General features: G+C 41.1%; 1 protein-coding gene across 2 annotated transcripts; it reads left to right on the forward strand.

Moving 5' to 3' along the window:
- Positions 1–452: 452 nt before the first annotated feature.
- Positions 453–40,661, forward strand: SHCBP1 (SHC binding and spindle associated 1). 2 transcript variants are annotated; one of them, XM_049864391.1, is made up of 14 exons: positions 453–1,086; positions 8,000–8,187; positions 12,456–12,623; positions 12,804–12,919; positions 14,227–14,435; positions 18,121–18,213; positions 28,157–28,390; positions 28,496–28,664; positions 28,971–29,091; positions 31,513–31,644; positions 32,282–32,400; positions 37,313–37,399; positions 37,764–37,905; positions 39,621–40,661. In XM_049864391.1, exons 2-14 carry the CDS (start codon positions 8,079–8,081, stop codon positions 39,944–39,946), a joined length of 2,025 nt encoding a protein of 674 aa, XP_049720348.1. In that variant the 5' UTR covers positions 453–1,086; positions 8,000–8,078; the 3' UTR covers positions 39,947–40,661. The 2 variants fall into 2 exon arrangements, with proteins under 2 accessions (XP_049720348.1, XP_049720349.1); XM_049864392.1 differs by lacking the exon at positions 453–1,086 and having other exon boundaries at positions 7,515–8,187.
- Positions 40,662–71,542: the final 30,881 nt, after the last annotated feature.

Genomic DNA, 71,542 nt, shown 5'->3' on the forward strand with positions numbered 1-71,542 from the left:
AAAAATTCGAGGTACATGCAGTGGTGTGTAATAACAAAAGGTATTTCTTTGCAACGGTCATCAAAACATTATCATTACTGTATTATTATGTTAAAGATGTTCTAGTGTATCTGGAAGGGTTTCTTTAATGTTTTTTATGCATAGAAATGTACACTATATAATATATACTAAGACAAACATTTGACTAACTGATGTTAGATACGGGCTGTACCTAACTGTTCCTACTTACCTACAGATTTGACTTGAAGACAGACTTAGGAACGGAACTCGTTCGTAATCCAGAGACTGGCTGTATATGTGTGGGTCATATGGCTGAAGTCAAAGTTAAAAGATCCCTGAAGCGGAAATCAGCAGACCTTGATTCAAACCTAGATTCCACCACTTACTGACCACTCTGACTCTGGGCAACTCGTGAGACCTGGTGGACAAATCTCCTCTAGTATAAAACAGCATTAAAAGCATCTCACAATAACGCTGGGGACAGGGAAGAAGAGTGGGTGGAGGGCTGGGGAGCAAATGAAATCACTGCTGTCAACTAAAAAGCATCGTGCAAATGTAGGGTGTTTTTTAATCTACAAGGCCAGAGGTAGGTGTACCAAATGCCCCAGTCCCTGTGCCCCGCATTCTCCACACAGCAGCCAGCACACTCGTTCCTCCAACTTGTCGTCTGTCGGTGGCACCCCAGTACACACAGAATACAATCTGAACGTTTTACAATGGCCCTCAGGACCTTGTTACCCCAGCAACCTCAACTCCAGACAACCCCCCTCCCCCCATGTTCATGCCTCAAGGCCTCTTTCCTGTTTCTGGAACACCCCAAATTCTTTCCTGCCTCTGGGTTTCTAGACTTATGGCTCCCCTCTTCCTGAATCCACACCTCCTACTGCTGACATCTCCTGCCAACGGCTCCCTCCATCTCACTGGGAACTGAACTGTTAGCCCAATGTCCTCTGTCAGAGAGGTCTTCCCAAGACCTACAGTCCAAACAGGCTGTTGGTGTTAATTGCTGTCAAGTTGTCTCTGACTCACAGGCGACCCCATGTGCAGCAGAAGGAAACACTGCCCAGCCCTGCACCATCTTCACAGGTATTGGCACGCTCAGGTCCACTGTTGCAGCCACTGTGTATTCTGAGTGCCTTCCAACCTAGGGGGCTCATTGTCCAGCACTATATCAGACCATATTCTGTTGTGATCCATAGGGGGTGTGTGTGTGTGTGTGTGTGCATTAGGTGAAAGTTTTCAGAGCAACTTAGTTTCTCATTTGATAGTTTGTACAAAAAGTATTTCATGACCATGGTTTCATTCCCCACAATGAGTCAGCACTCTCCCTGTTTCCACCCTGGGTTCCCCATTTCCTTTAGTCCTGATTTCCTACCCATTCCTGCCTTCTCATCTTTGCTTTTGATCTCCTATAATTAATTGTCCTAAGCAGTAGTCTCCTGTAGAGTGTTACTGTCTTACGGGCTTGTCTATTGCTTGGCTGGGAGGTGGTTTATGGGGATGGCTTCAGCTCCAGATCAGAAGGTTGTCTGAGGGCCATAGTCTTGGAGAGACTCATAGGGTTTTCACTGGCTAGTTTTCAGGAGTAGGTCACCAGCCCCTTCTTCCTAGTCTGTCTCAGTCTGGAAGCTCCACTGAAACCTGTCCACCATGGGTGACCCTGCTGGTATTTGAAATACTGGTGGCATAGCTTCAGCATCATAGAAACACACAAGCCCCACTATACAACAAACCAACGGATGGGGGATCCAAAGAGGACCCTGCTGGTATTCTCCCTCCTGACAGCCAGCTCTGTCTGTGATGGTGGCTATCCCAGGCTCTGGTTACGTAGTCCTCGGGCGTTCTGTTGTGTAATATGCAGCTCCTGCACCCAGCTCTATGAGGCGGTTAGCTTTGTTCCCTTCTCACCTTCAGGGCCTTGCAGAGGGCCAGGAGGCTCAAACGGAAGCTGGTTGAGAGGCTCCTCAGTGCGTCACGAAAGTTGCAGATTTGTTTTCTTTGGAAGGTTTAAGCTGCCCTCTCGTGGGTGATATAAGCCAAAACTCTGACCTGGTCTTTGTTTTTTGTTTTTGTCCCTGAGAGCTCCAGACTCTCAAATCAGAGCAGCAGGAACCTAGTGTTTCTTCTCTCCCTGCCGCTGGCTGGACATGGTGGGCTACCTTCCCTCCCCTCAGAAGATGCTCAGGCCCACCCTGGGCCCACGTGGCGCTCCACAACTGAACGCGGAGGGACCAGCCTCCCCCCAACAGGGAGGCCTTCCTTACCCTGCTCTGCTGCCCAGATCCCCTCACAGAGTCACTCACACAAATGTCTAGTAAGAGCCTGTTTTGGCCTTGTTGCCCCTGGGATCAAAGTCCCTAGCTGTACAGTCAATCACACCCTAGAGGATGTATCTGTCCTTGGGGAAGCTAGTGGGCTGGTTTGGTGGCTAAAAAAGCCTACTGCCAACGAGTTGATTCCAACTCATAGCGACCCGATAGGACACAGTAGAACTGCCCATAGGGTTTCCAAGCAGCAGCTGGTGGATTTGAACTGCTGACATATTGGTTAGCAGCTGAGGTCTTAACCACTGTGCCATCAGGGCTCCAAAACCAAACCCAAACCAAACCCACTGCCGTTGAGTCGATTCCAACTCATAGTGACCCTATAGGACAGAGTAGAACTGCCCCGTAGAGGTTCCAAGGAGTGCCTGGTGAATTCGAACTGCCAACATTTTGGTGAGCAGCTGTAGCACTTAACTACTACACCACCAGGGTAGGAGACCAAATACAGGCAGCCATTACTGCCTGACTCGGATTATGACACCAATGACTAATCTGTGGCTCCTGGAGGCTTCTGGACAGCAGCAGCAGAAATGGCCCAGGCTCCCAGCTGCGTGACGCCAAGCCTGAGGCATTAGCCTAATGACATTGTAATATTCCATCACATAGAAAGGGAATAGTATTAATTTAGTTTATCCCTTTAGTAAGCCAAATTTAGTGTTTGGAGTAAAGTCCCTGGGTGGCAAAAATGACTGACATTCTTGGCTGCTCACTGGAAGGCTGGAGGTTCAAATTCATCCAGAGACACCTTGGAAGAAAGGCCTGGTGACCTACTTCCAAAAAAATCAGCTATTGAAAACTCCATGGCGTGCAGTTCTACTCTGACACACATAGGGTTGCCATGAGTTGGAATCGACTCCATGGCGACTGATTTGGGTTTTAATTAATTAATTTATTTTTTGGTTATTTGTAGGTGCCAACAATACAAAGAGGGTAGACATGGTGCTTGCCTTCAAACAATGCACAGCCTCCGGCACAATGCACAGGCCAGCTAGGTCTCAGGAGTCTCAAGCTGGTGGGCTGTAAGTAGGTGTCACTTGGCTAAATACAGTGTTTAATTTTTTTAAATTAGTTGCAAACATTTTAAAATAGAGATTACTCACAAAAATCTGGATTTCTGGCTTCTCTTGAAAAACCAACGTGGCGACATGGTGCCCACATCCCCAACACCCCCGCCGGGGTGACACCAGTGCCCACCTGATCCTTTCTGTTCCTGCCTGCCCTTCCTGGGCACTGAAGCTTGAGACGCCTGTACGAGAAGCAAGAGGGGAGCAGTAATTATGGAGGCAGGTGTTAGGGTGGGCACAGGCTTTGCAGAGAAGGTGGCTGCCCAGATGCTGTCTCGTCTGCCTGAGAGGGAGCTGAGGGTGGTGCCAGCGGGGCTGTGGTGGGAGAGCGGGATGAAATGAGTGCCATAAAAGCTGGAGAATGGGGTGGGCTGAGATATGGCTTTGTAGCATAGTGAGTTTGAATCATAGGCAAGAATTCCATGCCTGGCTTGCCAGCAGGTAGATAAAAACTGAAATGGCCTCAGGAGAGAGGTCAGGTTGAAAGGCCAGGCCTTCGGCCTTCTTATTGAGCCTGAGTGAAGTCACCCTGGGGGTGTTGTGAAAATGCCCCTTCTGATCCAGCAGGTGTGGAGGGGCACTATGCATTTCTGACAAGCTCTGCACTCCGAGTAGTCAGGGCTCAGAGATGAGGCTGAAATCTGGGGGGCCGTGGGCCACACTTGGCCTGAGAAATGAGGTTCGTCTGGCTTGTGTGGTGTTTAAGATTTCTTTTTAAAATAGATGCTAACATTTTTTAAATCAGGATTTTTTCGCACAAAAATCTGAATTTGTTTTGTGTTGAAGAGCAAAGATGTCACCTTGAACACTAGAGTGCGCCTGACCCAAGCCATGGTATTTTCAATCTTATCATATGCATGCTGGACAATGAACAAGGAAGGCCGAAGAAGAATTGACGCCTTTGAATTGTGGTGTTGGTGAAGAATATTGAATATACCATGGACTGCCAAAAGAATGAACAAATCTGTCTTAGGAGAAGTACAACCAGAATGCTGCTTAGAAGCAAGGATGGCGAGACTGTGTCTTACATACTTTGGACACATTGTCAGGAGAAATCAGTCCCTGGAGAAGGACATCATGCTTGGCAAAGTACAAGGTCAGAGGAAAAGAGGAAGACCCTCAACGAGGTGGATTGACACAGTGGCTGCAAAAATGAGTTCAAGCAAACAATGATTGTGGGGATGGCACAGGACAGGGCAGTGTTTTGTTCTGGTGTGCATAGGGTCACTATGAATTGGAACTGACTCGACGGCACCTAACAAAAACAACAAACCCATCATTCTGTCTCACATTGCTGTATTTTCTTTTCCTTTTAGTATTTTCATCATCTGAAATGAGCTTGTTCATTTTTTTACTTGCTTACTGTGTATCCCTGCTAGGCTGAGGACTCTGACAGCAGCGACCTCACCTGTCCTGCTCGCTTCCGCCTCCCTTGAACAGTGTCCGGCACACAGTCTACACTCGATAATATCATTCGTCAAGTGAATCAGCCAATCCTCGGTCCTGCACAGTCAGTGACTGCCAAAATCTCACCTGGCCTCTCTCACGCTCTGGCGTTACTACGGGAGGCGGGCTTTGGATAGGCCCCGGGCAACCACCTAGGTTTAGGGAATCTGAGGGGGAAGCAGAGGAGTCATCAGAGAAGTAGAAGAAGCAGGAGTGTGGGGACGGGGGGCGGGGGGTGGGGGGGGCAGAAAGACTTTGCAGAGCTGGGGTGGGCATGAATGTTGTCACGGGATGAGATGGTGAAGACAGAAGAAGGCCTCTGGAGGGTGCTGCTAGCCTCAAGAAAGCAGGAGTGGGAAGGCCCTGCTCCCCAGAAGTTTGATGCTACAGAGAGAGGACGAGCCAGGAAGTGTCTCAAGGTCGCTCTTGGATTTTGGGAAGTTTTCTGGGGAGAGCAGTTTTGATACACTTGTAGATAGAGTGTAAGGACCCGATGGTGAGAGAGTAAAGATTAAAAAAAAAAAAAAATCAACCCATAAAATAGTGGATAACACCCCACCTTAGGGCAGGCAGAAGGTTGCCATGGTGGAGGGATGGGAACAGAGGAAGGAGAAACCCTTTCCTTAGGATGGGAACAGGGGGCAGTGGGAGCAAGTCTGTAAGAGATGTGTGCTCCTGAAACATGTCCACTTAGGGGAAAACTCTGAAAACCCGTGATAACATCTGAGCAAATAATGAACACACGCTGACATAGGTTTGGAAACGAGGGGGGTGGTGATAGCAAATATATCCAGTTTAATAGTTTGTCCTTAATGTGGTTTGCAACAGCATAGGTATTTTGTCTCTGCCCTTGTGGCTTCCTGCACCTTTTCCAGACTTCTCCAGAACCAATGGCTTGAGTTATATCTTGAAAGTTGATGAAATAATTAGTAATTGAACAAGAAGAGGGCTACGTGGTCTCCAGTGCTGAGGGAAAGAAAAAGATAACAAAATCCATTGCCGTTGAGTTGATTCCGACTCATAGCGACCATATAGGACAGAGTAGAACTGCCCCATAGGGTTTCCAAGGAGCGGCTGGTGGATTCAGACTGCCGACATTTTGCTGAGGAAAATAAAAAATTTGCTGAGGAAAATAGGGGAGGAGAAATCCTGCCACTGTGGGGTTTGTAAGGAGGTCTGGCAGTGCCGTGGTTAAGCGCTTGTGTGCTAACCAAAAGTCAGCAGTTCAAATTCACCAGCTGCTCTTTGGGAGAAAGATGTGGCAGTCTGTTCCAGTAAACCCTATGGGGCAGTTCTACTCTGTCCTACAGGGTCGCTGTGAGTCGGAATCAACTCTATGGCAGTGGGTTTGGATTGGCTCTGGAGTCTGACTGGTCTCAAATCCCAGCTTTGCTGTGTTAAGTTAAAGGCAAGTTACTTGACTTTTTAGTGACTCCATTTCCTTATCTGTAAAAGGGGAATAATAATATTTCGTGACTCACAGGATGGTTTGTGAAGATTAAATAAGATAATGTAGGTAGAGCCTGCAGCAGGTCGTCTTGCATATGGTAAAACTGGCGGAGGAGGGGCAGGAGAGAGGCATCATATCTCCTTCAACATCACCAGGGGGAAGGAGAATCAAGATCAACAGCCCAAGGCTGATGAGGTGGAGGTCACACATACCTCCTCCCTCCTGTCTTTACCAATTCTGATACCAGCTGTCCCTCCCACAGCACTCTCTACTTCCCTTCTGGGTTTGATAATTCATTGCAATGGCCACACAGAACTCACAGACCATACTTACAGTTATGGGGTTTATTAGGGAAGTAACAGGTTACAACTTAGGTTCAGGAATGCTCAGGATACAGCTCTTCCATCAGGACAGCCCCTTTTCAGGCATGCCAGCAGGCACGCCTCTTTCTGGCCCTCGGCCTCTGCCCCCTCTGGCAAGTGTTACAAAGCTCTTTTAGTTCTGCTGATAAGTACCCCCCAGGCACCCCACTCTGCTAGTAAGCTTCAGCCCGAAGGCACTCAGCTTTCTCACTCCATCTCCTGGTTCTGCTGCCTCCGTTTCTTGCTGTCTTTGGTGTCACGGCTCTCTCTCTCTCTCTCCCCAGCTCTCTCTTTCTCCCTGTCTCTCTCTCTCTGTCTTTGGACTCCTAGTTCCAGGAGCTTCTCAGCGCAAGGATGGCAAGTCCAAAGAAGTGCTCCGCTCCTGGCCCTTCTTTCTTGATAGTGGTGAGATCCTCTCCTCCTGCCTCTGAAATGGCTCGTTTTAAGCCTAGTGGGATGGCAAAACTGACCGGTACCCTTGTTAGGGTTACATACACCTTATTAGCATGGTCCTACCCAATCATTTGGTGGAAGTTACAAAGACTATGGCTCGAAGGGCTGAATTAATAAGTAATTCATTGCACCACAACATAATACGTTTTAGTTATTGAGGAGTCCTTGGGTAGTGCAAATGTTTAATGAGCTTGGCTGCTAACTGACAGGTTGGAGGTTCAAGTCCACCCAGAGGCACCTCAGAACGAATGCCTGGCGATCTACTTCCAAACAATCAGCCATTGAAAACCTATGGAGCACAGCTCTACTCTGACACACATGGGGTTGCCATGAGTTGGACTCGACTCAACGGCAAATGGTTATTATTATTGGACGTTACAGTTGCTCTTGATGAATAAAAATGAGAAAATATACTTTCACTTAATAAATTTAATTTGACATTGTTTGAAAAGGTCGGGCCCATTTTGTGTGTGTCTGTGTGTCTGTGTGCGTGCGTGCGTGTGTGTGTGTGTGTGTGTGTTAGTGAACGAGAGAGGAGAGAGACTGATTCTTAGTGGTGAAAGGATTAGGCCCACCCAGACCAAGGTCCTATTACAGAACCAAGTCTAAACTGTATGTTTTTAACACTCAATCCAGTGCCTTTTCCGCTCTGTCCTACTGTCAGGCATGGCATTGTCAGTTTTTCGGAAATCATCCCAAATTATGCCCCAATTCAACGTTTCCAAATTTTTCCCAGTTATTTTTTAAGAGGACCAGGTGGCTGGACGAGCAGAGTGGTCCGCCGGTCGGTAGATGGCGCAAAAGCGTTGTTGCCAGGGTTAGTGGAGCCGGGAGGTGGTGAAAGGGGGCGCATAGAGTGCGGAAACCAGGGACAAAAAACCTTCTTTTGATTGGTCCAAGCGCCTCTCCCTCGTACCCAATCAGAAGTGGCAGCGTCATCACGTTACGGGACTGAAGCGGCAGCCCGCGGAAATTTGAAATGGCGAACGGCTTGGTGACTGGTGGTGGTCTGGAGCCGGAGGCGATGGCGCCAGCGCCGGAGCGCACGGGCTGGACGGCCGAGGAGGAGACGGCCAGCCTGGAAAAAGGTGAGCACCGCCTTGCCCGGTCTGCGGAGCCTCCTGCTAGCGGTGGCCCGGGCGTGGGGACCTGGTGCCCGCAGCCCGGGGTGCGGTGGCGGGTGTGCGAGGCCGGGAGGCTCTCAGGACATCGGGTCGGGGGTTCCCGGGCTGCTGCCCATGTCTCGTCCTCTCCTGCTTCAGCTTCCCTCGGACTGGAAGGAGCGCCACTGAGTCGGGAAGCCCCAGCCTCCCATGCCGGGTGGGCGCAGGGACCTCTGCGCGCATTCATCTGTGTCAACAGGCTCTTCACTTTGCTCTACATCTCAAAGATGGGAGCCACGCTTCTTTCCGCAAAAAGGAGGAAGCTTGAACCCTGGACACCGAGGGCCGTTAATATTCCCAGCGTTTGGGGAGCCAGTTTGGAAAAGTCTAGAGCCAGAAGCCAGGTTTCCTAATTCCCAGACATTTCTACCTCAAGTGCTCAGAGCCCTGATGGCACAGTGGTTAAGAGCTTGGCTGCTAACCAAAAGGTTGGCAGTTCAAATTCACCAGCCACTCCTTGGAGTGGGGCAGTTCTACTCTGTCCTGTAGGGTTGCTATGAGTCGGGACTGACTTGACAGCACCTAACAACAACAACAGCTGTAAGTCCTCAATAAATATTAGCTATTATGGAAACACTTGGTGGTGTAGTGGTTAAGTGCTAAGGCTGCTAACCATAGCGTCGGCAGTTCGAATCTGCCGGGCGCTCCTTGGAAACTATGGGGCAGTTCTACTCTGTCCTATAGCGTGGCTATGAGTCGGAATCGACTTGATGGCAGTGGGTTTGGTTTGGCTTTGGTGCAGAGGTCACTGTTTCTTTTTTCCTGACATTTTGTCTTAGCTATCTAATGCTGCTCTAACAGATATATCACAAGTAGGTGGCTTTAACAAACAAAAATTTGTTTTCTCACAGCCTAGGAGGCTAGAAGTCCTAATTCAGGGTGCCGGCTCTAGGGGAAGGCTTGCTTTCTCTGTTAGCTCTCGAGGAAAGTCCTTGTCTCTTCAGCTTCTACTTCCTGGTTCCTTGGAGATCTCCAAGTGTTTTGGCATCGGTTTTGCCCCATCTCTGCTTCTTTCACTTGCTTGTTTAATCTCCTTTATGTTTCAAAAGAGATTGATTCAAGACACCAACCCTGTCTTATTAACATAACAGTGACAACCCATTCCCAAAGGGGATTGTAACCACAGGCATAGAGGTTAGGATTTACAACCCATTTTTAGGAGACACGGTTCAATCCATAACACCTTTTTAAGCTGGTGCAGGTTTTTATTCTAGCATTTTAAGTAGTGTTGTGTAGTGGGAGGAATCCTGGCAAAGTAAGAAAGCTCAGTGCGACTTAATTCCACCACTGACTAAACTCATGAATGGGCAGAAGTCACTTGGCTTCAGTTTTCCCACTAGGAAATCAGAGGCAGTGGTCTTCCAGAATTGAAGATGAAATAATGTGTCAATAGTAATTACTTTCAAAATGGCCATAAGGATTTCTGCTGATGTACAACTGTTATTTATCTAACATACATTTATATGTACTAAGTGATGTTTTTTCTTAAGCGATGTTAGTTGCCCTGAAGTCACTTCTGACTCCTGGTGGCCCCATGTTTTACAGAGTAGAGCTGCTCCATAGGGTTTTCTTGGTTCTAAATCTTAAGGGAAATACATTGTTGTTGTTGTGTGCTGTTGAGTTGATTCTGACTCATAGCCATCCTGTAGGACAGACTAGAACTGCCCCATAGCGTTTCCAAGGGTGTGATTGTTATCGAAGCAGACTACCACATCTTTCTCTCCTGGAGCAGCTGGTGGGTTTGAACTGCCAGGCTTTTGGTTAGAAGCCTTGTTTTTAACCACTGCGCCACCAGGGAAGCAGACAACCAGGCCTTTTCTTCCATGGAGCCGCTGAAGTTTCCAACTGCCAACCTTTAGGTTAGCAGTCAAACGCAAACCATTTGCACCACATAGGGACCTTACCAAGTAATGGGGACAGTTATTTAATCCTCTTAATTTAATTGATGTGGGGAGCAGTTCTACTCTGTCCTATAGGGTTGTTATGAGTTGGAGTCAACTCACTGGCAGTGGTTTTGTATAGCCAAGGAAACTGAGGCAATGAGATTTTCACACAGTGATAAAGTATTGAGGCTCTGTACGGCTCCAGTGCCTCAGCATTTATCTGTCAGCTGTAGACACTTGAGTTCACTTGGGTCGTCTCTGTTGTTGTTGCTGTTAGGTGCTGTTAAGTCTGTTCTGACTCATACTGACCCTGTGTACCACAGAACTAAACACTGCCTGGTCCTGCACCATCCTTACAGTCATTGTTATGCTTGAGCCCATTGTTGCAGCCACTGTGCCAGTCTATCTCGTTGAGGGTCTTCCTCTTTTCTGCTGACCCTGTACTTTGCCAAGCATGATATCCTTCTCCAGGGACTGATCCCTCCTGACAACATGTCCAAAGTGTGTAAGACGCAGTCTTGCCATCCTTGCTTCTAAGGAGCACTCTGGTTGTACTTCCTCCAAGACAGATTTGTTCATTCTTTTAGCAGTCCATTGTATATTCAATATTCTTCCCCAACACCACAATTCAAAGGTGTCAATTCTTCAGTCTTCCTTATTCATTGTCCAGCTTTCACATGCATATGATGCAACTGAAAACACCGTGGCTTGGGTCAGGTGCACCATAGTCTTCAAGGTGACATCTTTGCTTTTCAGTACTTTAAAGAGGTCCTTTCCGGCAGATTTGCCCAATGCAACGTGTCTTTTGATTTCTCAACTGCTGCTTCCATGGCTGTTGATTGTGGATCCAAGTAAAATCTGTGAGGTCAAGTAATTCTGGTGGCCTGAACAGGGGCAAAGAAATTGGAGGAAAGAGAAAATAAAAGTGGGGTGTGTGTGTGCGTGTATGACAAAGCAGTGCTCCTAACAGTCTCAGATACTCTCTTCAGAAACCACCACTGGAAACTACTTTGCAAGTCTAAATGCTACCCTCAGCATTTGTTTATTTAGTAATCAGTTCATCTATTTAAAACATCTTCTTACACAGAATTAGAAATGCCACTGACTGAAGCATGCCTTATGAAACATAATTACGTACAGTCCAGACCTAATGTGTTTAGCATTTTCTAATCTTTTCCTCAGACACGGCCACTGAATTCACAAGGAGGAACCTAGCAGCCTTCGCAAAGGAAACAGTATGCATTATTAAGACTCATCTCTGTTTATCGAGGGGCCGTTGGCAGGCCGATACTGCAGGAAATGAAGGCAGGCTTCAGCTCGTCCGAGAGGGATTATCGAAAATCAGCTATGTTCCCTATTTCTAATGCGGTTTTATAGAATTGTTTTGGAAGAAACAAAGTGACTACGAGATCCTTGGCCATTATAAGCTGCTAACCATAGTAAAGATCATGTTGTTGTTGTTAGCTGCCATTGGGAACTGGGATGGCTGTCCCCACGATTGGTTGGGGATCAGATCATTGTGAACTACGGTTTTCATTGGCTGATTTTCCAAAGTATGTCTCCAGGCCTTTCTTCCTAGTCCAAGCCTTTCTTCCTAGTTTGTGTTAGTCTGAAAGCTCCTCTGAAACCTGTTCACTGTCATAGCAGCACGCAGGCCTCCACTGACAGATGGGTGGTGGCTGTGCATGACGGACCCGGGTCTCCGGCAAGGAAGATGAGAATTCTACCCTTCAAACCAACACTGCACCCTAGTAAAGATCATGTTGTGTGCCATCGAGTCAATTCTAACTCAGTGGCCCTACAGGACAGAGTAGAACTGTCAGTAGGGTTTCCTATCCTGTAATCTTTACAGGAACAGATCACCAGGTCTTTTCTTCCGTGGAGCTGCTGATGGGTTCAAACCACAGACCATTCTGTTAGCAGCCAAGCTCTTGACGATTGCATCACCAGGGCTCCTTAATAAAGATCATAGCTGTATCCGTTTAAGGAGATCTTGGGTGGTTGCCACTGAATTAAAAAACAGATAAACCAACCGTTTCCTTTGCCTTTCCCCAAACCTCACAGAACAACAAAACCTAACCTGTGAAGGGTCTTAAGCTCTTACTGTTTTGAAGTAGAACTTGGATTTTGAGATGTTTTTAAGTTTCGAACTAGTTTTTTCTGACAATGCTAGAAGTAAGTAAAGCAGCATCCTCAAATCCTAGCTTGTACTTTGCTTGGAATTTCTAAGCAAGGAAGTGAACATAGCAGCACTCTGTAAACACTGGAAGTGTCTGGGACAGTGAGACTGCTTATTTTTTGTTCTTTTAGGTTTGTTCCAAGATGAAGACTCCTGCAGTGATTGTAGCGATCATGAGAAGGCAGGTACTAGTTTACGGAGTTTTGTGCTAGAAGGTAAAACACTTTTCCCAGAAATTTTCCAAACAAGTCAACTTTTGTTCTATGAGCGATTCAGAGCCTATCAAGATTACATTTTAGGTGAGTAAGTTCTCTTTTTTGTTGCTTATTATTATTATTACCTCTTTGTTTAAAGTAGATGTCTGTTTCAGTGCCCCAGACTGCCAGTTGTCGGTACTGATGGAGGTGGGCTTGGTGGATTTAGTCACTTCTCTCTGCCTCATGTGGTTGCAATACTTACTGTGTCTCATTTGTTTGTAGCTGACTGCAAGGCTTCTGAGGTAAGAGAATTCACAGCTGAGTTCTTGGAGAAGGTTCTGGAACCATCTGGATGGCGGGCAGTCTGGCACACCAACGTGTTCGAGGTGCTGGTAGAGGTAAATTTAATTCTGTTGTTCAGACATTTGTCTCTAGCTAAAAGCACTTTATTTCAGACTGTTATAGCCAAAGTGCTTATTTTTAATTAAAGTTTATGAGCTGATTGAAGATAGCCTGTTTTTCACATCTGATTGCCACGGTGTGTAAAGTCTTCTGCAAATCCTAAAAACAGCCGAGGAGGAGCTGCCAGGGAACCGAAGTGTCTGAAGTTTCAGCAGCCTTTGACAAGGAGAAATGGCTTATAAACCTATGAAGTGGAGGAGAGACCTAATTATGGAGTTAGCAGCGTTGCCATTAATTTTTTTACCTTTTTAGTTGTAGCCCATTAAGTCGCTCAAACCAAATAGGCAGTTTAAAACTAGCCCATTTATTGCCTAGCAGATCTGCAGACGGGTGGTTAATCTCTGGGTTATACGTCCCACTGCAGAAAGTAAGAAACAATCTTATTTTTCAACTGGCTGAACCTTTTACATTAAATCCGCAGTCTAATTACAGCTGTGAGTTTTTTTCAGCGTCTGCTAACTGGACCACAAAAAGCCCTGTTAAACTAAAATGTTAAACCAAGGAGTGTGACTACAAGTTGTTGCTGCTGCTCCTGCAGGAGATGACACCGCACTCGCAGTGATTGTGCTCCAGGCACTGGGTTCAGCTGTTCCTTGGGAATTTGGAAATTCTGGATTGTGCTGATACCTTCGATTGTTCAGACCTATTAGTTTGGTTACAACAGCGTGCACCGCCCCCCCCCATCATTTTCTGTAAAGCAGAGTCATTGTTTTCAAAGAAAAACGTGCTAAAAACACTTCATTCATTTGTTTACCAAGGGCCCAGCATTGGCCTTACAGCTTCTCATTCCATGAGCGAACGTGTAAGATCCCCACCCTTGTGAGGCCTTCACCTCCTGGTCTCTTTGTCTCTATCCTGCCTCATCCCTGCTGCTCCCTCCCAGCTGCCTCTTCCCGCTCCTCTTCTGCCAAGCTTGCCTCTGCCACAGGGCCTTTGCACCTTCCCTGGCTCTTCAGGTGGCTACATGCTTTTCATCCTTCTCATCTTAGCTAACAAGTGACTTCCCTGACCATCTGAGCAAACAAGGCACTCTGCTGGTTATTCTCTGCCACATACTCATCATCTTGTTTACAGTGTAAGCTCTGTGAGAGGAAGAGCCAGGCCTGCCTTGTCTGTCCTTTACATTACAGAAGAAGGTTCCCATTCCTGCTTTTTAAAAAGTCAGGCTGTTACTAGTGTTTTATATGTGTCTTAGTTTCGATTTTCCATGCGTTAAGTCAGGCCACATTGTTTTAAATCCCAGGTCACGGACGTGGACTTCTCAGGGTTGAAGGCTGTGGTGAGGCTTACCAAGCCGTACCTCTGTGAGTCTCGCGTGAGCTCTTTCACCTGGGAGTGCATGAGTGAGCTCCTGGAGCTGAAGGAGCACCGGCTGCCCCTGCAGGAGCTCTGGGTGGTGTTTGATGACTCTGGAGCGTTTGACCAGACGGCCCTCGCCATGGAGCATGTCAGGTGGGAAGAGAAGTTGACAAAAATTACCTGCATCCAGAAACACTGGACAAACAGAAGAAAATCTGGTCCGTATCAGGCCCAGATTTAAAATTCAAACTGTGAGCTTGGTCATTCCATCTTAGCCAGGTTTTAAAATATTCAAAAATAGGGGAATCTCTTAAATTAAAATTTTTCATATGTTTAAAATTTTCTTTTTGGAATAATTCCAGACTTATAAAATTTTGAAAAAATAGTACAAAGAATTCTGAATACCCTTTACCGAGTTACTCCAAATGTTAACAAAAGGTAGGGGATTTTTATTTGGATTTATATATGTTTAGAAGTGGGCTTCAGAGTTCTAGGATCTAAGGCTTATGGTCGGCATATCTGAATACATGAGGAAAGAAAGATAAAGTGAAGAAGGTGGTATATCGTGGCCTATGCACTGGTTAGACTGAACCAAACCAAACCCACTGCCATTGAGTTGCTTCCGACTCATAGTGTCCCTGTAGGACAGAGTAGAACTAACTGCCCCACAGGGTTTCCAAGACTGTAAATCTTTATGGAAGCAGACTGCCATATCTTTTTCCTTTGGAGTGGCTGGTGGGTCTGAACCACTGACCTTTCGGTTAGCAACCAAGTTCTTTAAACTGATGAGACTGATACACATTATCTGGTCAAAGAAAGTGTCTTCTCAGACCACTTCCAGGACACTTGAGGGACATACTTGCATCTTTCAACTTTTTCGGCATGGTTGGTTTCCACTCACAGGAGTGTGCCCCAGGCCCCTTAGGGAAGGAAGGTGCATACCTGGATTAATAGGTACGTTTTTCAGGTATGTATTTTATCAGATAATTTTGATTTTTTGGCTCTTCCATATATATTTAGTAAAGAAGGCTAAATTTTAGCTGTTTAGAAATGGACTTGTATTCCTCCAGGAGGTGGAAGACTGGATAATATAATGATTGTGATGTTAATAACTGTGCTTTGTGTTTTGAAATTTAACAAGTATTTACTGGTTTCTCTGTAATGAGCCTGGTTCTGCCGGGCCCAGTTTGAATAACTTATAAAAAAGCAGTGTCTCAGGCCCAGTTTCTGACATCACGTGGAAAATTTCTAATTGTATGCAGGGACATTTAGGCCTAGATGTTCAGTTTTAAGCCAAGCAGTATAAATCCAAAGAACTGGTTTCTGTACAGAACCAAACTAACTCCCTTATGTTTTGATCATTTTTTGGAAAATCCAGCAATTAAAGCATGTGAAGGTAAAGCAGTAATTGATGATTTTGGGAAGTTAAGAATGAAGGAGTTAATCTCTCTCGCTGGGTGCAGACGCAATGGAAAGACAAGTATCTGGGGCTGGTGATGGGGTTATTGGAAGCCCAGCTGGGCCAGATGCAGTCTTCATTTTGAGGGGTCAGAATCTGGTCAGTGCCATGAGAAGGTCAAATTGTGAGAGTTTCCGTCTGTTTTTATTCAGTAAATACTTGAGTGCAGGTCCTGAGTTGAGGGTAGGGGGCGCCTGTGGCAGAAAACAGATAATCCCACCATCAGGGAGCTGTCAGTAACGGTGGCGGAATAACCCTGACGCAGTAATCACACAAAGACGTATATGTGATTGTGAACTGGAGTTAGTGCTGTGATGAATTACAGCATCTGAGGACTAAGTTAAAAAAAAAAAAAAAAAGGCCAAACCAATGGCTATCCAGTGGATACCAACTCATGGCGACCCCATGTGTGTCAGAGTAGAACTGTGCTCCATAGGGTTTTCAATGGCTCATTTTTCATAAGTAATTGCCAGGCCTTTCTTTTGAGGTGCCTCTGGGTGGACTCAAACCTCTAACCTTTTTCCGTTAGCAGCTGTGTTACCCATTGCACCACCCAGGGACTCCAAGACTAGGTCAGGCCACTGTTATATAGTTAAGGGGTCAAGAAAGGTCTCCTGAGGAAATGACATTTGGGTCTCAAGGACTAGCTAGGTGAAAGGGGTTGTGGCGGAGTGAGTAGGCGGAGCTTGGTGAGCTTAAGGAACTGAAAGGCCAGTGTGGCTGGAGCACAGGCAGAACTGGAGAAGCCTGGGAAATGAGCTTGGAGTCTGAAGCAGGGGTCAAAAGGTATAGGGCTTTGTAGGCCAGTTAGTTGTTCTTATCTTCCAAGAGCAATGGGAAGCCATTCAAGGGCTTTTTCTCAAGGGTGAATATGATAGCTTTGTTTTAAAAGACTGCTATGTCTAATGCCAATGAGTTGTACAAGTAAAATAGTGGAAATGTTTTGTAAAGTGTATTTCACCACAATGAAAAAAAAAGCTGCTGCGTAGAGAACAAATGGAGGGAGGGACGCTAGGGAGGCCGGTTAAAAGACACGTGTGAACTAGCGTGGGACGTGGAGAAATGGAGTAGACTAGGGAGACCAGTTAAAAGGCACATGTGGACTAGCGTGGGCTGTGGGGAAATGGAGGGAGGCTAGGGAGACCAGTTAAAAGGCACACATGGACTAGCGTGGGAGGTGGAGAAGACTGTTGAGGCTTGTTGAGCAAGTAGAATGTCTGGGACATGGTGGTGGAATGGATCCTGGCCGATGAGGGTGATGGAGTTGGCACCCAGGTTTCTGGCTTGAAGGAATTTGAATACTGACTGGATATTTGGTAACATTAAGAGATTAAATTTTTTGGGGGGGGGTAAAAAATTTTTTTTTAGAGACACATTCCAAAATTTTATGAATGATATATATGTCTAAGGTTTGCTTCAAAAGTGTCAGGGTAGTAGGGGAGGGGGCAGCCGCGGGTGGGATAGAGATGGAACCAAATTGACCCGAGTTGATAATTGTTGAAGCTGGGTGATGGATACATGGCGTACTGTTTTCTCTCTGCCTTTGTATATGTTTGAAATTTTCCATAATAAAAATATGATTAAAAAATCACTTGAGGAGCTTTAAAAAAACACTGATGCTTTTACAGCTTCCCAAGGATTCCAATGCGCAGCCCAGGCTGAGAACTGCAGCTCTGTGTTGTGTCCCTAGGTGGTATCGCTGCTTCAATGCCATCGATGTGCTGACAACTCCCAGATTTATCTCCCTAGCCCTGGCCTTTCCCTTGAGTTCTGGACTTGCATATTCGTCTGCCTGCTTGACATCATCTTTGTGGAGTTCAAGTAGACATCTCAGCCTGTTTTCATGGGGAAACAAAACTCTATTTTCCACCCCAAACTTGTTTTCCTCCTGGTTTTCTTATCTCAGTAAATGGCACTCCCGTGGAGCCCTGGTGGTGCGGTGCTTAAGAGCTACGGCTGCTAACCAGAAGGTCGGCAGTGGGATGTACAATAATTAAAAAAACCAAACAAAAGACTGGCAGTTCGAATCCACCAGCTGCTCCTTGGAAACCCTATGGGGCAGTTCTACCCTGTCCTATAAGGTCACTTTGAGCTGAAATTGACTTGAGTTACAGTTAATTGATAAATAGTTCTTCTGGGGAAAAAAAAAAGTCCTAACAGAACCACTGTTGTGGAGAAAGTTTCTCTAGCTGCTCAGAAGGTCCCTGTCTGATGTGACTCTGAGTTGTTAGTAACGGTAAGACACCGGAATGCTGGGTAATATTTGCTAGAGCCGATAGAATGTCTTAACTGACTCCAAACAATTTTGCTTTTGCCCCTCTGAAACCCTGGTGTTTTGAACCAGGGATTGAGTTTTGACGATACAAATTCCTCCCTCAGGTTTTTCTACCAAAACATTTGGAGGAGTTGGGATGAAGAAGAGGAGGATGAGTATGATTATTTTGTCAGGTGTGTTGAGCCTCGACTGAGATTGTAAGTATTTTTTGCTGACCTTGATACATCTTGGGAAAAACAGATATTCTCAGTTTGATTTTACCTGTGTAGTGCGTGTGCGTACGGCAGGGGCCTAGACAGAAATGGAACCACGTGCAAACAATACAACCCGTTGACAAGTTATTAAGTGAAACTTGTACAAGTGCAGAGACGGCTGCTTTTAGTGTTTATAAACTGAATCTACAAGCAGAGAGTTCAAGAATCTGTTGCTAGCTCATTGTTTTGTAAAACTGAGTAAAATCCAATTGAGCTAGTACGTTAAAACCCGTGTTTAATTAAAAGATATTGTTTGAAAAGCAGTGAGATTGTTTGAATTATAGAATACTTTTGGCTTTACGTTTTTAAAGGATATTTTTAAAGATACAGAACTTGAAGTTCCTACAGCAAAACATGCCAGACTAAACTCACAGACTTACCTAGCATGCTTTGCCAAGCTCATTTTCCTTAAATCTTTATTTGACAAATAGATGAAAATATGAAATAGTTAATACTGGTGATGAATAAAAATTTCCAGAATACCTGAACACCTTCTTCTAACTTATCGTTTTGATGGGGAAACCTTTCCACGCAACAATACCCAAATTATTGTTCTGTCCTGACCTGGTTAACGTGGCTTTAGGCCTTCCACTAGGTGGTGGTCTGAGACCAGGTAATTTCTCCTTGCAGTCATGAGGTAATTCAGTAGGCAGTGCTGCAATAGAATAAAATTAGAACTTGCATTAAAAATAAATAAATAGAATTGCAGAAGAGAATTTTTTTTTCCCTGTGTGCAAGATGATTTGGTTACATAAGAAGGTGGTAACCCTTCATGTTTCTGGGAAACCCGCTTTGATTTAGTAAGCTTTTCTTGTCTTAAACAGTAAATAATAATAAATGAAAATATTTGAGGAGGCTGGTTAACGGTTCACCTGGTTTAGAATCATGTATACCTTAGCTCCTCATAGACTGGCGGTGATTTCTCTTGAAACATTTCCCAGGTTTTCTGTTCTCTATTTCCTATATTCCCACAGCATGTTTAATGAAATGCCAGGCTTTCCACATTAGGTTTGCCTAGGTTTTGTACATTTGCTCTTAAAGTAATGATTGGTTTTGACTGTAGTACAGTGTAATGATGGGTGAATATCACGTACATCTGGCCCTTGGGAAAACTGTATTCCCCTCTGACAGACTTAAACATGTGTTAACAACGAGAAGTGACCCCATGAGCACCTTGTACAACACTGGCAGATGGGGTACGGTAAGGGAAGGGTTGTTTTCTGTTATGGAGAAGAAGCCATGGCATCTGATGGAGAACCTGGAATGTTATCAGATGTAAGCGAACCCAGAAGGACTCTGGGCTAAGATAGGAGCGAGCTGTCGACAGGCAAGGTTCAAAGGGAATTTTTTGTTTTGATTTTGCACTGCGAGGTCAATATTTTTCCTTTCTAATTCAAAACACTCAGCTTCAGAGCTATTGGGTCTGAGACGCACAGCTGTTGCTTCATTGCTTCCAGACTATGAAGTATCAATAGAATGAGAAGAAATGAGCCGATTGGCATGGATATTGGAAAGGCTGAGACACTTACTTTAAAATTTGGGTCTTAATCTTTACAACTTAATTGACCTGATCAAGCCGTCAGTGGTTTGGTCCCCTGTTTCTCGTTTGCAAAGTGGATTTTCAGAATAGCTTTAAATGAGTACGGATTAACCAAAGCAGACAAAATTCTTGCTTTTCTTGCTTTTCAAGCTTCACCTAATTCATTTATTTGAGAATCAGAAAAAACTTTTTTGTTTATTTTATTTTGTTTATTTTTTGTCTATTTGAGTGTTCACCATAATTTGATGTAAAGGATATGGTTCTGTTTTCTTTTCCTCCTGTCTTATTTGGAGCATGACTAAGTTAAAAAAAAAAAAAAAATCACCTAAGACAGTACTTTTCAACCTTGATTGTATATTAGAATCCCCAGAGAACTTTAAAAAATACCTCCATATCCCCGGAGGCGGATTTAGTTGTTCGGGGAGGGGCCTGAGCACTTGTGTTTCTTAAAAGCTACCTGGTGATGTCTAATACGCAGCCAGAGCTGAGATCCCCTGGCCTGGGGGTAGCTGACAATAATATTGTGCTTTTATTTTTAAATGCATCTATTTCAAATCCATTAGCTTGATTGTCTATAAGTTATTTTATTATTACATCTAGAAGTAATTTCATTCTGAATTTATATTCGAGAAGGTATCTAAATTAATAATAATTTTTTAAAATTAATTTTTATTAAGCTTCAAGTGAACATTTACCATTCCAATCAGTCTGTCACATGTAAGTTTACATACATCTTACTCCCTTCTCCCACTTGCTCTCCCCCTATTGAGTCAGCCCTTTCAGTCTCTCGTTTCGTGCCAATTTTGCCATCTTCCCTCTTTCTCTATCTTCCCATCCCCCCTCCAGTCAAGAGTTGCCAACACACTCTCCAGTGTCCACCTGATTTAATTAGCTAACTCTTCATCAGCATCTCTCTCCCCCTCGCTGACCAGTCCTTTTCATGCCTGATGAGTTGTCTTCGGGGATGGTTCCTGTCCTGTGCCATCAGAAGGTCTGGGGAGCATTGTCTCCGGGATTCCTCTAGTCGCAGTCATACCATTAAGTATGGTCTTTTTATGAGAATTTGGGGTCTGTATCCCATTGGTCTCCTGCTCCCTCAGGAGTTGTCTGTTGTGCTCCCTGACAGGGCAGACATCGATTGTGGCCGGGCACCAACTAGTTCTTCTGGTCTCAGGATAATGTAGGTCTCTGGTTCATGTGGCCCTTTCTGTCTCTTGGGTTCTTGGTTGTCGAGTGACCTTGGTGTTCTTCATTCTCCTTTGCTCCAGGTGGGTTGAGACCAATTGATGTATCTTAGATGGCCGCTTGTTGGCATTTAGGACCCCAGACGCCACATTTCAAAGTGGGATGCAGAATGTTTTCATAATAGAATTATTTTGCCCACTGACTTAGAAGTCCCCTCAAACCATGTTCCCCAGACCCCTGCCCCTGCTCCGCTGACCTTTGAAGCTTTCATTTTATTCTGGAAACCTCTTTGCTTTTATTCCAGTCCAATTAGACTGACCTTCCTTGTATTGAGTGTTGTCTTTCCCTTCACCCAAAGCAGTTCTTATCTACTGATTGATCAATAAAAAACCCTCTCCCTCCCTTCCTCCCTCCCGCCTTTGTAACCACAAAAGTATGTGTTCTTCTCCATTTTTTCTATTTCTCAAGATATTATAATAGAGGTCTTATACGATATTTGTCCTTTTGCCTCTGACTCATTTCGCTCAGCATAATGCCTTCCAGATTCCTCCATGTTATCAAATGTTTCAGAGATTTGTCACTGTTCTTTATCGATGCGTAGTATTCCATTGTGTGAATATACCACAATTTATTTACCCATTCATCCGTTGACGGACACCTTGGTTGCTTCCAGCTTTTTGCTATTGTAAACAGAGCTGCAATAAACATGGGTGTGCATATATCTGTTTGTGTGAAGGCTCTTGTATCCCTAGGGTATATTCCGAGGAGTGGGATTTCTGGGTTGTATGGTAGTTTTATTTCTAACTGTTTAAGATAACGCCAGATAGATTTCCAAAGTGGTTGTACCATTTTACATTCCCACCAGCAGTGTATAAGAGTTCCAATCTCTCCGCAGCCTCTCCAACATTTATTATTTTGTGTTTTTTGGATTAATGCCAGCCTTGTTGGTGTGAGATGGAATCTCATCGTAGTTTTAATTTGCATTTCTCTAATGGCTAATGATCGAGAGCATTTTCTCATGTATCTGTTGGCTGCCTGAATATCTTCTTTAGTGAAATGTGTGTTCATATCCTTTGCCCACTTCTTGATTGGGTTGTTTGTCTTTTTGTGGTTGAGTTTTGACAGAATCATGTAGATTTTAGAGATCAGGCGCTGGTCTGAGATGTCATAGCTGAAAATTCTTTCCCAGTCTGTAGGTGGTCTTTTTACTCTTTAGATGAGCATAGATGTTTGATTTTTAGGAGCTCCCAGTTATCTGGTTTCTCTTCATCATTTTTGGTAATGTTTTGTATTCTGTTTATGCCTTGTATTAGGGCTCCTAGGGTGGTCCCTATTTTTTCTTCCATGATCTTTATCGTTTTAGTCCTTATGTTTAGGTCTTTGATCCACTTGGAGTTAGTTTTTGTGCATGGTGTGAGGTATGGGTCCTGTTTCATTCTTTTGCAAATGGATATCCAGTTATGCCAGCACCATTTGTTAAAAAGACTATCATTTCCCCAATTGACTGACACTGGTCCTTTGTCAAATATCAGCTGCTCATATGTGGATGGATTTATATCTGGGTTCTCAATTCTGTTCCATTGGTCTATGTGCCTGTTGTTGTACCAGTACCAGGCTGTTTTGACTACTGTAGCTGTATAATAGGTTCTGAAATCAGGTAGAGTGAGGCCTCCCACTTTCTTCTTCTTTTTCAGTAATGCTTTACTTATCCGGGGGTTCTTTCCCTTCCATATGAAATTGGTGATTTGTTTCTCTATCCCCTTAAAATATGACATTGGTATTTGGATTGGAAGTGCGTTATATGTATAGATGGCTTTTGGTAGAATAGACATTTTTACTATGTTAAGTCTTCCTATCCATGAGCAGGGTATGTTTTTCCACTTAAGTATGTCCTTTTGAATTTCTTGTAGCAGAGTTTTATAGTTTTCTTTGTATAGGTCTTTTACATCCTTGGTAAGATTTATTCCTAAGTATTTTATCTTCTTGGGGGCTACTGTGAATGGTATTGATTTGGTTATTTCCTCTTCGGTGTTCTTTTTGTTGATGTAGAGGAATCCAAGTGATTTTTGTATGTTTATTTTATAACCAGAGACTCTTCCAAACTCTTCTATTAGTTTCAGTAGTTTTCTGGAGGATTCCTTAGGGTTTTCCATGTATATGATCATGTCATCTGCAAATAGTGATAGCTTTACTTCCTCCTTGCCAATCTGGATACCCTTTATTTCTTTGTCTAGCCTAATTGCCCTGGCTAGGACTTCAAGTACGATGTTGAATAAGAGTGGTGATAAAGGGCATCTTTGTCTGGTTCCCGTTCTCAAGGGAAATGCTTTCAGGTTCTCTCCATTTAGAGTGATATTGGCTGTTGGCTTTGCATAGATGCCCTTTATTATGTTGAGGAATTTCCCTTCAATTCCTATTTTGGTAAGAGTTTTTATCATAAATGGGTGTTGAACTTTGTCAAATGCCTTTTCTGCATCTATTGATAAGATCATGTGGTTTTTATCTTTTGTTTTATTTATGTGATGGATTACATTAATGGTTTTTCTGATATTAAACCAGCCTTGCATACCTGGTATAAATCCCACTTGATCAGGGTGAATTATTTTTTTGATGTGTTGTTGGATTCTATTGGCTAGAATTTTGTTGAGGATTTTTGCATCTATGTTCATGAGGGATATAGGTCTATAATTTTCTTTTTTTGTAATGTCTTTACCTGGTTTTGGTATCAGGGAGATGGTAGCTTCATAAAATGAGTTGGGTAGTATTCCTTCTTTTTCTATGCTTTGAAATACCTTCAGTAGTAGTGGTGTTAAGTCTTCTCTGAAGGTTTGGTAGAACTCTGCAGTGAAGCCGTCCGGGCCAGGACTTTTTTTTGTTGGGAGTTTTTTGATTACCGTTTCAATCTCTTTTTTTGTTATGGGTCTATTTAGTTTTTCTACTTCTGAATGTGTTAGTTTAGGTAGGTAGTATTTTTCCAAGAATTTATCCATTTCTTCTAGGTTTTCAAATTTGTTAGAGTACAATTTTTCATAGTAATCTGAAAGATTCTTTTAATTTCATTTGGCTCTGTTGTGATGTGGTCCTTCTCGTTTCTTATTCGGGTTATTTGTTTCCTTTCCTGTTTTTCTTTAGTCAGTCTAGCCAATGGTTTATCAATGTTGTTAATTTTTTCAAAGAACCAGCTTTTGGCTTTGTTAATTCTTTCAATTGTTTTTCTGTTCTCTAATTCATTTAGTTCAGCTCTAATTTTTATTATTTGTTTTCTTCGGGGGCCTGATGGGTTCTTTTGTTGCTCACTTTCTATTTGTTCAAGTTGTCGGGACAGTTCTCTGCTTTTGGCTCTTTCTTCTTTTTGTATGTGTGCATTTATCGATATAAATTGGCCTTTGAGCACTGCTTTTGCTGTGTCCCAGAGGTTTTGATAGGAAGTATTTTCATTCTCGTTGCTTTCTAAGAATTTCCTTATTCCCTCCTTGATATCTTCTATAACCCAGTCTTTTTTCAGGAGGGTATTGTTCATTTTCCAAATATTTGATTTCTTTTCCCTAGTTTTTCTGTTATTGATTTCTAGCTTCATTGCCTTGTGGTCTGAGAAGATGCTTTGTAATATTTTGATGTTTTGAATTCTGCAAAGATTTGTTTTATGACCTAATATGTGGTCTATTCTAGAGAATGTTCCATGTGCACTAGAAAAAAATATATTTTGCAGCAGTTGGGTGGAGAGTTCTGTATAAGTCAATGAGCTCAAGTTGGTTGATTGTTGTAAGTAGGTCTTCCGTGTCTCTATTGAGCTTCTTACTGGATGTCCTGTCCTTCTCCGAAAGTGGTGTTTTGAAGTCTCCTACTATAAATGTGGAGGTGTCTATGTCACTTTTCAATTCTGTTAAAATTTGATTTATGTATCTTGTAGCCCTGTCATTGGGTGCATAAATATTTAATATGGTTATGTCTTCCTGATCAATTGTCCCTTTTATCATTATATAGTGTCCTTCTTTATCCTTTGTGGTGGATTTAAGTCTAAAGTCTATTTTGTCAGAAATTAATATTGCTACTCCTCTTCTTTTTTGCTTATTATTTGCTTGATATATTTTTTTCCATCCTTTGAGTTTTAGTTTGTTTGTGTCTCTAAGTCTAAGGTGTGTCTCTTGTAGGCAGCATATAGATGGATCGTGTTTCTTTATCCAGTCTGTGACTCTCTGTCTCTTTATTGGTGCATTTAGTCCATTTACATTCAGGGTAATTATAGATAAATAAGTTTTTAGTGCTGTCATTTTGATGCCTTTTCATGTGTGTTGTTGGCCATTTCATTTTTCCGCATACTTTTTTGTGCTGAGACGTTTTTCTCAGTAGATTGTGAGATCCTCATTTTCATAATGTTTAACTTTATGTTAGTTGAGTCGTTACGTTTTTCTTGGCTTTTTTCTTGAGTTATGGAATTGATATTCCTTTTTGTGGTTACCTTATTATTTACCCCTATTTTTCTAAGTAAAAACCTAACTTGTATCATTCTATATCGCCTTGTATCACTCTCCATCTAGCAGTTCAATGCCTCCTATATTTAGTCCCTCTTTTTGATTATTGTGATCGTTTATCTATTGCTTTCCATGATTCCCTGTTATGTGTATTATTTTGTTTATTTATTTATTTTTTAGAATTAATCTTAATTTGTTTGTTTTTGTGCTTTCCCTATTTGAGTTGTGTTGATATCAGGACGTTCTGTTTTGTGACCTTGTATTGTGCTGGTACCTGATATTATTGGTCATCAGGCCGAACAATCTCCTTTAGCATTTCTTGCAGTCTTGGTTTAGTTTTTGCAAATTCTCTAAACTTGTGTTTATCTGTAAATATCTTAATTTCTCCTTCATATTTCAGAGAGAGTTTTGCTGGATATATGATCCTTGGTTGGGAGTTTTTCTCCTTCAGTGCTCTGTATACGTCGTCCCATTCCCTTCTTGCCTGCATGGTTTCTGCTGAGTAGTCTGAACTTATTCTTATTGATTCTCCCTTGAAGGAAACCTTTCTTTTCTCCCTGGCTGCTTTTAAAATTTTCTGTTTATCTTTGGTTTTGGTGAGTTTGATGACAATATGCCTTGGTGTTTTTCTTTTTGGATCAATCTTAAATGGGGTTCGATGAGCATCTTGGATAGATATCCTTTCATCTTTCATGATGTCAGGGAAGTTTTGTGTCAGGAGTTCTTCAACTATTTTCTCTGTGTTTTCTGTCCCCCCTCCCTGTTCTGGGACTCCAATCACTCTCAAGTTATCCTTCTTGATAGAGTCCCACATGATTCTTAGGGTTTCTTCATTTTTTTTAATTCTTTTATCTGATTTTTTTTCAGCTATGTTGGTGTTGATTCCCTGGTCCTCCAGAAGTCCCAGTCTAGATTCTAACTGCTTGAGTCTGCTCCTCTGACTTCCTATTGCGTTGTCTAATTCTGTAATTTTATTGTTAAATGTTTTGGATTTCTACATGCTGTCTCTCTATGGATTCTTGCAACTTATTAATTTTTCCACTATGTTCCTGAATAATCTTTTTGAGTTCTTCAACAGGTTTATCAGTGTGTTCCTTGGCTTTTTCTGCAGTTAGCCTAATTTCATTTGTGATGTCTTTAAGCATTCTGTAAATTAATTTTTTATATTCTGTATCTGATAATTCCAGGATTGTATCTTCATTTGGGAAAGATTTTGATTCTTTTGTTTGGGGGGTTGGAGAAGCTGTCATGGTCTGTTTCTTTATGTGGTTTGATATGGACTGCTGTCTCCGAGCCATCACTGGGAAACTAGTTTTTCCAGGTAATCAGCTAAAAAAAATGCAGTCAGATCCCTACCTGAATTCTCCCTCTGGCTCAGGCTATTCGGATGTTAACGGAGCCACCTGGGGAGGGTGGGGGAGCGATCAGAGAGCTAGGAGTGTAGCACCTCAGAATATAGAGCTGATCCCCAAGTTCACGCTCCGCCCGCGTCCGCCAAAATCCCAGCAGGACGGCTCCCTGGCTAGGATGCTGCTCTCCCCGCTCCAAGACCAGTCACTTCCTCTCGGGGACTTCTGCCGCCTGTGCGCCGCTCCGTTCGCGCGGACTGGGTGGGCGTCGCCCTCACGAACAGCTGGGCCCGCCCCCGGCGTCTATTCAGGGGAAAGCGCTCACGCCCCGCCCGTGCTCGCCAAAATCCCAGCGGCACGGCTCCCCGGCTGGGACGCTGCTCTCCCTGCTCCGAGACCAGTCACTTCCTCCCAGGTGCTTCTCCCACCGGCTGCGCCGCTACGCCGCCCGCGCCAACCGGCTAGGCTCTCTCCCGGGATGAGTTCGGGGGGTAGGGCTGGGCCCCTTGTCTGTGCCGTCTGCCTCCCTGGGCTCTGCCCCAGATCGGGCTCCAAAGGTCGCCTGCCTGGTACGCTGGCTCCTGGTTCTGAAAACAATCGCTGTCTGCCCGTATTTGTTTGTTCTCCGTCTCTAAGTCTGTGTTTGTTGTTCAGAGTTCGTGGATTGTTATGTATGTGATCGATTCACTTGTTTTTCCGAGTCTTTGTTGCAAGAGGGATCTGCGGTAGCATCCACCTAGTCCGCCATCTTGGCCCCGCCTCTAAATTAATAATAATTTTTAAGTGCTAATAAGGTTGTCCAATAATCTTCCTGGGGGAAACTGCAGATAATTTGGGCAACAGTGCTTTAAACATGAGGAAGGACCAGATGGTTTGAATCGCTCCAGTTTCTGATCCCAGAAACATGGTCATCTTAAACGTTGTTCTGAAACAGTTTTGGGATGCTTGCCCTCCCTACACCTCACCACCATGTCTCTCCTGCCTTCCCGCTTGTATTAGGTTTTAAATGTAATAAATGAGAAGAAGGTAATTCCTTGCTAAATAGTGATGACAAACTGTACAGGATGAACATTCAGTGTTTTTAAAGCACAAATGTTTGGATCTAAAAAAAACCCAACTCTTCAAAAGAGGAAAAATTAGTGACTAGAATGAAGTGGTGCTTAAAACTCCCAACATGTTCCCCATACAGTTGAGTGCTATTCAGAAAGGCTTAACGTGCACCTGGGCTGCGTCCTGTGAGCCCTTTTCTCACTGGCTCTCTGAGGACTAAACGGGCTGTCTCACTGAGAGAAAGATGTGTCTGAACGGCCATGAACTTTGACTTGCTTTTAAACTTTCAGGCATTATGATATTCTTGAAGACCGAGTTCCATCAGGACTGATTGTTGACTACCGCAATCTGCTGTCTCAGTGTGAGGAGAGTTACAGGAAGTTTTTAAACCTGAGAAGCAGTTTGTCAAATTGTAGCTCTGATTCTGAGCAGGAAAACATCTCCATGGTGGAAGGGTTAAAATTGTACTCGGAGATGGAACAGTTGAAACAAAAGCTAAAGCTCATTGAGAATCCTTTGTTGAGGTTTGTATATCTTTGTTATTCTTAGTTGGTTGACACCTCCCTCCCCCCCTCCCCCCGCCCCCAGCTATCTTTTGAAAACTGATATGTCTGTTTGGTTTCTTTAAGATATGTGTTTGGCTACCAAAAGAATTCTAATATCCAAGCAAAGGGCGTCCGTGTGAGTGGTCAGAAGGTCACCCATGTGGTCTCCTCCACCATGATGTCTGGTCTACTGCAGGCCCTGCTGAAGGACAAGCTTTGTCAGGAGCCTTGTAAGGAAGAAATAGAAATCCAGGTAAAAGGAGACTTTCTCACTCTGGGTGGCTTTTCCCTCTGACTCACCCAAGGTTTTCATGAATTCTACAAAGTGTTTATGGGAACTTCCCACAGCTGGTTTTCTGTGAAATGGAAGTAGCAAGAACTTGTTTTCAGTCAGTAATAGTCACTTACCAAGCATGCACTGGGCTTAGTGCACGATCAAAGCTGATAATTAAATACTCAGGTTTGACTCCATTTTCAAAGTGAGACGTGAAGGCGCCTAAAGTAATACTTGGGTTGCTTTTGGGACGTATATTTGCAAAATGTTATTGTTGTTTTCTAGTTCCATAATGATCCGTTGTCTGCTATAAATGCCTGCTATGAAGGTGACAGTGTAATTGTTTGTCCTGGCCATTACGTGGTACACGGCACATTCTCCATTGCTGACTCCATCGAGTTGGAAGGTGAGTGTGGACAATCACACAACCAGGCCCTCCTGCGTGATGTGCTTCGCAGACAATAAATTACTCACCTTGTGGCAGCTTCAAGAATGTAATTTTAACTTATTTGATTTTGAATGAATTGCCACGATTAACGGTATTTAAGGCTTACAGGGAATCAACCCACTGTTTGAGCAACTTGACTAATAGCTCTTTATAACACGTATGTGTTGGGAAGACGTTCACAGTCAACATACAGAAAAAAGACCGTTAGGAAGAAGTGTACTTTCCAGATTGTGGATGGTTTTAGAAAGTCTCATTTCTGAAATAAAAAAATATTCCCAGCAATATTTTTTTAGTTTAGTATTTTTTTGGACTTGTTGCTTGCCCTTATTTCGTGTACATTGTGGGTATGCGGTGTGTGGTTTTTTGTTTTAAATTTAGCTTATTTTTGTTGGAGTATAGTGAAGTACATTTAAATTGAAACTGATAAAAAATAAACGTCGCTTACCTTAATTCTTTAAAAGCTTGCCGAAATGTTAGAAATTCTACACTTTGTTTCTTGGCCAAACTGTATTTTTGAGAAAATTAATGTTGAAAGATTCTATTAGAGATAACTTTTTAGTAGTTATACTCTTACTGTACATTTAGAGCAGTTCCTGAATGTAGGCTACTTTACAGTCATTCCTTTTGTAGATTTCAATAACATGTCAAATTCAGACGCACCTGCTCAACGGTTTACCAAAACAGCTTCAAGTTAGCAATAAAGCTTGTAATGCAAAAAATCGTATATCATTTTGGGACGTATATTTGCAAAATGTTATACAGCTGTTCAGAAACTGCTTAAGCTATGTCCTTTATCTTGTCAAAACTTCTTAATGCAAGCAAGCCTGGGAGTTTAATTTCCTGCTGTTCACTAGGGCATCATCTCACCCCCTTTTTTGTTTTATGTGTATAACTTTTGTTCTTTCTCCTCTCCAATGTTTGATTTATATAGATGTGTGTGTATAAATAACACATCTGCAGGATAAAGCACTGCAGTAAAAACACTTTATTTCTGGCATCGTGAAAATCACATTGATATTACCGATCGTGCGGTAGGTAGAAGTTCTTCCAAGATGGGTGAGGAGATTATAACATGATTGTTGGAGTGTCATAAATAATCTCCCAGAATCCTGAGGCTCAGGTGTCAAAATGACTGCACACTTACCAACGGGGGATTTTTGAGAATTTGGGGCAGCAGATGGGAATACATGGAGTACTTGTTCAGGAGTAAGATTTAAGCTTATCTGACAGTGAGCTGTAGCTAACAGTCATGATGAGAGATATATACTGAGTACCTACTATGTGCAGGCATTGCCACTGTATAGTAGGGGTTTTCTTCTTTAGAACTTCCATTTACTTAGTTGATGGTTTCATGTTTTAAACTGCTGACAATACCTAATTTGTTTATGTAATAATCTCATTTTTCTCTCATGGCAATTTTTAAAATATTTTTTATTTTTCTGTTGATAAAAAACTGCTTATTGTAGAAAACGTGCAAAGTACATGCAAACACATATAAAGAATTGAAAAAAAAAAAAAAAGACTCGTAATCCCGTCATCCAGAGTCCACCACTGGGAGCGTTTTGGTGTGAGGAGTGCTCTTGTGTTCTCCATGGTCCCTCAGGCTTGTCTGTACTGGTCACCTGTAGATATCCTAAGTGGCTTTGCCTGTTTAACACAGTCACTGGTTCTGTTTATTCAAGCCAAGACTTAAACAGTGAGCGTTATTTCTTATTTACAGCTTGGTCTGTGTGGTTCTGTTTCATGACAAAAATCAGGCAGTCCTCTAGTTTTCTCATCCTCCATTTTTTTTTTCTGGTAAGCCCACTCAATGGCCCTGCCGGCATTTTCAGTTTGATTTAGATTTATAGAGATTCAGTGATTTCTATTGGTTAACAAGGTAGGCTGCTTTTTCCAGGAGGTGAACTATTTTAAGTCAAGTTGTCAGATTTTAGGGCAGTCAGTTGAAGAGAATATTAAAATTAGATAACCTTGAGAATTGCTTAGGTTTTTTCAAAGCTGATTTATATTATAATCATAGAATTTTGGAGTTGGAAAAAAAATTTAAAAGGATCGAATGCTTAAACCTCTTTGACTCAGCTGTGAGCACTTGGATTATTTATTGTTTCATAGTAGTTCTGTAAGTGAATTTAATGCTGAGCTGGTCCGAAGTGGTTCATAGGGCAGCCTTCCTCACATGGGGCAAACTGAGGAGTTGGTACTGTTAAAAATTGAATATCATAGCTTAAATTAATCAAGATATACCAGGAGATAATTAGATGTTACCTAAATGCAACTGGTTGATTGCTCTCAAGTATCATGTGGAGTCATATGAACTAAAGAAATGTGTTTTTCTGTTTAGGCATTTCCCCTCACCCATCTTCTTGTTCCCTTCCCTAGGATATGGTCTACCAGATGATATTGTGATAGAAAAGAGGGGCAAAGGAGACACTTTTGTGGATTGTACAGGTGCGGATATCAAAATCTCAAGCATAAAGTTTGTTCAGCATGGTGCTGTAGAAGGAATCTTAAGTAAGTACCTGAATATTTGGTGTGTCATTCGTTCCAGGCTTTGAAGAAAAACTTTGCTTTTCATGAAAGATACACTTTAATAAAATACTATGCTTGAGTATATGGAAGGTTGATTAATTATTTATGTACATCATGTGACAATTTAGGGAGCTTATTCTTCAAGATTTGTGAGTTTAATATTTTCTTCTCTTCTGTGTCATCAGTTTTTCCCTTTTAAAACATTCCAGTATTGTTGTCTCTTCTCTCTGTGTTGGTTTTAGTGCTTGCTTCGACCCCACTGTCTTCAGGCTGCTCCAGGCTCTGTTTCCTGGGCGCTGTCCCCTCCCTTGAATTAGGGCTCTCTTCTCCCTCCAGTGTACTCAACGAAGTTACTCTCCGATGCTTTTTTCTCATCAAAAGTGCTTTTTAACTCAATCTTGCTCTTCTGAAGTCAACTCATTCTTTTTTAAGCACGTGCTTCTTAGACTTCAAAAAATAACTCAAAATAGTCAACATCTTAGGAATTTATAATTCAGATGACAAAGTTTGAAAGCTATTGAAAACATTTAGACCATGTCTAATGTTAGCTCAAGCCTGTTCCTAACATTGGAAAAGGCACAGTACTTGTGAAAGCAGTTGGCTCTATGTTTTGTCATAGGCATTCACAGTGGCAAGACTACGTTGGAAAACTGTGTGCTGCAGTGTGAGACTACGGGGGTCACAGTACGGACGTCTGCAGAGCTCTTAATGAAGAACTCCGATTTATATGGTGCCAAGGTATGCTGGTCTCCTATGCCTTCCGTGAGGTAGTTTGGGTTTTCATTCTAAATAAAATGACAAAATATGGGGCCAATATGTGAAAACATATTCCCGTTCTCTTTCTTCAACGAAGTCCACACACTTACATGTACTCAGCCAGCCAGACTCAGGTGTACAACGTTATTCTTACTTTTTAGCATTTTTCACTACAGGTTAGGAAGAAAAAGAATAAACCCCACAGTTGCTCTCTGGTAACTTTAAGAGAGGCGTAGGCCCTTGAAGTCATAACTTTATAGCCAAGTTTGTAGTAACTGAAACTCTGTTACTTTTTTAGAAAAAATTGAACTACTTCCTTAGAGATAATTCTAGACTCACATGCAGTTATAAGAAATAATATACAGACATCCATGTGTGTACCCTTTACCAGTTTTCCCCAATGGTTATCTTGCAAAGCCATAGTACGATATCCCCACAGGAGTCTGACATGGATACAGGCAAGGCGTGGGACCCTCTGTCACCACAGGGACTCCTCATGCTGCCCTTTCGTAGTCACACCCACTTGCCCGTCTCCCCCAGCCCCCCCCCGAGCCACCGGCAAACACTAGACTGTTCTCTCTTTATCATTTTGCCATGTCAAGAATGCTGTATAAATGGAATCATACAGCATGTAACTTTGGGATTAGTTTTTTTCACACAGCATAATTCTCTGGAGACTCACCGAGCTGTTGTGTGCCTCAGTCGCTTATTCTTTTATTGCTGAGTAGAAGTCCCTGTATGGATGGGTTGCCGTTCAGCTCTTCACCTATCGAAGGACAGCTGGCTGGTGTCCAGTTTTTGGCTGTTAAGAATAAAGCTGCTGCTGACATTTGTGTACAGGTTTTTGTGTGAAGAGAAGTTTCATTCCTCTGAGATAAACGCCCAGGAGTGCAGTTGTTGGATTGTATGGTAGTTGCATGTTTAATTTTTTAAGAAACTTACACTCTTCTCCTGAGTGGCTGTATCATTTTATCTTCCTGTCGGCAATGTATGAGAGATCCATTTTCTTTGTATCCTTGCCAGCATTTAGTGTTTTCAGTGTTTTTTTTTTTAATCTTAGCTATTTGTATTTCCCCTTTTGTATAGTGTCTATTCAAGTCTTTTGCTCATTTTTTAATTGGGTTGTTTGTTTTTTTGTTGTAGTTCTTTATATACGCTGGATATTGGACTCTTGTCAGTTATATGGTTCCCAAAAATTTTCTCCCACTCTGTAGGTTGTCTCTTTACTTTGTAGATAAAGTCCTTTGATGAATAAAAGTTTTAATTTTGATGAAGATCAATTATCTATTTTGTCTTTCGTTGCTTGTGCTTAAGTCCCCGAAGCATAACCCGTATTTTCTTCTAAGAATTTTATGGTTTTAGTTTTCACATTTAGGTCCTTCATCCATTCTGAGTTGATTTTTATATGTGGTATAATGTATAAGTCATGTTTATTCTTTTGCTTGTGAAAATCCAGTTTTCCCAGCACCATTTATTAAAGAGACTATTGATTCCTTGTTGGATGGACTTTATACCCTTGTCAAAAATCAATTGTTTATAGATGTATGGGTTTATTTCTGAGCTCTCAATTCTGTTACATTGGTCTGTACGTCTATCATTATACCAGTACCCAACTGTTTTGATTACTGTAGCTTTATAATATGTTTTGCAATCGGGAAGTGTGAGTCCTCAAACTGTGTTACTTTTCACGATTGCTTTGGCTATTCAAGGCCCCTTGTAGTTCCATGACTCGGAATCAACTCAATGGCAGTGGGTTTGGTTTTTTGGGTTTTTGTAGCTCCATATAAATTTGAGGATTGACTCTTCTGTTTCTGCAGAGAGGAATTTTTGATGGGGGCTGTGTAGAATCTATAGATTTCTTTGAGTAGTATTGACATCTTAATATTATTAAGTTTTCTGATCCGTGAACACAGCATGTCTTTTCATTAATAATGTTTCAGTAACACTGTATAGTTTTTAGTATACAAGTCTTTTACTTTTTTGGTTAAATTTATTCCTAGGTATTTTATTCCTTTTACCTGCTATTTGTAAATAGAATTGTTTTCTTAATTTCCTTTTCTGATTGCTCATTGCTAGTATATGGAAACCTAACTGATTTTTGTGTGTTGACCTTGTACTTTGCCACTTTGCTGAATTCATTTATTAACTCTAGTAGCTTTCTTGTGGAATCTTTGGGGTCTTTTACATAAAGGATCATGTCATCAGTGAAAAGGGATAGTTTCACTTCTTTTTTCCTGATTCATATACTTTTTTTTTCATGTCTAACTGTTCTGGCTAGGACTTCCAGTACAATGCTGAATAGCAGTGTTGGGATTGGGCATCCTTGTCTTGTTCACGATTTAAGGGGAAACCTCTAAGCTTCTCCATTGAGTATGATGTTAGCTGTGGGTTTTCCATAAATGCCTTTTATCAGATGGAGGAATTTCCCTTCTATTCCTAGCTTGTTGGGTGTTTTTGTCATGAAAGTATGTTGAATTTTGTCAGGTGCCTTCTCTGTGTTGATTGTGATGATCATGTGGTTTTTTTCTTTTGATTTTACACTGATTGATTTTCTAATGTTGAACCACCCTTTGCATTTTGGGGATAAATCCCACTTGATCACGGTATATAATCCTTTTAATATGCTTTGGATTCAGTTTGCTAGTATTTTTTTTTTGAGGGTTTTTTCCATCAATATTAATAGGGAATATAGGTCTGTAGTTTTCTTGTGTCTTTGTCTGGCTTTGGCTTCATAGAATGAGTTAGGTGTGTTCTCTTCTGTGTTTGGTAAAAGTTTGAAAAGGATTGGAGCCACTTCTATAAATATTTGGTAGAATTCCACAGTGAAGCCATATGGTCCAGGACTTTTATTTTTGGGGAAGTTTTTGATTAGTGATTCGGTCTCTTTACTTGTTATGGGTTTGTTGAGATCTTCTATTTTTTCTTGAGTCAGCACAGGAAGTTTATGTGTTTCTAGGAATTTGCTCATTTCAGCTACATTATCTAATTTGTTGGCATACAATTGTTCATAGTCTTATGATCCTTTTTATTGGTAGTGTCCCTGCTTTCATTCCTGATTTTAGATATTTGCACCTCCTCTCTTTTTTGCTTTGTCAGTCTAGCAATTGTTTTGTCGATTTCATTGATCTTTTCACAAAGCCCACTTCTTGTTTCGTGATTCTATTGTTTTTCTATTCTCTGTTTTACTTATCTCTGCTGATTTTTGTTATCTCCTTCCTTCAGTTGCTGCTTTTGGTTTGGTTTGCTCTTTTTCTGGCTCCTCAATTTTTTTGATTAGGTGTTGATTTGTGTTCTTTCTTCATAATGTAGGCAGTTATAGGTATAAATTTCCCTCTGAGCACTGCTTTCGCTCATCCCATAAGTTTTGAAAGGTTGTACTTTCATTTTCATTTGACTTTAAGTATTTCCTGATTTCTTTCTTGACCCATTGACTTTTTAATAGTGTTTTGTTTAATTTTTATATTTTTGTGTATTTTCCAATTTTTTTCCTGTTTTAACTGAACTCCGTTGTCGTGAGAGAAAACAGTATAATTTCAGTGGGCTATCCTGGAGAATGTTCGTGCGCACTGGAGAAGAATGGATGTTGTGCTGTTGTTGGCTGGAGTGTTCTATGTCTGTTAGGTCTGCTTGGTTTGTAGTGTCATTCAGGTCTTCCATTTCCTTGTTGATCTTCTTTCTAGGTGTTCTGTCCTTTATTGAAAGTGGTGCAATGAAGTCTCCAACTATTATGTAGAGTTTTTCTATTACTCCCTTCAGTTCTATCAGCTTTTGCTTTGTATGTTTTGGGGCTCTGTTATTGGGTGCATCTTCTTGATGGGTTAACCCTTTTTATTGTTATATAATGTCCTTTTTTGTCTCTTATAACAGATTTTGACTTAAAGTCCCTTTGGTCTGATATTAAAATCTTCACCTCAGGTCTCTTTTGTTGCTATTTGCTAGGTGGCTGCTGGCTTAAATTGTTTTCCTTTTTAAATTTTAAATGATTTCTGGTGGCTTTGTATTTCATTGTATTCCGTTGTGTATGTGTTTTCTCATGAAATACTCCTGCTTCTGGAAAAACAACTCTACATGCATATGGTGGATGGTGTCATGAATGGTTAATAGCGACTCTTCATCTGTGAAATTGTATATCATTCGCCAAATGGTTTCATAAAAATAGAAGTTTAGTTGAGTCATTTTCACTTCCCAGCGTGCCTAGTGTAGCATCAGAGAATACAGTATTCCTATTACTGTCGCTTTTTTGTTGGTACCATGTGGTGCTGAGGGACAGTGTCAGAACTGTGCCAGCATAGTTCTTTCTGGTTACTTTGTATAAATAAGACACTTGAATTGGCTGCTGATTTTAAGCGTGGAGTAGTGGAGGCCGTTAATTGTCTAGCTCTTAGATGGGATTTTCAGGTTAGATTGGGTATTTTAAAACTGGTGTGTGTGTTTAAAAACATAGGGTCTTATTTCTATCCTCAAATTACAGTATCTTACTAGACTCAAATGCTGTTCTCCAACTAATTGAGCATCTCTGAGAGAATGGTTATTTTGCATCCAAATGCATTTTAAACAAAATTGTTAAATGATTTTTTTTTTTTTTTTTTTTGTAGAATCAGAAAACCGATTTGTCCAGAATAAGCAAATGGGACAGGAATTAAGTGTTGACACTCTTAGCCAGTGGTGTGTGTGTCTTGTATTGTTTTTGAAAGTGATAAATGGTAGATAGCTAGCTGGAAATGGGGCAAATGGAAAAGTTGATAAGAAGCACCTAATAAAACTTAGCCTCAAGACATTTTATGTTTTCATGTTACATTTGCGCTGTACTAAATGTAAGAAGTGATAGTAATAAACCTGTTATGGTTCTGCCTTTTAAAAGCTGTTTATCACTACCTCACATTATACCTTGTAGGGAGCTGGTATAGAGATATACCCCGGGAGTAAATGCACCCTGAGTGACAATGGGATCCATCACTGCAAAGAAGGGATACTCATTAAGGTGAGGACCTGCTGAAACACCCTCTTTCCAAAGAATAGGATGGTTCCTTCTGTGAAAAATTATGCTTTATTAAATTCCCATGTTGGGTTCTGCTGTTTTCTGACTTTGAAATGCATAAGTAGCTCATAAATTTTAGCACTATCACTAGTCGATGACTGAAAGTCCCTTGTGAGGCTGCCTTCCTGCCTCCTGTAGATCCTAGAGATGACAGGAAGGCTCTAACACCCAGTGCTCAGGCTGGGTGAGAACATATTAATAAGCGGAGCTTTTCTGCTTATTTTTAGAGAAGAAAAATGAGAGGATTTGTAAAGCAGGCAGTGCTGAGTGTGACAGTTCCTTAAAGCCTTTGTTTCTCACGTCCCAGGACTTCTTGGATGAGCACTATGACATTCCCAGAATAGCCATGATGAACAACGTCATCCATAATAACGACGGTTATGGCGTCGTCTTGGTGAAACCTACAATTTTCTCTGATCTGCAAGAAAATGCCCAAGATGAAAGTGAAGGTGCACTACATTTAGTGATCTTTTATATGGAAAAACAGACTTCATTTACTGTTTCTGCACTAAACTCTGATTAAAGCTCTGGGCTTTCCTCCCCTCAAGAAAGGATTACTGTCACCTGCTTGGGCGTGGAGACAAAGAGGCTTGGTAAAGCCACAACATGGAATCTCAGGGTGGTGGAAACTTTCAAGGTCAACTAGTTCAACTATTCATTAAAAACCTTGATGTTGTAGTTTTTCTGGTCCTGCTGTTCCCTCCTTATGCTTGCTTTCTAAAAATTTGTAGACTAAGAATGGGTGTCTGATAGCAGTGGTATCTCCTGCTGGCATTTGATAAGGGTGTTGTTGTATGCTGTTGAGTCGATTCTGACTCATAGTGAGCCTATATGACAGAACCATCCCATAAAGTAGACTATAATGGTTACAGGAGCAGATCGCCAGGTCTTTTCTCCTGTGAAGTGGCTGGTGGGTTCGAATCGCTGACCTTTCGTTTAGTAGCTGAGTGCTTACCCATTGTACCACCAGGAGAGAAGTGAATGTGCCAGGTTGAAGCAGGGGATAGTGGAGTTTGCTCTGCTTTTTATTGGTAGAAGCAAATGCCTCTGTGTGATCTGCCTTTCTTGGCAGAAAAGTTGTAGTAACACCGTGGGAAAATCATGAATTTCAAGCCATGATTCAGATCACCGTTAAGTCTCAGATGTGAAGAAGGATTAGACATTCAAGTGGGTGGGCAACGTTTAAAGGATGGCGAGTAGTCCGCATCATACCACAGCATCCACCCCAGTTATTTCTCTGTGAGTTTTCCATTATTTCACAGTTCTGTAGTCAGAAGTCCAGGCGGGCTTGACTGGGTTCAATGCTCAGGGTCTTACAAGGGGGAAATCACGTGTCATTTGGACAGGGCTCTTGTCTGGAAGCTCTGGGGAAGAATTCACATCGAGCTCATTCGTGTTGTTGGCAGTTGTAGGTCTGAGGTCTCTGTTTTCTTGCTGGCTATTGGCCAGGAACCTCTCTCAGCAACTAGAGGCCACTCTCAAGTCCTTGCCCCGTGGCCCCCTCCATCTCAGCAGTAGAAATCTTCCCTCATGCAAAATCCCCCTTATCCTTCATGCCTCTCTGGCTTCCTCTTCTGCAACTAGTTGAGAAAGCTGTGCTTTTGAGGGGCTCATGTGAACAGGTCAGGCCCACCCGAATAATCCCCGTCTTAAGGTCAACTGATGAGTAAGCTTAACTACATCTGTAAATTTCTTTTGTCATGTAACAATCATGGGGGTAACACCATGGGGTGAGGATCATGGGGGTCATCTGGAATTCTGTCCATTACAAACACTCATTTATAATGCTGATAAGTAGCTGCTAGACTGAGAGTTCCTTTAGAAAAAGTAGTACTATCTTTGAATCTTTGCATCCTAACACAGCACTTAAAAAAAGTAAATACCCAGGAAATATCTGTTGAGTCAACTAGGGTCTAGGCTAAAGAGGAAAAAAAGGAGTTGGAAATTGGTGATCCTCCATGAGAGTAAGGAAACCTAGGCACACAGAGCAAGACACCTGATCATTGAGATTCTTACGGTTAAGTGTGTGTAAAATTCAGTCAGATGCCAGCAGCGATCTTTGGCAGAAAAAACTTGAAATCTCTAACAGATTGTGTAAAAACATGTATATTTTAGTCCTTGTTATGTTTACCTTTATTTGTTTTTACTTTTTTTGTTTGTCCAGAAAATAAAGCGCTTAAAATTCAGACAAGCGGAGAGGTAGGTGCAGCTGAGAAGGTGGACTTAGAAGAGCTGATTCAGTGTGCAGCTGGTCAAATGGAGCTGTATGCAGGCCCTGACCTTTCTGAGCAAGTCGAAGGCAATTGTGAAATCATAAATGAACTAGTTGCTGCCTCCACAAAGAAAGGCCAGATGAAGAAGAAAAGGCTGAGTGAACTGGGGATCACGCAAGCCGATGACAACTTGATGTCCCAGGAGATGTTTGTTTCTATCGTCGGGAACCAGTTCAAGTGGAACGGGAAGGGGAGCTTCGGCACCTTTCTTTTCTGACCGCCATAATGTGAACAGACACCAAGTGCTGGATTTGCACGTGCTGCCTGAGGGCTACTGCTGCTGTTTGCTTCATGCCTGCATTTTATATTCAGTATACTCCGTTGTGTTTGAGTGTGATGTAGATTTATTTCTATCTGCAGGTATTGCACAGAAAACACTCCGCCTTTACAAAGGTCATAGAAACATAAAATAGAAAATATTTGGAGATTTTTTTTTTTTATGCAGAAAGCCTTGCTTTTCTCGACAGAGTTCTCCCAGTTGAAGCCTGCTTGTAACTTTCTAGTGTAGATACACTTTCATCTAGCACTTCCAAGACAATGAGTGCTCAAAACTGAGCAGTGTCAAAGGTGTGCTGTTCTCCTCAGCCTTGTCTTTTTATCTCAATTACAGCGAGTCTGATTTCCACCAGTATTTGCATAATACCTGTCTTAAAATAAAAGCCTTTATGATTGGGAAGTTATCTGCCTAATCAGACTTATTATTGAGAATCCGAGTGGGTTGCATTTTTATGTTAAACTGTACAATCGTTAAAACGGTAAGAGAGAACACAGAAGGTTTGAAACAAATGGAATGTTGTTCAGAGCTAGCATTTCCATTATTGCCAAACATGAATGATTGAGAAGGTGCTTTTCTTTCACCCTAGCAGTATTCTGATCAAATCTCTTTTCCAGCGTCTGTGTTAGCTACATAGTCTTGGTATCATATTGTAAAACACAGCTTCTAAAAGTATTTATATTTAAAAAAGTATATGTGACATTAATATGCCTACTGATTAAAATTATACTGATGAAATAACGAGTCTGAATCTTGTCATCTCTTTCTAAACCGATTTAGGGGCATGGTGTCAATGTAACATATGCGATCCTTTGAAGTACACTATTTTGATATGTTTTCTAGTGTTTCAGAAAGTCTATTCAGTTCTTTTTCAAAATGTATGTTTGCTTCTTAAATTTGGGTAGATTTTTCAGATGTTACTAAGTGTGGAAAGATTTATGTAAAATTTAATGTTTGGCCATTTATCGCTAGGTGTTTTTGTTCCCCTCCCTTTTTTAAAAAAATTTTATTGTGTTTTGGGTGAAAGTTTACAGCGCAAATATTAGTTTCTCATTCAAAAACATACACAAATTGTTTTGTGACATTGGTTCTCCATGTCCATATGTCCAGTTTTCCAGTCCCTTCCTGCTTTCTCATGTTTGCTTTTGGGCAGGTATCCTCCATTTGGTCTCATGCACTTGATTGAACTAAGAAGCACGTTCCTCACACGTGTTATTATTTGTTTTATAGGCCTGTCTAATCTTTGGCTGAAAGGTGGAGTTTGGAGTGGTTTCAGTTCTGAGTTAGCTAGTTGTCGGAGGGCCATAGTCTTGGGACCTCCTCCAGTCTCTGTCAGACCAGCAAGTCTGATCTTTTTTGTGAATTTGAATTTTGTTGAGCATTTTTCTTCCATTGTGTCTGGGACTCTCTGTGGTGATTCCTGTCAGCATTTGGTGGTGGTTGCCAGGCACCATCTAGCTCTTCTAGGCTCAGGCTGGTGGAGGCTGTGGTTCATGTGGTTTTTTTAGTCCTTTGGACTGATATTTTCCTTGTGTCTTTGGTTTTCTTCATTCTCCTTTGCTCTGGACTAGATGGGACCGATAGATGTATGTTAGATGGCTGCTTACAAGCTTTTAAGACCCCAGGCGCTTCTCACCAAAGTTAGATGTAGAACATTTTCTTTATGAACTATGTTATGTCAATTGACCTAGATGTCCCTCAAGATAATAGTCCCTAGCCCTCAGCCCCAGTAACCTGGTCCTTCAAGGTGTTTGGATGTGTCTAGGAAGCTTTTATGACTGCCGTGGTCAAGTTGTGCTGACTTCCCATATATTGTGTGTTGCCTTTCCCGTCATCAAAGTTAACACTTGTCTACTGTCTAGTCAGTGATCTCCCTTCCCCATCTCTCCCCTCCCTTGTAACCATCGAAGATCGTTTTTTTCTGTGTGTAAAGCTTTTCTTGGTTTTTTATAATAGTGGTCTCATACAATAGTCGTCTTTCGTGATTGACTTATTTCAGTCAGCATAATGCCCTCCAGATTCATCCATGTTGTGAGATGTTTTGTAGATTCATCATTGTTCTTTATTGTTGCATAGTATTCCTTTGTGTTGAAGTATCGTAATTTGTGTATCCATTCATCTGTTGATGGGCATTTGTGTTGTTTCCATCTTTTTGCTATTGTGAATAATGCTGCAGTGAACATGGGTGTGCATATGTCTATTTGTGTGACGGCTGTTATTTCTCTAGGATGTATTCCTAGTAGTGGGATTGCTGGATTGTATTTCTAGCTTTTTAAAGAGGTGCCACATCATTTTCCATAGTGGTTGTACCATTTTACACTCCCACCAGCAGTGCAAAAGAGTTCCAATCTCTCCAACATTTGTTATTTTCTGATTTTTTTGGATTAGTGCCAGTAATGTTAGGGTGCATTTTTTTTTTTTTAATGATCGTAAGGTCCCCTGTTGGTATAGTGGTTAAGAGCTATGGCTGCTAACCAAAAGGCTGGCAGTTCAAATCCACCAGGTATTCCTTAGAAACTCTGTGGGGCAGTTCTACTCTGTTCTATAGGGTTGCTATGAGCAGGGTTTTTTTTTTTTTTTTTTTTTTTAATGATTGTGAGCTTTCCAATTTTTTTTTTTATCCTGCTGCAGAGAGGCTTAAAAAGTAATGTTGATTAATTCTATATCAGCTTCAGCCAAATACTGGTTTGAAAACCATTCAACTTTTTTTTTAATCAAATAGGTTTTTCAGTTTTATTTTCACTTTATCTTGGAGTTTAGAGTTTGTATATTCTCCTGTAACTGCTGGAGTGTTAAAGTGGTGTATACTTAGGTAAATAAAGCTGGTATTTTCCTTTCTCCTTTATATAGCTCAGCAGTGTTTCAGATTTTAGCCCAGTCATTAACTTTTATTCAAGTGATCAGTTAGTGAATAGGATTAATGTGTTCTTTTTTTTTTTTTGTAATTTTTATTGTGCTTTAAGTGAAAGTTTACAAATCAAGTCAGTCTCTCACATAAAAACTTCTATACACCTTGCTACATACTCCCAATTACTTCCCCCTAATGAGACAGCCTGCTCTCTCCCTCCACTTTCTCTTTTCGTGCCCATTTCGCCAGCTTCTATCCCCCTGTACCCTCTCATCTCCCCTCCAGGCAGGAGATGCGAACATAATCTCAAGTGTCCACCTGATCCAAGAAGCTCACTCCTCACCAGCCTCCCTCTCCAACCCATTGTCCAGTGCAATCCATGTCTGAAGAGTTGGCTTCAGGAATGGTTCCTGTCCTGGGCCAACAGAAGGTCTGGGGGCCATGACCACCAGGGTCCTTCCAGCCTCAGTTGGACCATTAATTCTGGTCTTTTTATGAGAATTTGGGGTCTGCATCCCACAGCTCTCCTGCTCCCTCAGGGGTTCTCTGTTGTGTTCCCTGTCAGGGCAGTCATCAGTTGTAGCTGGGCACCATCTAGTTCTTCTGGTCTCAGGATGATGTAGTCTCTGATTCATGTGGCCCTTTCTGTCTCAGGCTCGTAATTACCTTGTGTCCTTGGTGTTCTTCATTCTCCTTTGATCCAGGTGGGATGAGTCCAATTGATGCATCTTAGATGGCTCCTTGCTAACATTTAAGACCCCAGACGCCACTCTTCAAAGTGGGATGCAGAATGTTTTCTTAATAGATTTTATTACGCCAGTTGACTTAGATGTCCCCGGAAATCATGGTCCCCAAACCCCTGCCCCTGCTACACTGGCCTTTGAAGCATTCAGTTTATTCAGGAAACTTCTTTGCTTTTGGTCCAGTCCAGTTGTGCTCATCTCCCCTGTATTGTGTGTTGTCTTTCCCTTCACCTAAAGTAGTTCCTATCTACTATCTAATTAGTGAATGCTCCTCTCCCACCCTACCTCCCTCCCCCCTCTCGTAACCACAAAAGAATGTTTTCTTCTCAGTTTAAACTATTTCTCAAGTTCTTATAAAAGTGGTCTTATACAATATTTGTCCTTTTGCAGCTGATTCATTTCACTCAGCATAATGCCGTCCAGTTTCCTCCATCTTATGAAATGTTTCACAGATTCCTCACTGTTCTTTATCAATGTGTAGTATTCCATTGTGTGAATATACCATAATTTATCCATTCATCCGTTGATGGGCACCTTGGTTGCTTCCATGTTTTTGCTATCGTAAACAGTCCTGCAGTAAACATGGGTGTGCATATATCTGTTCACATGAAGGCTCTTATTCCTCTGGGATATATTCTGAGGAGTGGGATTGCTGGATTGTATGGTAGTTCTATTTCTAGCTTTTTAAGGAAGCGCCAAATTGATTTCCAAAGTGATTGTCCATTTGACATTCCCACCAGCAGTGTAGAAGTGTTCCAATCTCTCCACAGCCTTTCCAACATTTATTATTTTGTGTTTTTTGGATTAATGCCAACCTTGTTGGAGTGAGATGGAATCTCATTGTAGTTTTGATCTGCATTTCTCTAATGGCTAATGATCGTGAACATTTTCTGATGTATCTGTTAGCTACCTGAATGTCTTCTTTAGTGAAGTGTCTATTCATATCTTTTGCCCATTTTTTAATAGGGCTATTTGTCTTTTTGTAGTTCAGTTTTTGCAGTATCATGTAGATTTTAGAGATCAGATGCTGATTGGAAATGTCTCAACTAAAAACTTTTTCCCGGTCTGTAGGTATTCTTTTTTGGTGAAGTCTTTGGATGAGGATAGGTGTTTGATTTTTAGGAGCTCCCAGTTATCTAGTTTTTCTTCTGCATTCTTAATAATGTTTTATATACTGTTTATGCCATGTATTAGGGCTCCTAACATTGTCCCTATTTTTCCTTCCATGATCTTTATCGTTTTAGATTTTATATTTAGGTCTTTGATCCATTTTGAGCTTGTTTTTGTGCATGGAGTGAGGTATGGGTCTTGTTTCATTTTTTTGCAAATGGATATCCAGTATGGCAGCACCATTTGTTAAAAAGACTGTCTTTTCCCCATTTAACTGTTTTGGGGCCTTTGTCAAATATCAACTGCTCATATGTGGATGGATTTATGTCTGGATTCTTAATTCTGTCCAGTACCAAGGTGTTTTGACTACTGTGGCGGTATAATAGGTTCTAAAATCAGGTAAAGTAAGGCCTCCCACTTTGTTCTTCTTTTTCAGTAATGCCTTATTTATCCGGGGCCTCTTTCCCTTCCATATGAAGTTGGTGATTTGTTTCTCCATCTCATTAAAGAATGTCATTGGGATTTGGATTGGAATTGCAGTAAATGTATAGATCTCTTTTGGTGGAATAGACATTTTGATAATGTTAAGTCTTCCTATTCATGAGCAAGATATGTTTTTCCACTTATGTAAGTCTCTTTTGGTTTCTTGCAGAAGTCTACTGTAGTTTTCTTTGTATAGGTCTTTTATATCTTTGGTAAGATTTATTCCTAAGTATTTTATCTTCTTGGGGGCTACTGTGAATGGTATTGATTTGGTGATTTCTTCTTTGATGTTCTTTTTGTTGATGTAAAGGCATCCAAGTGATTTTTGTATGTTTATCTTGTAACCTGAAACTCTGCCGAACTCTTCTATTAGTTTCGGTAGTTTTCTGGAGGATTCCTTAGGATTTTCTGTGTATAAGATCATGTCATCTGCAAATAGAGATACTTTTACTTCTTCCTTGCCAATCTGGATGCCCTTAATTTCTTTATCTAGCTTAATTGCTCTAGCTAAGACTTCCAGCACAATGTTGAATAAGAGTGGTTATAAAGGGCATCCTTGTCTGGTTCCCGATCTCAATGGGAATGCTTTTAGGCTCTCTCCATTTACGATGCTGTTGGCTTTTGTATATATGCCCTTTATTATGTTGAGGAATTTTCCTTCTATTCCTATTTTGCTGGGGGTATTTATCATGAATGGGTGTTGAATTTTGTCAAATGCCTTTTCTGCATCAATTGATAAAATCATGTGATTCTTTTGTTTTATTTATGTGGTGGATTACATTAATTGTTTTTCTAATGTTGAACCATCCCTGCATACCTGGTATGAATCCCACTTGGTCATGGTGAATTATTTTTTTGATATGTTGTTGAATACTGTTGGCTAGAATTTTGTTGAGGATTTTTGCATCTACATTCATGACGGATATAGGTCTATAATTTTCTTTTCTTGTGGTGTCTTTACCTGGCTTTGGTATCAGGGATACGGTGGCTTCATAGAATGAGTTTGGTAGTATTCCATCCTTTTCTATGTTCTGAAATACCTTTAGCAGTAGTGGTGTTAACTCTTCTCTGAAAGTTTGGTAGAACTCTGCAGTGAAGCCATCAGGACCAGGGCGTTTTTTTTGTTGGGAGTTTTTTTGATTACCTTTTCAATCTCTTCTTTTGTTATGGGTCTATTTAGTTGTTCTACCTCTGTTTGTGTTAGTTTAGGTAGGTAGTGTGTTTCTAGGAATTCATCCATTTCTTCTAGGTTCTCAAATTTGTTAGAGTACAATTTTTCATAGTAATCTGATATGATTCTTTTAATTTCAGTTGGGTCTGTTGTAATATCGCCCATCTCGTTTCTTATTCGGGTTATTTGCTTCCTCTCCTGTTTTTCTTTTGTCAGTTTGGCCAATGCTTTAACAATTTTGTTGATTTTTTCAAAAAACCAGTTTTTGGTCTTGTTAATTATTTCAATTGTTTTTCTGTTTCATTTAGTTCAGCTCTAATTTTTATTATTTGTTTTCTTCTGGTGCCTGTGGGTTTCTTTTGTTGCTCTCTTTCTATTTGTTCAAGTTGTAGGGATAATTCTTTGATTTTGGCCCTTTCTTCCTTTTGGATGTGTGCATTTATAGATATAAATTGGCCTCTGAGCACTGCTTTTGATGTGTCCCAAAGGTTTTGATAGGAAGTGTTTTCATTCTCATTGGAATCTCTGAATTTTTTTATTCCATCCTTAATGTCTTCTATAATCCAGTCATTTTTCAGTAGGGTATTGTTCAGTTTCTTAAGTGTTTGATTCCTTTTCCTGTTATTGATTTCCACTTTTATGGCCTTATGGTCAGAGAAGATGCTTTGTAATATTTCAATGTTTTGGATTCTGCTAAGGCTTGCTTTATGACCTAATATGTGGTCTCTTCTAGAGAATGTTCCATGTGCACTAGAAAAGGAAGTACACTTGGTTGCTGTTGGGTGGAGTGTTCTGTGTGTATATGAGGTCAGGCTGGCTGATTGTGGCATTTAGATCTTCCCTGTCTTTATTGAGCTTCTTTCTGGATGTCCTGTCCTGTGCTGAAAGTGGTGTGTCGAAGTCTCCTACTATTATTGTGGAGCTGTCTATCTCACTTTTCAATGCTGTTGGAGTTTGTTTTATATATCTTGCAGCCCTGTCATTGGGTGCATAAATATTTAATATGGTTATATCTTCTTGGTGTATTGTCCCTTTAATTATTATATAGTGTCCTTCCTTGTTCTTTCTGATGGATTTAAATTTAAAGGCTATTTTGTCAGAAATTAATATTGCCACTCCTGCTCTTTTTTGATTGTTGTTTGCTTGATATATTTTTTTCCATCCTTTGAGTTTTAGTTTGTTTGTGTCTCTAAGTCTAAGGTGTGTCTCTTGCAGGCGGCATGTAGACGGATCTTTTTTTTAATCCATTCTGCCACTCTCTGTCTCTTTATTGGTGTATTTAGTCCATTTACACTCAGGGTAATTGTGGATAGGTATGAATTTAGTGTTATCATTTTGATGTTTTTTTTGTGTGTTGTTGACAGTTTTTTTCCCACTTAATTTTGTGTGCTGAGTAGATTATATCTTGTCCTTTCCTCATATTTGTTGTTGTTGATTTTGTTTCTACTGAGTCTGTATTTTTTTCTTGTGTTTTTTTTGATGAGTAGGATAGTTTGTCTCCTTTGTGGTTACCTTATTATTTACCTCTATTTTTCTAAATTTAAACCTAACTTTTATTTCTTCGTATCTCCATATCTTCCTTCCATATGGAAGGTGTATGATTACATTTCTTAGTCCCTCTTTATTATTCTGATATTGTCTTCTTTCATATAATAAGATTGCTGTTACCCTGTTTTGAGTTTTTTTTTTTTTTTTTTTTTTTAATATTCTTGCTTTGTTTTTTTGGATTTCCCTGTCTGGGTTGACTTCTGGTTGCTCTGCCTAGTGTTCTAGCCTTGGGTTGATACCTGATATTATCAATTTTCTAACCAAAGACCTGCCTTTAGTATTTCTCGTAATTTTGTTTGGTTTTTACGAATTCCCTCAACTTGTGTTTATCTGGAAATGTCTTAACTTCACCTTCATATTTAAGAGACAGTTTTGCTGGATATATGATTCTTGGCAGGCAATTTTTTTCCTTCAATTTTTTAAATATGTCATCCCATTGCCTTCTTGCCTGCATGGTTTCTGCTGAGTAGTCCGAGTTTATTCTTATTGGCTCTCCTTTGTAGGTGACTTTTCATTTATCCCTCGCTGCTCTTATAATTGTCTATTTATCTTTGGTTTTGGCAAGTTTGATTATAATATGTCTTGGTGACATTCTTTTAAGATCTACCTTATGCGGAGTTCGATGAGCATCTTGGATAGATATCTTGTCATCTTTCACGATATCAGGGAAGTTTTCTGCCAACAAATCTTCGACAATTCTGTCTGTATTTTCTGTTATCCCTCCCTGTTCTGGTACTCCAATCATTCGTCGGTTATTTCTCCTGACAGAGTCCCACATGATTCTTAAGGTTTCTTCATTTTTTAAAATTCTTTTATCTTGACTCTTCTTCAAATATATTAGTGCCAAGTGATTTATCTTCGAGTTCAGAAATTCTAGCTTCTACTTGCTCAATTCTGCTTCTCTGACTTTCTATCGAGTTGTCTACTTCTCTAATTTTATTGTTAATCTTCTGAATTTCTGATTGCTGTCTGTCTATGGATTTTTCCAGCTTATTAAACTTTTCATTGTGTTCCTGAATAATCTTTCTCATTTCTTCAATTGCTTTTCCTGTGTGTTCCTTGGCTTATTCTACATATTGTCTCATTTCTTTCCTGATGCCTTGAAGGGTTCCGTATATTAAACTTTTGTATTCTGCATCTGGTAATTCCAGGAATGCACTTTCATCTAGAAGATCCCTGGATTCTTTGTTTTGAGAGCTTGTTGATTTGTTGGTCTGTTTCTTTATGTGACTTGATATTGACTGTTGTCTCCGAGCCATCTGTAAGTTATTGTATTAGTTTATGCTTGCTTACTGTGTCGTAGCTGCTTGCTTTGTTTTGTTTTGGTATACCCCTTTGTGTTGCTTGAGTGAGCTAGCTTGATTATTTTCACCTTTGGAGTTCTGACGTTCTGTCCCCAGCAGGCTAGAGCTGTTATCAGGTATATCAGTCTAGGAGTCCATTCAGTTTTCTTGTACGAATTCAGCTCAGGTTTCCAGGTAGCTGATATCAAGTGTGTGGTACAGGCTCTGTCCTACAGTCTTAGAGGGGCAGGGGTGATTGGCATGTATACCGATATCTGATTGCGGCAGGGGGTCATGCTCTGAACAAGGCAGGGGGCTGAGAACTGAGCCCTGAGTGTCTCCTAGGAAAACGCGTCTCTCTTCCCTAAAGCGTGCAGGTGGGTGGGTTCTGCAGATGGACCATGGGCACCCAAAGTTTTTGGTTGTAAGGACTGGGAAGTACCAGTTATCTTTGGACCCCTATTGCGGGTGGCTGGGTGACCCGAGTGGAGCTACCAGTCCTTAGGTCCCTGATGTGCGTAGTTGGGGACCTTGTTTAATAGGCAAAGCAATGTCAAACATTAAACACCCACCTCTCCACCGCACAGCTGAAATGGTTGGAGCCTGCCAACAAGGGCCTATTCTCCCGACATGGGCCCACACAGGTCCATGCAGAAGGGAAAGTTGCTCAACATCCATGGACGGTTTATGCCTGGGCAGGAGCTGCTTCTGTCCTGAGCTCCCCTGTTTTGTGGAGCTAGCAAATTATCTTTTCCCCCAAATGCAAATTTTTTCCTTCCCCAAGGCAGGGAGTAGGGCTCTAGGTGCTCAACAGTGCCTGTCTCAGGTCCAGGGAATTCAGCCGCTGAAGCTGGCTTGGGGGTGGGGGGTGGCACATTAAGATATACGCAAGTGCTTAGCTTTTGCCAAGAGCGCCGTTCTCAGGTTCCGGAGGTGTGAGTGGGCTGTGTGGCTGGCTGCTTCTCCCTGAGGGAACTGCAGCCGAACGCTAGTACCAGCTCGCCGCAGCCGCTGCTCCGGAAAAGGTGCCTGAGGGCTCCCTGTGATTCAGTTCCAGTAACTCCTCTCCGCTTCTGAACGGCCTCTTCCTCCCTGTGCCCCTCAGTTTGTTTTCTAAGCTTGGCTTTGAAGCTCAGGGCTTCCAGCTTGTCACAAATATACTTGTTTCACTTGTTTTTTTGAGTCTTTGTTGTAAAAAGGGCTCACCAGAAGTGTCTGTCCATTCAGCAATCTTTGCTCCGCCAGATTAATGTGTTCTTATTAAATTACTTAGAATACACTTTGTCTCTATCATGAAGAGTTAAGCATTCTGCACCACCTAGTACAGAGAGAACCCTGGAGGACACGAGTTTGACGTTTGAGAAGAAAACACCGATGTGCAAAAGGGACTGTGTCTCTGTGTTGGCCATGGTACCACGTTGTCCTGTCCTCACGGTGTGCCCTGGCTGTGCCCTTCTTAGTGGAGATTCTTCAGAGGCATCTCCCCTCCTCAGGTCCTTGGTCTGTTATTAATCCACATGTAGAGCCATAAATGTATTTTCAAAAACTGCCTACAGATCACTTGATCTCAAGTGTATACACCCCACTTTTCTGGACTTGTAACAAGATGATGGAATGTCTGCTTTCTGGGTTTGGCTCTTCACAGGGAGGTTGAAGAAGAGAGTTAAAACATTGATGAGCACCTAGCAGTAATCCTACTTAATGTTTCTTTATAATTCAATTTGCTGTTATTATCTCTATTCCTTTTCTAGGAAAAATATTCCACAGATTCTATGAAGGTTAAGTTGGGATAAAAACTGAGTATTAGGCTTTGATGCAAATGCTATGCAGAAGATTTGATTTTATAGCATTTTATTCTGTGATTTTTTTAGAAGATGTGTATGTATAGAAAATTTTTTAAAAGCCGTATACAATGAAAGCTGTGAGAGCTGGAACTCAATGGAATTGCCTTGTTTTTCTGTCTCTGCAATTTTTCCGCCTTTGACAGGGTGCAGTCTTAACACTTTTCTGTCACTATTAGTGGAAAATACTTGTTTTCCTTCTCTGACAGGTTTCCGCCTTACACACGTTCTGACTTTCGCAGATTTTACTGTGTATGTGTTAAAGCGAATGTCTCTTTTCATAGTTCAATAATAGAACTGGGAAAAGAGACTTTCAATATATATATATTACTCTATGCCTTTGAAGAGACCTATAATCTATATATTATACTACCCTTTGAAGAGACCTATAATATATACATTACACTAAAAAAAAAAAATTTTTTTTATGCCTTTGAAGAGAACTATAATATGCATATTACACTATGCCTTAACAACTGATAAGACTTTTAAAAACAAAGAAACAAAGGTATAGTATAATACTCTAGAAATTGCTTCAGCTACTTCCCTTAGCATATTATGGAAATCTATGGCTGTACAGGCAGTTCCCAGATTACGAACGAGATCCATTCCTAAGTGTGCCTTTAAGAATTTGTAGGTAAGCTGGAACAGGTGCACACGGTTCTTATTTAGCCTTACCTCAGTGCAATGAGTTAACAGCCACACGTGCAGCAAGTGAAGGTGACTGTGGTGAGAATTTGTTGTGAGTAGGGGTTGGTTCAATCTTTTCAAAGTGAGGACAAATTGACATAACATTAAAGGGCAAGTACGAGTTGTCCCTAAGTCATTCATCTGTAACCCAAGGACTTACTGTGTATATGGATATACTTCAGTATTTTTGATGGTTGCATTGTGCTTCATTGTCAGAATTCTTTCAGTTGTGATAGAAACCAACCCAGACAGTCTGAAGTTCCCCACTTGGAGTGATGCTATTATTATACTAAATTTTCATATGTGCCTAATGTCGACCCTCTGGTTTTAATCTCCAACAAAATATATGTTCTGCTATAAGGATCCAAATCACTGACACCCTATCAAATCTGTCAAGAACTGTTTCCCAGGCATCCTGTGTATTAAAAAAAACAAACCAAACCCAGTGCCGTTGAGTTGATTCTGACTCATAGTGACCCTATAGGGCAGAGTAGAACTGCCCCATAGAGTTTCCAAGGAGCACCTGGCAGATTTGAACTGCTGACCCTTTGGTTACCAGCCGTAGCACTTAACCACTACGGCACCAGAGTTTCGTCCTACATATAGCAAACTCTTTTTCCCTTGTAATGGCTTGGAGAAAACGTAGCCTCATTGCCATTTCATTTTTGTTTTTCAGAAGTTTCTTGAGTATTGAGCTTTTAAAAAAATCAGCTATTATCAGATTTACTGGCACAATAAAAAATCAAATATTAAAAACATGCAATTCTCTGAGTTTTGACAAGTATATACAGTTGTGTAACCCCTACCACAATCAAAAGATAGAATGTTTCCATCACCTCCAAAATGCCCTTATTTTCCTTTCCAGGCATTCCTTTCCCCCTACCCTTGGACACTGTCAACCACTGATCTGCTTTCCAGTACCATAGTTTCCTCTTTTCTAGAATTACATATAAAAGGGAACCATGCTGGATGTAGTCTTTTGTGTCTACCTTCTTAAGTTAGCATAATGCTCTTAAAATTCACCTGTATTGTTTCATGTGCCTGAGTTTATTTTTTATTGCGGAGTAGGTTTTCATCGTGTGGTTGTACCACATTCTCAATTTGTTCACCAGTTGATGGATCCTGTGGGTTGTTTGTAGTTTTTGGCTATTATGAATAAAGTTGCTAAGAATATTTGGGTGAATGTCTTTGTTTGAACACATCTTCATTTCTTTGGGGGTAAATACCTATAAATGGGATTGCTAGGATGTAAGGTAAATGTACATTTACTTTATTAGAAAGTCCCAAACTGGTTTGCTGTTTTGTATCCCCACCTGCAATGTAGGAGAGTTCTAGTTGCTCCATGTCTTTGTCAACACTTGATATTATCAGTCTTCTAAATTTTAACTATTCCAATGAGTGTGTAGTGATAGCTCATTGTGATTTTAATTATTTGCATTTCCTTTGTCACTGATGATGTCTAGCATTTTTATTGTACTTATTTGTCATTCCTATGTTTGCTGATGCATGTGTTCAAATACTCTGCCTACTTTTTTTTTAGTTGTTTGTTTTTTGCAATTTTTTTCTTCCTGTCTATGGCTTTTTTTTTTATGGCTTGCTTTTTCATTTTCTTAGTGGTGTCTTTTGAGGAGGGAAAGTTTTAAATTTTGATGGAATCAGTTTATCACTATGTTGTTTTATGGTTCGTGCTTTTTATGTCCTACTTGAGAAAGCTTGCTTAACTCAAGATCACAAAGATTTTTCTCCTACATTTCCTTTTAGAAGGTTTATAGTTTTAGCTTTTATATTTAGATATACAATTTATTTCAAGGTTTGCTTGTGTGTGTATTATATAAAAAAAGAAGCATAAAGGTTCATTCTTTTGAATATGTATATCCATTTGTTTTAGAACTATCTTGCATTGGCTGGGTTCTCTAGAGAAGCAAAACCAGTGAAGCATATAAACATATATATCGAGAGATTTATATCAAGGAAACAGCTCAAGTGATTGTAGAGGCTAGAAAGTCCCAAGTCCATGGGTTAGGCTGGAGGTTTTTCTCGACTCAGGTAGCTGTAGGGGCTGGCAAACACAAAATCGGCAGGTCAGATAGCAGGCCTTTTGCTCACAGGCTGCAAAGTCTGATGAATCTGAAGATCAGCAGGTAAGCTGCTAGCTCAAGTCCCAAGAACTGGAGGTCAGATAAACAGGAGCCAGTTGCAGGATCCAGAGCAAGCAAGAGTCAACAAGCTTTGCCAGAAAGTCCACCTATATTGGATGCAGCCCACACCCCCAAGGAAAATCCCTTTCAGCTTATTGGCTGATCTCATCATGTTGTTGAATTGTTGAAGTTTTCTATGTATTTTAGAGATTAGACCCTTATCAGATATGCCATTGCCAAAGGTTTTCTCCCTGTTTGTAGATTCTCTTTTTACTCTCTTGATAAAGTCTTTTGATGAGCACAAGTATTCAGTTTTTAGGAGGTCCCAGTTATCTAATTTATCTTCTGTCTTTTGTGCATTTTTAGTTTTATTTGATAGACTATGCCAAAAATTAATTCCCCTAGTTTTGACCCTATGTTATCTTGCAGAAACTTTATAGTTTTAGTTTTAACGTTTAGGTCTTTGATCCATTTTGAGCTAGTTTTTGTGCGTGGTATGAGCTATGGATCCTGTTTCATTTTTCTGCATGTGGATATCCAGTTTTGCCAGCACCATTTGTTAAAAAGACTGTTTCTTCTCCATTGAATGGACTTTGACCTTTTGTCAAAGACCAGCTGCGCATATATGGACAGATTTACTTCTGGGTTCTCACTTTTATTCCATTGGTCTATGTGTCTGTCATTGAAATAGTACCAAGCTGTTTTGATTACTGTGGCTGTATAGTAATTTTTGAAATTGGAAAGTGGGAAGCCTCATACTTTGTTTTTCTTCTTCTTTATTGCTTTAGCTATTCGGGGCCTCCTTCCTTTCTATATAAAGTTAGACATTAGTTTTTCCATTTCATTAAAGTATGTTGTTGGGATTTGGATCGAGATTGCTTTGGGTAATGTTGACATTTTCACAATGTTAAGTCTTCCATTCCACGAGCATGGGATGTTTTTCCCTTTATGTAGGTCCCTTTTAGTTTCTTGCAGTAGTGTTTTATAATTTTCCTTTTATAAGTCTTTTACATCCCTGATTAGGTTTATTACTAGGTATTTTATCCTTTTTGGGGCTATTGTAAATGGTATTGATATCTAGATTTCCTTCTCAGAGTCCTTGTCAGTGTAGAAGAACCCAACTGGTTTTTGTGTGTTAATTTAGTACCCTGTCATTATGCTGAATCCTATTAGTTCTGGTAACTTTCTTGTGGAGTCTCTGGGATTTTCTATGTATAGGATCATGTTATCTGTGAATAAGGATAGTTTTACTTCTTCTTTTCCAATTTAAATGCCTTTTATTTCCCTTTCTTGCCTTATTGCCCTAGCTAGAACTTCCAGTACAATATTGAATAAGAGTGGTAATAAAGGGTATCCTTGCCTCATTCCCATTCTCAAGGAGAATGCTCTCAATCTTTCTCTGTTGAGCATAATGCTGCCTATTAGTTTTGCACATATACCCTTAGTTATGTTAAGGAGTTTCCCTTCTATTGCTATTTTTCTAAGAGTTTTATAAAGAAAGGATGTTGGAGTTTATCAAATGAATTTTCGACGTAGATTGAGATAACCATGTGGTTCTTTTATTTATGTGGTGAATTACATTGATTGGTTTTCTAATGTTGAACCATCCTTGCATCCCTGGTATGAATCCCACTTGATCATGATGCATTATTATTATTTTTTATATGCTGTTGAATTCTGTTGGCTAGGATTTTGTTGAGGATTTTCATATCTATATTCATGAGGGATATTGGTCTGCAACTTTTAATGGTGTCTTTGCCAGGCTTTGGTATCAGAGTTATGCTGGCTTCATAGAGTGAATTAGGGAGTATTCCTTTCTTTTCTGTGTTCTGGAATAGTTTGAATAGAGTTGGTGTCAACTTTTCTCTGAATGTTTGGTAAAATTCTCTGGTGAAGTCGCCTGGGCTGGGACTTTTTTTTTTTTTTTTAATGATATCTTCAGTTTCTTCTTTTGTTATAAGTCTGTTTAAATTTGCTACCTCTATTCTCGACTGATGGCACTGGGGTTTGGGGGGATTCGTGTTAGTTTAGGTAGATAGTGTGTTTCTAGAAATTTTAGAAATTTGTTCATTTCCTCTAGCTTTTCTAATCTGTTGGAGTACAATTTTTCATAATATTCTGTTATGATCCTTTTTATACCAGCTGGTTCTGTTGTAATGTCACCCATCTCATTTCTTACTTTGGTTATTTGCATCTTATCATTTTTTTTGCTTTGTCAGTTTGGCCAGTGGTTTGTCAATTGTATTGATCCTCTCACAGAAGCAACTTCTAGTCTTGTCAATTCTTTCTGTTGCATTTATTCCTGCTCTGATCTTTATTATTTCCTTTTTTTCCTGGTGCCTGTGGGCTTCTTTTGCTGCTGCTTTTCTATTTGTTTAAGTTGTAGGGATAAGCTATTGATTTTGGCCCTTTCTTCTTTTTTGATGTATGCATTTATTGCTTTAAATTCTCTGAGCACTGTTTTTGCTGTGTCCCAAAAGTTTTGGAATGTTGTATTTTCATTCTCATTTGATTCTAAGAATTTTTTAATTGCATTGTAAATTTCTTCTATTACCCAATAGTTTTAAAGTAAGTTGTTATTCAGTTTCCATGTATTTGATTTTTTTTTTTACCTTGTTCTTTCTGTTATTGATTTCTAGTTTTATACTGTTGTGATCAGAGAGGATGTTTTGTGTTATTTCAATGTTTTTGAATTTATTGAGGCTTGCTTTGCGGCCTGATACGTGGTCTGTTCTGCAGAATGATTCAAGTGTGTTGGAGAAGAACGTGTATTGTGCTGCCGTTGGGTGGTGTGTTCTGTATAAGTCTACTATGTTGAGCTGATTGGTTTTGTTATTTAGATCTAGTGTATCTTTGTTGCATTTCTTTCTGGTTGTTCTGTCCGTCATCAAAAGTGCTGTGTTAAAGTTTCCTACTATTATTGTAGAACCGCCTATTTCTCTTTTCAGTTCCATTAGAGTTTTATGCATTTTGGAGCTCTCATTGTGTTCATGAATATTTATTACGGTTATGTCCTCTTGGTGGATTGGTCTGTTAATCATTACATAATCCCCTTCCTTGTTTCTAATAATGGGTTTTGACTTAAAGTCTATTTTATCAGAGATTATTATTGCCACTCCTGCTCTCTTGGTACTATTTATATGATATATTTTTTTCATTCTTTGATTTTTAACCTATTTATGTCTTGTGTCTAAAGTGTGTCTCTTATAGACAGCACATTGGTGGGCCATATTTTTTTTTTTTATCCATTCTGCCACTCTCTATCTCTTGAGTGGTGAATTTAAACCACTTACACTTAGTGTGATTATCCATAGGTATGAATTTACTGCTACCATTTTGTTATGCTTTTTATTGTGATGTTAACCATTTCTTTGTTCAGCTTAATTTTCTGTCCTGAGTTCTTTTTGTTTACAGATTTTCTTCTCATTTCCTTCATTGTTGATTTTATGTTTGCTAAGTCTTTTTGATTTTCTTCTTTATTTTGGTGAATTTTTGTTGTTGAGTGCCATCGAGTCAGTTCCGACTCATAGCTACACTATGTACAACAGAACCAAACACTGCCCGGTCCTGTGCCATCCTCACAATTGTTTGTATGCTTGGGCCATTGTTGCAGCTACTGTGTCAGTCCATCTTATTACGGGTCTTCTTCTGTTACCAAGCATGATGTCTTTTTCCAGGAACTGCTCATTCCTGGAAATGTCCAAAGTATGTGAGACAAAGGATGTTAGTCATTTAGTGCTGTTATTCTTGGAAACCCTGGTGGCATAATGGTTGAGTGCTACAGCTCCTAACCAAGAGGTTGGTAGTTCAAATCCGCCAGGCCCTCCTTGGAAGCTCTATTGGGCAGTTCTTCTCTTCCTGTAGGGTCACTGTGAGTTGGAATTGACTTGACAGCAGTGGGTTTTTATAACAGAAACACCACAGGCAGACGGCTTCAACAAACAAGTTTACTCTCTCACAGTCTAGTAGGCTAGAAGTCCAAATTCGGGTGTCAGCTCCAGGCAAAGGCTTTCTCTGTCAGTTCTGGAGGAAGATCCTTGTCAGCAATCTTCCTCTGGACAAGGAACTTCTCAGTGCAGGAACCCCAGATCCAAAGGATATGCTTTTCTTCTGCCACTACATTCTTGATGGTGTGAGGTCCCCATGTCTCTCTGCTGGCTTCTCTCTTTTATATCTCAAAAGGGATTGGCTTAAAATGCAACCTAATCTTATAGATTGAGTCCTGCCTCATTAACTGCTGATAATCCCACCTCATTAGTGTCATAGAGATAGGACTTACAACACATAGGAAAATCATATCAGATGACAAAATGGTGAACAATCACACAATACTGTGAATCATGGTCTAGCCAAATTGTCAGATATTTTTGGGGAACACAATTCAATCCGTAACACAAAGTCTCACCATCCTCGGTTTTAAGGAGCGTTCTGGCTGTACTTCTTCCAAGACAGATGTGTTTGTTCTTCTGGCAGTCCATGGTGTATTCAATATTCTTCTCCAATACTGTAATTCAGAGGAATCAATTCTGTGGTCTTCCTTATTCATTGTCCAGTTTTTGCACGCATAGGAGGCATTTGAAAATATCAAAATGACATCTTTGCTTTTTAGCACTTTAGAGATCTTTTGCAGCAAATTTGCCCAATGCAATATGCCGTTTGATTTCTTGACTACTGTGTCCATGGGCATTGATGATTGTGGACCCAAGTAAAATGAAATGCTTGACAACTTCAATATTTTCTCCATTTATCATGATGTTGCTTATAAGTCCAGTTGTGAGAATATTTGTTTTCTTTTTGTTGAAATCTAATCCATACTGAAGACTGTAGTCTTTGATCTTCATCAATAAGTGCTTCAAGTCTTCCTTGCTTTCTGCAAGCAAGGTTGTATTATCTAGTTATTGCAGGTTGTTAATGAGCCTTCCTCCACTCATGATGCCATGTTCTTCTTCATATAGTCTAGCTTCTTGGATTTTTGCTCAGCATACAGATTGAATAAGTATGGTGAAAGGATACAACACTGATGCACACCTTTCTGATTCTGAACCATGCAGTATCCCCTTGTTCTATTCAAATGAATGCCTCTTGGTCTACGTACAGGTTTCTCATGAGCACAGTTAAGAGTCCTGGAATTCCCATTCTTTGTAATGTTATCCGTAGTTTATTATGATCCACACAGGTGAATGTCTTTGCATAGTCAATAAAATACAGGCAAACATCTTTCTGGTATTCTCTACTTTCAGCCAAGATCCATTTCATATCAGTAATGATATCCCTTGTTCCACATCCACTTCTAAATTTGGCTTGAATTTCTGACAGTTCCCTGTTGATGTATTGCTGCAACCCCTTTTGAATGATCTTCAGGAAAATTTTACTTGCGTGTGATATTAATAATATTTTTGATAATTTCCTCATTCTATTGGATCACCTTTCTTTGGAATGGGCACAAATACGGTTCTCTTCCTGTCAGTGGACCAGGTAGCTCTCTTCCAAATTTCTTGGCATAGACGAGTGAGTGCCTCCAGCATTGTATCTTTTTGTTGAAACATCTCATTTGGTATTCTGTCAATTCCTGGGGTCTTGTTTGGCACAGGACCGGGCAGTGTTTCTTTCTGTTGTACATGGGGTCGCTGTGAGTCGGAACTTACTTGATGGCACCTAACAACTACAACCTCAGTGGGTATGGTGGGCCACACCCACATGCGAGTCCTCTGTGGTTAAACTTGTATGACTTCCCTTACCAGATTGAATGGAGATGGGAGAGGGAGTTCTTTCTCTGGTTAACAATTGTTGGGTGGACGATGTGCCTTCACATTCCTTGTGGGTCTGTGGGGTCCCTTGAGGTTGGTGGTAGCACAGTGAGGGAGTGCTACCCAAATGGCTGAAGTAGGCCTGCTGTTGGTGCATGAGTTGGCATCTCAATAGCAAGAGCAAATGGTCTGTAGGAACTATTTGGGCATGGGATGCATACGTTGCAGGTGGGCAGACACTGGATGTGGGCACTAGGATCTCCTGCTCATTGTTTGTGACAGGTGCAGATGGCACCTATTAGGATGTGACTGGCATTGCTATGTGTCTGTCCAGCCCGTTACTGGGACGTGGGTGGAGGGACTGTTTTCACTGGTTGCTGGGTTGGATTGGGTGATGTGTGGGCCTCAGGGTACATGCTAATGATGGGTGTGTGTGACTGTACCCCTGGTTCTGGGTGGTGGTCTAGTTGTTACTCTGTGGGCTGACTTTTCACAGCCACCAGCCACCCTGCACTAATTCCTAGCTCCCTCTCTTCTGCCACTCATCAGAGGGGCTGGGGCTCTCCCCCACCCCTTTACTCCTGCAAATGTGTGCTCCCTGTCTACACTTTTCTTCTCTAAGGCTCCAGAGGCACTTTCCTGTGGGTCTGTGGTTTCAAAGCTATACCGCTTCTGTGTTTCCCCCCTTTGGGGTGCCCCAGCCCTGGCCATGTCCTGCCTACCTACTCATTTATTTCTGGGGTTATTTGCACAAATTCTCTGCCACCAGCTGTGCTTTCTGAGGTTGCTTTCCTGGGTTCCTCACTTGGGGTTGTTGTTCTAGATGCCATCCGAAATGACTGCTGTTCCGTGCCGGCAGGCTCGAATCTCTGTTTTCCTGCTGGCCTTGTTCTTACCTCTCCTTCCAGTGGGTCCTCAGTCTGTTATTTCAACTCTCTGTTGGATGTTCTGGAATCTGAGGTCATTTTTGTGTCTGTTTTACCCAGTTTCATGAGTCTTCTTTGTCAGGGGGTCTTTAAGGTGCATGTGTCTAAGGTGCCATATTGACCTGAAGTCTAGAACTACCTATTGAAAGGACTTTCTTTTCCCCACTGAATTACTTTGGCACCTTTGTTGAAAACCAGTTGTCCATGTATGTGGGGCTATTTCTGGACTCTGTCCCATTGGTCTGCGAGACTGTCCTCATGCTGCTGCCACAGTGTCTTGATTGCAGTAGCTTCAGAGAAAGCCTTGCAGTTAGGGTGTGTAAGTATTCTAACGTTGTTCTTTTTCAAAATTGTTTTGCTTATTCTAGGTCCTTTGCATTTCCACATAAAGTTTATAATCAGCTTGTCAATTTCTACAAGAAATACCTACTGAGATTTTGATTGGGATTGCATTGAATCTGTAGATAATTTGGAAAGAATTGATATCTTAATGATAAAACCAAGCCAAACCTGTTGATTCCAACTCATAGTGACCCTATAGGACAGAGCAGAACTGCCCCATAGGGTTTCCAAGGAGCAGCTGGTGGATTCGAACTGCAGACCTATTGGTTAGCAGCCGTAGCTCTTAACCATTGTGTCACCAGGGCTCCATCTTAACAATACTGACTTCTAATCTATGAACATATTATAGCTCTTCATTTACGTACATCTTTCTTAGTGTCTCTCAGCAGTACTTCGCAGCTTTCTATGTACACGTCTTGCACATGTTTTGTTATATTTTATTGCTAAGTATTTCATATTATTTGATGCTATTATAAGTATTTTTAGATTTTAATTTTCAGTTGTTCATTGCCAGTGTATACAAATACAGTATATATTCATCTTTATCCTACAACCTAGCTAAGCTTACTAGCAGCTTTTTTTTGTAGAACCCTTAGGATTTTCTACATAGATAATCATGTTATGCAGGAATAAAGGAGTTTTTCTTTTAAAATTTGTATTCCTTTTTCTTGCCTTATTTTACTGTCTAAGACCTCCAATACAATGTTGAATAAAAGGTGAGAATAGATATCCTTGCATTTTTCCTGATTGTAGCTTTCAGGCTTTCCTCATTACTTATGATGTTTAAAAAAAAAAAAAAACCCAAAAACCAAACTCATGGTCAATCATAGTGCCTCTTTCGGACAGAGTATAACTGCCCTGTAGGGTTTCCAAGAAGCAGCTTGTGGATTAGAACTGCCTACCTTTTGGTTAACAGCCAAGCTCTTAACCACTGCGCCACCAGGGCTCCACTTACAATGTCAATTGTGGGTTTTGTGTGGATGCCCTTGATCAGCTTGAGGAGGTTCCCTTTTACTCCCACTTAGTTGAGTTGTTTTTTTTTTAATCTGGAATGGATGTTTGATTTCGTTGAAAGATTTGCCTGCATCTATTGATATGATCGCGTGATTGTCTTTTTTCAGTCTGTTAATAGGGTAAATCATATTGACTGGTTTTTGAATGTTGAACCAGTCTTGTTTTCCTGGCAAGAACCTCATTCGGTAACGATCCCTTTTTATTTTTATACATTGCTAGATTCGATTTGCTAATCTTATTAAGGTTCTCTGTATTTATGTTTTTTAGGGGCATCAGTTGATAGTTCTATATTTTTTGTGATGTCTTTGTCTGGTTTGAGTCCAGCGTAATGCTGGCCTTATGAAAAGAGTTGGGAAGTGTTCCCCCTCTTCTGTTTTCTCATAGTGTTTGTGTAAACGCACTGCCATCGAGTCGATTCCGACTCATAGAGACCCTATAGGATACAGTGTTTGTGTAGACGGTGTTATTTCTTCCTTAAATTTCTGATAGAATTCATCAGTGAAGCTATCTGGCCTTGGAGTTTTCTTTGTGGGAAGGTTTTTAACTGCAAATTTAATTCATTTAACAGATACAGAGTTATTCAGAGCCCTGGTGGCACAGTGGTTAAGAGCTACGAGTCGGAATTGACTCCACGGCAACAGGTTTGTTTTTGTTTTGTAGAGTTATTCACTTCTCTTTCTTTTTAAGAGAGCATTGGTTGTGGGTGCCTTTCAAGGAACTTTTCCATTTCATCTAAGTCGCCGAATTAATTTGCATGAAGTTCTCCCTAATCCCTGACTATCCCTTTGAAATCTGTGGAACTGGTAGAGTTGTCCCCTCACCTGTCTCTCATTTTGATAATTTGTGATTTTTTTTTTATCAGACTGGCTTCAGATCTGTTCAATCCTACCATACCTTCAAAGAATCAGCCTTTGGCTTCCTTGATTATCTCTATAGTTTGTCTGTTTCGTATTTCATTGATTTCTGCTTTTGTCTTTTTCTTCCCTTCCTTCTCCTTGTTTTGGATCCAATTTACTCTTTTTGTAGATTCTTAAAATGGAAGCTCAGGTTATTGATTTGGGACCTTCTTTTTTTTTTTTAAACAATATTTTACTGAGTTTTTGGTGAAAGTTTACCCAGCAAGTTAGGTAACCATTTGGCAGTTTCCATACAAATTGTTCAGTGACATTAGTTACATTTATCACAATATGTCAACATCCTCTTTAATTGTGTTCTGTTTGTTCCATTTCTAGTTTCCCTGCCCCCTTATCTTTTCATCTTGGCTTTTGAGTAATTGTTGATCTTTTGGTCTCATACAGATGGTTTTTAAGTAGAGTACCAATCTTATGGGTAATAACCTTTACTTTGTGTGCCACTCTGCTATTTTGCTAAAAGTTGATCTCAGGGGATAGGCCCAGTTCTAGGTTTAAAGAGTGTCTCAGGGTGATTGTCTCAGGTGGTCCTCGTTCTCTGCAATTCCAGTTTGTCTGATTTTTTTTTTTTGTAAAGATTTGAGTTCTGCTCCACGTTTTTCTCCCATCCTATCCTGGACCATCTACTGTGACCTCTATCAGAGCGGTCATGGTGGTAACTAGGTACCATTAGGTTCTTCTGGTCTTGGAGTAGATAAGGTCACGGCCCGTATAGACTTGTTTCTTCTCTGAGCTTTTGGTTACCTTCTTACTGTTTTGCTCCAGGTGAGTAGAGACCAGGAGTTGTAGTTGTATCTTAGCCATCTGCTCGTAAGCTTTTAAGACCCTTGATACTACTCACTTTACTAGGATTCAGATCATGATTTCTGTGAATTACATTATGCCAAATGACTGTGTTGTAGGACCTTCTTTTCTAACATAAAAATGTAATGCTATATATTTGAGTTATCTGCAGCCCAAAAATATATTTGATTTCTCCCAGTTCAAAATAATTATTAATTTCCCTTTTGGTTTTATTTTTTGACCCATAGATTATTTAAAAGTGTGTTAGTTTCCAAATATTTGGAGGTTTTTACCTTTCTGTTATTACTTTCTAGCTAAGTTCTGTTATTATTGTTAGAGAACTTTATATAATTCAATCCTCTTAAATTTATTAAGGCATGTCTTTTGGTTTGGAACATGGCAAATCTTGGTAAATGTTCCGTGAGTACCTGAAAAGAATGTGTATTCTGCTATTGTGGGTTTGAGTGTTCTACAAATGCCAGTTAGGTCAAGTTGGTTTACAGTTTTTTTTAATATCTTTATTGATTTTTTTTTTTTTGTCTATGTGTTCTCTCAAATGCAGAGAGGGGAATGTTGCAATCCATAACTGAAATTGAGGGTTTATCTGTTTATCCTTTACATTATGGTCCATATAGTTTGATGTTCTACTATTAAGTTCATACTTATTTAGGATTGTTCTCTTCATGAATTGGCCCCTATATAAGTAGGAAATGACTCTATCACTGATAATATTCCTTGTTCTGTAGTCTGTAGGGTTGCTATGAGTTGGGATTTTCTCGATGGCAATTTTTTTTTTTGATAATCTGCTTTGTCTGGCCATGCCATGCCAGTTTTCCTTTACTTGGTGTTTGCTTGGTATATCTTTTTTCATTCTTTTAATTTTAGCCCCTATTTAAAATGGTTCTTTTCTATATACATATTGTCAGGTCTTGCTTTTTAATCCAATTGGACAATCTCTGCCTTTTGGAATGTTTAGAGCACTTGCATTTAATTGGATTAGCTGTATGTTTGATTTTAAGCCTATTTTGCTATTTGTTTTCTATTTGTCCTGTCTCTACTCTTTTATTTTTCTCCTTTTTCTCTTTTCTTGCCTTCTTTTGTGTTTTCTTTCCTTACATTTTAGTTGCTGCTCTAGGGGTGGTTCTACTCTGTCCTATCGTGGTTTTCAACCAGGAGCGAGTTTGCCCCCCAGCGGACTTTCGGCAACGTCTGGAGCCAGTTTTGGTTGTCACTACTGGCAGTAAGCTGGCAACATTGTAGAGTTCACCTTTTCTGTTTCCCCTCTCTCAGGAATCACAATTCTGTGTTACCCTTTGTCTGATGTCTGGAAAACCGTTGTCGCCTATGTTTTGTCCAGTTTTTAGTTACTTAAGGCTGGAGGACAAACCCGACCTTGTAACTCCATCTTGACTAAAAGTAGAAGTCTATTCTTGGATCCTCCAGATCAGAACCATTTGCAAAAGAAAATGGGGGGCTCTATAATAGCAGCCCATTGGTTACCACGTCAAATTTTCAAGAATTTCTCTAGCTCATTTCTTTTAAAGCCTTTACCAAAATGATTGGAAGGTGACCATAAGAACTTTTGAGAACACTTAAATAAAGGAGAGTGTGTGTGTGTGCGCGCGTGTGTGTTGGGGGTGGTGGTGTCATTGTGGGACAGTAATTTTTTCAGTTGAGCATGTTCACATTCCAGACTCTCAGCCAGTCCTCATTCAGTTGCATGGGCAGAGCCAGGGCTGGTTAGCAAAAAGTCCTACCCCAACTAAGACGCATGTGTGAGCAGGGCTGGGGCTGGTTAGCAAAAAGTCCTACCCCAACTAAGAAGCATGTGTGAGCAAGGTCAGGGCTAGTTAGCGAAAACTCCTACCCCAACTAAGAAGCATGTGTGAGCAAGGTCAGGGCTGGTAAGCAAAAAGTCCTACCCCAACTAAGAAGCATGTGTGAGCAAGGTCAGAGCTAGTTAGCAAAAAGTCCTACCCCAACTAAGATGCACATGCAAGCTCCCACTCTTGTGTACTTTACTGCTTCCAGGTCAGGTGGGGTGACCGTATCTCTCACCAAAATATTGGTGTGGCTCTTTAAAGGCCATTTTGAGTAAGATTGGACCAACTTAGCAAGTAATTAAAAACCAATTAGAATCTTTGCATTATTTTCCTGGGAAGCATAATACATCGCGGTTACTAGTGAATGTTCTCGCAAAATCAAGTATCCTAATGTACTTAAGCTACAGCCAGCTTTCTAGGTGATAGCTGGTGCTATTTCCCATCAAGGCTTTTAGGAACTCACCCACTGTTTTATTTTAGATCGAAGGCATTAGGCGTACTTACATTGCTGTGGCTTCTGGTACGTTAATAACGTGCTCCTGCACTTTGCTTTTCCTCAGTGCTTAGGAGGCACCAAATGAGCTGCAAGGAAGGTGTAAAACAGTTTTACACTTTCTGAAGTAATATTAAGCTCCATAGCACTAGAAATCTATTTAATTCCTTGTCATTACTTCTGAAATGCCTTTCAAATCTGTTGTCATTGGTGAAAGGCTCAGTGTCATTGGAGACTTATTTTTGACTTGGTGTTTCTATCTGAAATGTGCTGGTGAGACAAATCCTCTCTAGTGTCGGAGGAAATGAACACCTTGACTTTTCAGCATAGCATCGATATTAGGCCTAGAACTCACAGTTCCCTTGGGTCCCTTCATCTTAGGGGCTTATGAAGGCTAACAGATTTCATTTTCCTTGTTTTTGGAAAGTCACATTGTCATGGTCACAGAGTTTTCCTCTAAATCCAATTTTCTGTTCCTTTAAATAGCCATTTTGTTAAGCCAAGCTTCTGTAATTCCATATTACATAGACGTCATACATTGATTTGAAAAGAAGAATCAACGGCTGTAATTCTTTTTTTCATTCAGTGTGAAATGCCTATGTCCAGCCTGTAATTGACTGTCGGGCAGTTGACGGGCGGTTCCCACAGGCTTTTTGGGAGGTGATGGATGATTTGCTGAAAGGCTGTGCTGTGGTGGGGGAAGGGAGGAAGCGTCTGCAGAACAGGGAACCTGCCTGGTGCTGGTAATGGGAGGCAGTGCTTACTCTATGAAATGAAATACGCAGCTCACGTGGGAAGAGCTGGGACTATGAAAGCAAATATTGACAACTGTAAACTAAATAATTTTCTGAAAAATACAGATGTTGGTCTACAGACAATTTTCTGTAGTATTTGTTAGGGCACCTCGCAAGCTTGGGGAAAGAGATCAGGTCTCTTTCCACTTCAGATTTTTGAAGATGTCAAAAATGGGGAAGATGGCCGGAGGATAGGAGGCTCTAGAAGGTGCAATTCCAGGGATCGTGGAAAGGTGTGAATATCTCATGTGTCTCTAGCACTTTTACTTCTAGAGAGTCTAAGGGTCATTTTCATAACATAATGGACTCGAGGACACTGGGTAATGGTGGAATTGTGGTGCGGTAGTTAAGAGCTACTGGTGCTAACCAAAAGGTCAGTGGTTTGAATCCACCAGCCACCCCTTGGGAACTCTATAGGGCAGTTCTACTCTGCTCTATAGGGTTGCTATGCATTGGAATTGACTCATTGTGGATGGCAAAGGGTTTGGTTTGTTTTTTTGGTCACTTGTGGGGTCAGCCTTGAATGCCCGTGAGTCTGAGTCTCCCATTGCTGCTCTAAGGCATTTCTACAGACCTCACTTCCAGTGGCATTATTTCAACCCCTTTATATTTTCCCATGTCCGCTTGATAAAATGACACAGAGCTAGAGTGTTGGGTGATGTTTCTCAGCATTTGGCTGATGTTGGAATCACCTGGTACTCTTAAAAAAATGCTTATGCTTAAGTATGCTTAAGGTCCCCTGTCTTCCCCCCACCCTCAAGATTCTGAATTAACTGTCTGGAGTCAGCCCAGACATAGATAATTTAATAAAACACCTCAGGAGATTCTGATGAGCTGCTGGGATGAAGCGCTGTAATAAAGGAAGGTGAGCAGCAGGGATCATGCCTTGATACTGTTGAGAGAATAAGGGTATAGGCGGGGCCCTGCACTACTTCCTGACACCACATTTGTGTTCTGCAAGAAGCCATGGGGGCCTGATTAACATTCAAGGCTAGAGAAAGATCTCTAATCCTTGATCTAACTTCACCACAGCTGTTACATTATTGCCTGGTGACCACGTATGGAGAGAGCCCAGAACTCTGAATACCTAGATTTGTGTGAAAATGGCCTTCTCCTGACTTCTACCACTTGCTAGCCATCTGACCTTGAGCAAGTGAACTTTCAAGGAACTTTTTTAGGTACTGAGACACCTGCAGAGAAGTCTTATACTGTCTTACATGTCAAATTATCAGTCAGGGTGTACTGAGGAGGAGAGAGCAATGTAGGCTGGGCTCGTCCTGTTTGCCTGGGACTGTCTGGGTTTTAGCACTGAAAGTTCCACGTGCTGGGAAGTCCTTCAGTCCTGGGCAAACTGGGAGAGTTGACCAGCCTACAGCCCCAAGGAAGGCTTGGCAGCGATTGGCGGACCTGAAGGGAGGGCACAGAGTGACCAAAATAATTGCCTCTACTAAATGCAAACATACATTCACCCTATGACCCAGCAATTCTTCTCCTAGCTATAGTCCCATAGAAATGAGTTTGTAGCAGCCTTATCATAACAGCCCCAAACTACAAATAACCCAAATATTCACCAGCAGGACAGTGGATATGTGACTGTGGTGTACTCATAAGTGGAGTACTACATACAACAACATGGGCAAATTTCTCAGACGCAATGTTGAATAAAAGAAGCCAGACATAAAAAAGATCACAGTCTATATGATTCCATTTATCATTGTTGTTAGTTGTCGTCAAGTTTTCTCCAGCCCACGGTGATCTTGTGTATAACAGAACGAAGTGTCGCCCCGTCCAGTACCATCTTCGTGATTGTTGGAGCGTTTGAGTCCAAGGTTGTGCTGTTGTGTCAGTCCATCTCTTTGAGGGTTTCCCTTGTTTTCGACGACTCTCTACTTTATCAACCATGATGTCCTTTTCTAGAGACTGGTCTTTCCTGATAATATGTCCCAAGTGAGCCATCCAACGTCTCACCATCCTCACTTCTAAGGAGCGTTTGTGTTGTATTTCTTCTAAGACTGATTTGTTCATTCTTCTGGCTGTCCATGGGGTAGTCAATATTCTTTGCCAACACCACAGCTCTGATGCATCAATTCTTTTGTCTTCCTGTTTCATTGTCCAGATTTTGCATGCATATGAGGTGACTGAAAAACCACGGCTTGGGTCAGGTGCATCTTAGTCAAAGTGACGTCTTTGCTCTTTAAAACTTTAAAGAGGCATGTTAATAGGTAAACAATCTATAGTGATAGAAGAAAGAACAATTGGTTATCTTTGAGGCATACTGATTGGGAGGGAGTTCGAGGGAGACCTCTGGCAAGCTAGAGAAGTTCTATATCTTGATTCGGGTGGTAGTTACATGGGTGTGTGTTGTTGTTGTTAGGTGCCGTCGAGTCGCTTCCGACTCATAGTGACCCTATGCACAACAGAATGAAACATTGCCCGGTCCTGCACCATCTTTACAATCGTTGTTATGCTTGAGCTCATTGTTGCAGCCACTGTGTCAATCCACCTTGTTGAGGGTCTTCCTCTTTTCCACTGACCCTGTACTCTGCCAAGCATTATGTCCTTCTCCAGGGACTGATCCCTCCTGACAACATGTCCAAAGTATGTAAGATGCGGTCTCGCCATCCTTGTTTCTAAGGCGCATTCTGGTTGTACTTCTAAGACAGAATTGTTCGTTCTTTTGGCAGTCCATGGTGTATTCAATATTCTTCGCCAACACCACAATTCAAAGGCGTCAACTCTTCTTCGGTCTTCCTTATTCGTTGTCCAGCTTTCACGTGCATATGATGCGATCGAAAATACCACTGCTTGGGTCAGGCACACCTTAGTCTTTAGGGTGACATCTTTGCTCTTCAACACCTTGAAGAGGTCCTTTGCAGCCGATTTGCCCAAATGCAATGCGTCTCGATTTCTTGACTGCTGCTTCCATGGCTGTTGATTGTGGATCCAAGTGAAATGAAATCCTTGACAACTTCAATCTTTTCTCTGTTTATCATGATGTTGCTCATTGGTCCAGTTGTGAGGATTTTTGTTTTCTTTACGTTGAGGTGTAATCCATACTGAAGGCTGTGGTCTTTGATCTTCATTAGTAAGTGCTTCAAGTCCTCTTCACTTTCAGCAAGCAAGGTTGTGTCATCTGCATAACGCAGGGAGTCTTCCTCCAATCTTGATGCCCTGTTCTTCTTCATACAGTCCAGCTTCTTGTATTATTTGTTCAGCATACAGATTAAATAGATATGGTGAAAGAATACAACCCTGATGCACACTTTTTCTGACTTTAAACCAATCAGAATCCCCTTATCCTGTCCAAACAACTGCCTCTCGATCTATGTAAAGGTTCCTCATGAGCACAGTTAAGTGTTCAGGAATTCCCATTCTTCCCAATGTCATCCAGTATTTGTTATGATCCACACAGTTGAATGCCTTTACATAGTCAATAAAACACAGGTAAACATCCTTCTGGTATTCTCTGTTTTCAGCCAGGATCCATCTGACTTCACTTAAGATTTGTGCACTTTACCGCACGTATTGCTATTCTTCAAAAAAATTGTTGTAAGTGCCATTTATTGAGCACTGCCTATGTGCTCTGTACTGGGTAAAGCATTTTAACCCTCCCCACCATCCTACGAGACCAGCTTACAGATCAGATAAGGACATTTCTCTTGACCACTATGCAAGTGTTGCAGAGTGTCCAAGGTGTAACAGTTTTGCAGATGTTAACCTGCAAAAAAACATTTCATGGTGAAATAAGTTTGGGGAACCCTGGGTTGCAAAGTGTTAAATATACCGCTTTACTACAACATTAATGATACCAGTGTCTACTGTGAACCCCCGAGGCGTAGGGGTAAGAGCGGGGGATAGCGTAAGCAACGTTCCCCAACTTACTTGATCACAGATTTTTTTTAAAGAAGAATGTTAGAGGACTTTTGGAATCACTTCACTCAGCCATCCACAAAAAAGCCTTGCATGGGAGAGTGGTGTGGCCCCAGTCAGGGGTTTGTGTGAAGAGCCGGGAAGAAAGCAAGCCGAGGGTTCATTTGGAATTGGGCTACAGAGAACTTCCAGTGTCAGGCAAAGGACTCTGAACACAGGGCGATGACATATTGAAAGTGTTATAAAGAGAGTTCCCACAGTGAGCAAAATGACTTGTAGAGAGACATAGGAGGAAGGGTTTTAGGTAGGAGGCGTCAGTGCGGAGTAGAAGTGAGTCAAAAAGGACCCGAGCTGGGAACATGGTAGTCATGAGGACTCAGTAGTTGTCCCTGTTGCAACTGCGCTGGAGAATCTAAAATACCAAGTTGACAATTTCTGTAAAATGTTTCCCCTTTAACCTCGAAAGTCATACCAACCAAAAAAAACCATACCCAGTGCTGTTGAGTCGGTTCCAACTTATAGTGACCCTATAGCACAGAGTAGAACTGCCCCATAGAGTTTCCAAGGAGCACCTGGCAGATTTGAACTGCTGGCCCTTTGGTTAGCAGCTGTAGGACTTAACCATTTCGCCACCAGGGTTTCCTAAAAGTCATACAGGCCCTGCTATATCATAAGTTACTACAGTGGCAATTTTCTGAGGCTTGACTCTTCTCATTGCCATTTAACCCATTCTCAAAAATCACCAGTTTTCTTGAGAAATGGGCTCATGAATTTGCTCCAGAGTGCCCATCCCCTGGGCAGAGCTGAAGGGTTTAACTAGGGTAGGGTAGGGTAGATGGAGAAGGTGTCAGGAAGAGTTCGGGCAAGTCTTGTCTCACCTTTCTTCTGCAGTGGGGTTTTATGGCCAAGACATGGGGCCAGGGTGAGCACCACCTGTACAGGTTGCCTTTGGTCTTTCCCAAGGTGCTTCTTCATTAGGGA

This window comes from Elephas maximus, chromosome 21 (genome assembly GCF_024166365.1).
Source record: "Elephas maximus indicus isolate mEleMax1 chromosome 21, mEleMax1 primary haplotype, whole genome shotgun sequence".
Classification (NCBI taxonomy): Eukaryota; Metazoa; Chordata; class Mammalia; order Proboscidea; family Elephantidae; genus Elephas; species Elephas maximus.

Bases quoted from the DNA above. Each gene is read 5' to 3' on its own strand.
- SHCBP1 (XM_049864391.1), top strand. From the start codon at position 8,079: ATGGCGAACGGCTTGGTGACTGGTGGTGGTCTGGAGCCGGAGGCGATG. The intron at 14,436-18,120 runs GTGGGAAGAGAA...TTCCTCCCTCAG, and splicing joins CTCGCCATGGAGCATGTCAG to GTTTTTCTACCAAAACATTT. The intron at 31,645-32,281 runs GTAAGTACCTGA...GTTTTGTCATAG, and splicing joins TGCTGTAGAAGGAATCTTAA to GCATTCACAGTGGCAAGACT.